This window comes from Salminus brasiliensis, chromosome 22, assembly GCF_030463535.1.
Source record: "Salminus brasiliensis chromosome 22, fSalBra1.hap2, whole genome shotgun sequence".
Classification (NCBI taxonomy): Eukaryota; Metazoa; Chordata; class Actinopteri; order Characiformes; family Bryconidae; genus Salminus; species Salminus brasiliensis.
Window position 1 is genome coordinate 22533298 of NC_132899.1, and position 68430 is coordinate 22601727.

At 41.1% G+C, this 68430-nt stretch overlaps 4 protein-coding genes across 4 annotated transcripts; 2 read left to right on the top strand and 2 right to left on the bottom strand.

Annotated features, from left to right (window-relative positions):
• Positions 1–691: 691 nt before the first annotated feature.
• On the top strand, positions 692–6294 carry ankrd1b (ankyrin repeat domain 1b (cardiac muscle)). Its single transcript, XM_072667700.1, has 9 exons — positions 692–718; positions 1142–1258; positions 1384–1509; positions 1660–1767; positions 1876–1974; positions 4711–4809; positions 4912–5010; positions 5095–5193; positions 6208–6294. Exons 1-9 carry the CDS (start codon positions 692–694, stop codon positions 6292–6294), a joined length of 861 nt encoding a protein of 286 aa, XP_072523801.1.
• Positions 6295–6726: 432 nt separating this feature from the next.
• On the bottom strand, positions 6727–12617 carry rpp30 (ribonuclease P/MRP 30 subunit). Its single transcript, XM_072668061.1, has 11 exons — positions 12341–12617; positions 10695–10750; positions 10536–10592; positions 10361–10426; positions 10181–10249; positions 9980–10069; positions 8464–8580; positions 8334–8363; positions 8173–8210; positions 8007–8086; positions 6727–7071 (listed from the first exon to the last, which is right to left on the bottom strand). The coding sequence occupies exons 1-11, from the start codon at positions 12420–12422 to the stop codon at positions 6956–6958; spliced, it is 801 nt and encodes a 266-aa protein (XP_072524162.1). The 5' UTR covers positions 12423–12617; the 3' UTR covers positions 6727–6955.
• Positions 12618–13137: 520 nt separating this feature from the next.
• kif20bb (kinesin family member 20Bb) lies at positions 13138–35349 on the top strand. The gene is made up of 30 exons (XM_072668062.1): positions 13138–13218; positions 13316–13424; positions 14704–14793; positions 15024–15143; positions 15240–15378; positions 17656–17840; positions 18034–18094; positions 18218–18415; positions 18565–18676; positions 18772–18843; positions 19090–19239; positions 19389–19551; positions 20653–20928; positions 22098–22234; positions 22317–22446; positions 22597–22801; positions 22888–22949; positions 23041–23160; positions 24490–25640; positions 26518–26656; positions 26755–26877; positions 26979–27039; positions 27209–27334; positions 27442–27551; positions 27692–27826; positions 30118–30312; positions 31495–31569; positions 31723–31861; positions 31958–32097; positions 35020–35349. The coding sequence occupies exons 2-30, from the start codon at positions 13320–13322 to the stop codon at positions 35101–35103; spliced, it is 4803 nt and encodes a 1600-aa protein (XP_072524163.1). The 5' UTR covers positions 13138–13218; positions 13316–13319; the 3' UTR covers positions 35104–35349.
• Positions 35350–59675: 24326 nt separating this feature from the next.
• Positions 59676–64542, bottom strand: LOC140544054 (5-hydroxytryptamine receptor 7). Its single transcript, XM_072667414.1, has 2 exons — positions 64076–64542; positions 59676–60600 (listed from the first exon to the last, which is right to left on the bottom strand). Exons 1-2 carry the CDS (start codon positions 64534–64536, stop codon positions 59850–59852), a joined length of 1212 nt encoding a protein of 403 aa, XP_072523515.1. The 5' UTR covers positions 64537–64542; the 3' UTR covers positions 59676–59849.
• Positions 64543–68430: the final 3888 nt, after the last annotated feature.

Consider the following 68430-nt stretch of genomic DNA (forward strand, 5'->3'; position numbering starts at 1 on the left):
ACACATGCATTTCACAAGCTCAGAGATACAGAATCGGCTTCTGAAGTGAAAGATTTATGTGGACTGGCACTGCATAGTAATATTACAGGATTTTAATATTGTGGTGTGCTGAGCCAGGAGTAGCAATGATAGCAATGCTATTCCCTCTATTACAGTCAGTGCAGCATCAACACAATTTTGAAGCTGTTATGATAAGGTAATCATTTTACATAATGCTGCTTTAATGTCACTATATTATTGTAAGTGATTTGGGGGCTTTTGTATTAGTCCATTAACTCTTCACAGCTGACAAGGTCAAATTTGGTTTAAAAGCCTAATAAAATGGAGCAAGTACAAGAATGACCATGTCCCCATGTCAGCTGATGCCTTTAGGCGTGAGCTGAAAGATGGTGGTCATTGAGAGTCAGCCCCACTCGTGTTTCCCCTGCATTCCTGACACTGAGGGGTGATGGCAGCTTGAGGCACCTTCTGAGGTTTTTTTTACCCTTCAAAACATGATTGGCATCTTATTGAGCATCAACATCTGATGACAGCATGCTTTGCTAGAGAAGGGGAGGGGCAAACCGGATTTGGTGCCATCCCAAAAGGCATATATAAGAGATGTTGGGCTTGAGTGCAATTCAGTTTGGAACACATGAGCGATCATCAGGCAGTGAATTCATTGGACTTCCAATCACTCTACACTGCAGACATGGGAGTGCTACGGGTTCAAGGGCTGGTAGGTACACCTGCATTGTTGTTTTACCATGGTTGGTGTTTTTCTGCAATGTCTAGACCTAGTAAAGCTTCTTTAATGTTTTCTGTCAGCCGGTATCTTCATGTCTTTGGCTTTCGTTTTCCAGGTAATATGAAAAAAACTTGCCTGGGATTTCTTGAGCGTTCACTAATGCTTTTACTGTATGTTACATGGGTTTGTTTTTCTTGAATACAAAACTGTCTAGAATCGATTGGGAAGCTTTGGAAACTGTCTCAAGTCTTCAAAATCTTCCCTTGGATTAACCAAAGTCTATGTTTTCAGTCAGGGCTGTAAATCCATGATGTTTCCTGAGCCTCCAAGAATTTAACATGCCATCCGGGGAGATTCTAAAATAAGAACGAGACACATTCATGTTTCACCTAAGAGCTCTTCTTTCGTTTTAAGGTTACAGACAAGAAAAGTGAAGTTACCGAAGAAGCAGACACTTTACAATTTAAGACGTCCATCAGCCAAGAGAGGCAGGATAAGCTGGGAAGTTACAGTAACCTTGACATCAGGGGGGTGAGTGTTAACACCGATATTCCATTAGGATTACATGCGTAGGTGAGTAAATAAATGGAACGGCAATCACTCCTCAAATATAACCCAGAGCTATGTTATTAAACTGCATTTGGCTGACTTTGCAGACTGACAACGCTGACCAGTTAAACCAAGACCTTATTGGGGACCTCGAGAAGATTCCAGAGCTTCGGCAGCAGAAAAAAGCCAGGAGGACATCTGAGCGCAAAACACCTCCAGCATCTCAAACAGTGGTGAGAGAGATAGGTCAAGATTATTAGGCCTCATAAGAACCCTTGATAATGTTTCATATTTGCTTATACAAATGAAGTGCATTGTCAATATGTTCTCCATATCCTGAGATATAACCTGATGAGATGTTCTCGTACGGGTTGTTCCCACAGTGTGATTTTGTTGATGAAGATGATTTCCTGAAGGCTGCTGTGGACAACAAATTGCCAATGATTGAGAGTTATCTCGCCAGGGGTGCAGACCCAAATGCGTGTGATAATGTAAGTCCTACCCCAAATCATCTCTTATGATCCAAACAGTTTAGCTCGCTTTTGAAATCCCCACAGTGCTGATAACCATTCTCTTTTTCTCATGATCCATCTCTATAGTTCAACCGTACAGCTCTACACAGAGCTTGTTCAGAAGGCAATGTGGAGATTGTGGAGAGCTTGCTCCAAGCTGGAGCTCTCATTGAAAACAAGGATAAGGTATAGTCCAAAATGTCCCATGTTTTCTGTTCTATCCATTCCGAGTTCCCCAAAGATGAAGGTATTTCCTATGCTTCCTCTGACTATGCTATGGAATTGGAGCTGCTAAGTCAAGTCTCCCCAATTGGAGAAAAGACAAGGGGCATTTCTACTACACAAGCCTCCCATTTGGCCAGATAAGTTATCCAGATAAAACAAGAAGCCCTGCTTTATGAAATACTGTCCTGGGTTTTGCTCAGCATTTACTAACACATTTCCTACATTAGCTTGTTCTTCATAAATAACAGATCCATCCAACAGAATCCACATGGAAAAGAAATGATTAGAGGTCACAGAATGGTTGAAGGTCAGCTTTAGAAATCTGCCTCCTGTTTTGCAATGCCACATATTAAGGCTCCCAAGCCTCCAGCTTACCGTGGCTGTGGTCCCTAAAATGCAGAAATATTGGTATGAGACACACAGTGCAATTTCAGATGCTTTGCTCATTGCTATTCAAGGCCTGCCATTTTCACTCTGTAACTTGGTGTGATAGCAGCTCAGGTGTTGATGGGTAAATCAGTTCTCCAGACGAGAAATGAAAATGCTGCTCTCCTCAAAGCACCCTTTCTACCATGTTAATATATAAAGCAGGTCTATCTTGTTGCTGTATTTCTATCCAGCATTGCTATGTTGTACACTGGGTTGCCAGTTTTTTTTGTCTTGTACTGCCTACACTAAAACACGTCTCACTAAGCACTTTATTGGATATATGTTATTCTAATATATTAGCAGCGCCTTCCTTTGCTCTGAGAATAGCCTCAATTATTCAAAGAATGGATACCACAACACTTTCATGCTACAAACCTCCCATTCTAGCATTCAGATAGACTGGAAAGATCAGTGAACTCATGTCTATCTTTTTGCATTATCAAACTGGATGCAGTTGTTAGCAGCTGAGTAACTTGTGGCAATAAATGCATGCAAATGCTCAGCAACAGTACTCCAATAGTCTGTGGCATTCAGGCAATGATTGATTGGGATTAACAGGCCTAAAGTGCACCAAGAAAACATTCCCCACACCATTACACCACTTCTGTAATCCTCAGCAGAAATCGCTATTCATCAGACCAGACTAGGTTTTTAACGTCTCCAACTGTCCAGTTTAGAGAGCCTGTGCCCACTGCAGCCTCAGCTTTCTGTTCTTGGCTGACAGAAGTGGAACCCGACTTGGTCTTCTGCTGTTGTAGCCCTCCTACCTTGTGATGTGCCGTAAGATCAGCAGTTCTAGAGATACGCAAATTAGCCACGTCTGGCACCAACAATCAAGGCACATTCAGAATCGCTGAGATTGCATTTTTCTCCATTCTGATGGTTGATGTGAACAGTATCTGAAGCTGCTGGCCTGTATCTGCATGCTTTAATGCATTGCACGTCTGCCACACGATTGGCTGATTAGATGATTGGGTGACCAAAAAGATTGGGAAAGACCAAAGATGTTGCATCATCTGAACAGTCAGTAGATTATTAACAGAAGTCTCCTTTTAAATTCAGCTGTTTTTCCACAGCTGTTTTTCACAGCTGTTACAGACATACTGCTGACGCCAGCCTGTAATTTAACCTGGGGAGGATTAGATTTTGGGTTGAGGTTAAGGTTAGGATTTGGTTTTGGGTTAAGGTCAAGGTTAGGATTAGGGCCAGGGTTAGGGTTAAGATTAGATACTGGATTGTGGTTAAGGTTAGGATTTGGTTTTGGTTTTTAAGTTTAGGGTTAGGATTTGTGTTAGGATTCGGTTTTGGATTAAGGTTAAGGTTAGGATGAGGGCCAGGGCGAGGGTTAGGTTTAGATTTTGGGTTGAGGTCAAGGTTAGGATTAGGGTCAGGATAAGGGTTAGGATTAGATTTTGGTTTGAGGTTAAGGTGAGGATTGGGGCCAGGACGAGGGTTAGGATTAGATTCTGGGTTGATGTCAAGGTTAGGATTAGGGTCAAGAAGAGGGTTAGGATTAGGTTGTGGGTTGATCTTAAGGTTGTGATATTATGCTTTGGGTTGAGGATAGAGCTAGGATAGGTTCTGGACAAGGATTAGGGTTTGGATTAAGGTTAACGTTAGGATTAGGGTCAGGATGAGGGTTAGGATTCAATTTTGGGTTGATGTTGAGGTTAGAATTCGGTTTTGGGTTAAGGTCAAGGTTAGGATTAGGGTCAGGATGAGGGTTAGGTTTAGATTTTGGGTTAAGATCAAGGTTAGGATTAGGGTCAGGATGAGGGTTAGGTTTAGATTTTAGGTTGAGGTCAATTTTAGGATTAGGGTCAGGATGAGGGTTAGGATTAGGTTGTGGGTTGATCTTAAGGTTGTGATAAGGGCCAGGATGAAGATTGTGCTTTGCATTATGCAAAGAGTTTCATGAAAGTAACATATTAAATCTACTTAATGTCAGTAATGCGTCAACAGAACAGAACAGAACAGTAAGATCTTTACTTCAGTGTATTCAAATGCTTCACTGCTGCTATTGCACTGATATGTTGTTGTTGCATTAGTGATCCTCTGTTAAGTTTATTAAACATTTACAAAGGACCAATAATGAATACGTAGGTCTACAGATGTTCCTATTAAAGTGATTGGCGAGTATATAGATGCTGAGAATTGGAATGAGGCAAAAACCATTGGAATGGAGACTAACCAGCACAAACTGTAAACAATAAAGTGTCTGAGTGTGCTTTCCTCCAGTATTGCTAAAGCATTCCTGCTTCTGTCCAGCTTAATGCCACAGCTGTTCACTGTGCGTGCCGTGGAGGAAGCTTGCCTGTGCTCGAGCTGCTCCTGAACCACAACGGTAACCTCCATGCCAGAGACAAGGTGAACATCTGCTCATGTCAGACTGTCTCATAATTAACTGGTATCTTTCCTCTCAGATGTAATACTGACAAATGAGTATTTCCTAAACGCACTGCCCTCTAGCTCCAGAGCACTCCTCTACACGTGGCAGTGAGGACAGGCAACTATGAATGTGCTGAACACCTTATACACTGCGGGGCGGATGTCAACGCAAAGGACAGAGTGAGCCATGTTTTGTGTCCTTATCACTGTCTCTGCAAAGCTGCAAACACAGGTCATTACATCAAGTCTGATTTTCCCTTTCAGGAGGGCGACACACCAATGCACGATGCCGTCCGACTGAACAGATTCAAATTCATCCAGTTGCTCATGATGCACGGAGCCAACCTGAAACTGAAGAACTGCGTAAGTGTATCCAAAGCTTTTCCCACACAGCTGGAAATAATGCTTAGTCCTGAAATAGACATTCACACTGGACATTTTCATCTGTTGTAAATCTGTTTAGCCTGGAATAGGCTCCTTCTGTGCGCTCAAGGCCAGTATCATTAGCTTCAGTGTGTTTGTTAAATTGGATCAGTTGAGATACAAGAGCAGAAAATGACCTACAGCTCCTGAAAACCCAGAATAGTCTCAGACTCGTGTGCTGTTCAGTCTTTAGAACGTGCACGGTGCCATCTAGTGACACTTTTGTGAACACACACCTAAAGAGGCCAAAGCAAGGCATGATGGGAATTTGACATATATATATATATATATATATATATATATATATATATATATATATATATATATATATATATGAATGTGAAAATCATTTCCACCAATTAAAAAGAAAAAAATTATTAGATAAATTACTATGTGATTTTTTTTTGCGACGCGAGGTCATTATTATGAGATACTGAGTCATTTTGATAGTAATTAGTATACTTTCTCAATATTTAACTAATGATTTCTTAGTTATTTTAAGATGATATCCCACTATTTTAAGACGCTTTATGCTTTTGAAATGTAAAAAAACTTTTATATATATATATATAAAATATTATATTATATTCCATATGTTTCAGTATAATGACCTCCTTACAGCATTTTGCATCATATGGTAGTGACTTAGGGTCTTTAAAAAGCCAGTCTTGCCAGAATGATGAACAAAACGGTCCATACTTGTGAGATATGCTGCATGTCTATGTGACTACAGTGTTACCAAAGTCTCTAGAGTGCTGTTTTTCCAGTATCCAGAGAGGAAAGCAACCTTCTAAGGAAAGTGGGAGGGATTTTTCCTAGCCTGGTCATACTACTAGGAATCATTTATTACTATGAGGGGATTCTCAATGCTGCCTTACGCTTAAGGTGCAGAGATGCTGGGATAAACAGTATTCCTGCTTTTTAAACTGACATATGACATATGGTTATCTACAGGAGGGGAAATCCCCCATGGACAGTGTTTTGGAGTGGCAAAGCGGAGCTAAAACCATCCTGGACAACTTTAAGGACCACACTTTCTAACATCCTCTACCCAAGGCCATGTGTTTGATTTCAAGAAGTAAAACTTTTGGATGAGCTGTCAAAATCTGTGCGTTGCGATGCTGAACAAACTCTGGAGCTTACAGAGTTCCTTGTTTTTAAGATGCAAGTATATACATATGAAGTCATTTTGAAGGTTCTGGTAAGCAAGGCAAAGTGATGTGACTCATTAAGTGAGTCACGGTTAGTGGCAGATTGTGAAGGTTATAAAGGAATAGAGCTAAAAGCTGAAATGTTGGAGGTTGGGTTATTTTTGGGCAGCATGTCTGAATATATTTTTAATGACATTTAGAAGTTGTTTCTTTATCTAGAACTTGGTCCCTTTTATTTGTGTACTGTATATGATGATTTTTCATTTTTTGTGGTGATATTTACATGCTGAAAGCACTTAAGGAGACTTTGATTGTTTCTTCCATTGTTTATTGTTTCAGTTTCTCTAATTGCTGCTTGAAATTCTGTCCATTTTTCCAAATAAACATTATTTTCACTTCTGTTTTCTTTTAATAAAGTACTGAAAAGAATGCATGCCCTATGGAATTCATGAGCCTCAAAGTCTCCATATAGAAATAAAAGTCAAATAAAAGTAAATCAAGCAGTAGACAAAGAGAAGAACACACAGCTCTGCTCCTACGTGGTTTCCCAACTAAAGCACTTCAGTTTTGGCTTTTTTGGCAGCTGGAGTTTCTTCTTCTGGCTGCTCACTGGGTGGCTGCGGTCGCTTTATGGTGTGGATGATGCCCAACGCTGTTGCTCGGGTTTCTATAATAGACAAACAATAAAAAAACGGACTGAGCATGATGCTTGTAAATGGCACGTATTACCTTGAGAAGTCAACTGGGAGAAAACAGGATTCAGAAATCTGTCAGAAACACTTTTCTTTTCTACAGTAAAACTGTAGAAAAAGGTGACAAAGAACGAATATATCCAGGATTTTAATTTCTTCTTTGATGTATAAGTATTAAGTAAATATTGTGCTCATGTGTCATCTAACACTAAAGCCTATTTACAACTCTCTGGACTCACTATAATCATTCCGGACAGTCGGATAGTGCTTTCCTCTCATGGTGTCCTCTCAGTGCTATGTGCTGTTGGCAATCTGAAGAGATTGTAGCTGGTTAGCTTTTAGCCTTGCCCCTACTCAATTCCCATGGTCTAGTTTTCTTGAGTCTTACGTGTGTAAGAGTTCATTATTTGTGTTTAGCCCAGTTTGGCAGTTGAGGTAGTCCAGTTTTCTCTATTGAGGGAGCAGACGACACTGTAAAAGCAAGCGTCAGCTATTGTTAGCTTTTAGCCCAGCACGGATCCCTTCTGTTTGCTTGTGCTGAGTTTAAGCTTCCCTGTTCCCTTGCACAGAAAAGTTGTGGTCACAAGGTCTGGTTAGTGTAGCCACATGTATTTCCAAGTGATAACAGGCTATGTGATTATGTGCTGCTTTCCAGTATCAACAACACCATATTCAGATGGCTTTATGCCAACTTTGGGGTGTAAATAAAACATCACTGTTATGTAACTGGGGTTTGTAACTGGCCTGTTTTCTTGCTCTGTTTTGGTTCTGTTGTTGTTTTTTTTAATGAGAATGCAACAGTATTTTGAGGGTCATGGTATATCAGTTCCATAAATTAATAATACATAAATACAGACATTTTTATATTACACATTAATAATGGAAATTATAGAGTTCGTAAGTCATTTACCTCCATGCAGTACAACAGATCGGCAGTTAGTCGAGACCGCAGCTTTAGAGTCCCCCTCAGAGAGGCTGAATATTAGACCTCTAGATTCTGCATTAAGGACCAATCGGACACATACAGTACAAGCCTTCAAACACAACTCTATACAGCCCCAAACAGTGAAGGATACAGATTGGCAATGTCGTACGGACCGCGCAGCTCAAGAGGCTAAATAAAAAAACAGAAAGACAGAAGACAGCTTAAGAAAAAAAACATTGGCTTCTGACAATAAAAGAGGGGAATGAATGCCTGCATGTTAGATTTATTCTTCCCAGAAATCAGTGCTCTTACCATCTCTGCCCCACTGGCCACTATAACATTCTGAGAAGGTGAAAAAGTTTAACAGTCAACTTTAACAGATCAGGCTTTATGATCATGCTATTTGTATGTTGGTGACAGCAAAGAGTATAGTATACATTACCTTTCCTTTACACACAGATATTAGATTGATGGCATTTGTGATGGTGTACGACTTCATGGTGGGGTCTCTGATTGCTGCTGCGTAGCTTATCTCAAAGAACACTCCCCTTTCTATAGCCTAGAAACAAGAGGGACGACACTATCACAATCCTTAGAGAAATAGGAGCTCCCTGATTTTTATTCTTGATAAAAAGCTATATAAAATGTATAAAACCTTAGTGAAAGATCTTTGACTCAAGAATACATCTTTCTTACACCTGCAAATTCAGCTACAACTACTACTAGATTGGGAGGAGGTGGTACAGTGCAAAGTCTTGTTCAATGTGTGGAAAATGGGTCGCAAAGCAGATGTTAATGCTTGTTAAAAAGGAGTGATTGCATTTGGGTGGGGAAGTAGCTGAATTTGCAGGTGTATGAAAGCATTCAATCATACTGGTTTAGCAAAAATCCCAGTCTACAGGAAATGAACTGTAAGGCAGCCACGAAATCTGACCGAACTGTACAATTCTTGCAAGACTGGCTGGCTGAACACAAAGGTCACCTACATCCAGAAATATTGCTGTAACAGTTTTATATACAACTGTTTTTTTGCTTGTAAAAATATTGCACGCTATTAAATCACACTATTCACACTATACGTATATATCAAAATACATATATATATAGTCATATGTACATATGTCAGTTCTGTATTTGTCATTTTGCCTCTATACATCTCTATACACCACCTCTATTTAAGCGGATGTGTGCTTGGAATGTGTGCATGCATGAAATATATTATACATGAAATATTTTAAATTACAGCCATGTTTACATACTACCTCCATTTCACAGGTTTAAAAGTATATGGACTGTTAACTGATAAGCCATTTCATGGTCTGAAACATCGCATCATCTGTCAAACATGGTGGAGGCACTGTTATTGCATTGGCACGTATGGCTGCCAATGGAACTAGGTCACTGCCATTTACTGATGATGTGACTGCTGACAGAAGTCACTCACTGAATAAATGGATAGGAATGTCGCTTCACTGTTAAGCTCTAAAATGACCCAAAACACACAAGGAAAGCAACCCCAGAATGTCAGAAAAGCAAAGAAATAAAGGTGCACGTATTTGTCACTGTACAGTGTAAACCGTACAGCGAAATGTATCCTCCGCATTTAACCCATCTGTGGTAGTGAACACACACTCACACTAGTGCACTAGGGGCAGTGAGTACACACACACCCAGAGCGGTGGGCAGCCAACTCCAGCGCCCGGGGAGCAGAGAGGGTAAAGGGCCTTGCTTAAGGGCCCAACAGTGGCAGCACGCCAAGCCAAGCACGGGAATCGAACCCACAACCCTGTTATCGATAGCCGCTGAGCCACCACTACCCCAGTATGGACTGTACTTAAATGGCAAGAGTCAATCACTTGAACTCACACATTGTGTTTACACTCTAAATGTGTATTAAGCATATAGTGTAACCAAAACTTAACAGTAACTGATATAATATTATATATATTTGAACTAACCCCATTTACTGGTGACCTTTTGCAGTGGAAAGGCTGCTTTTCATTGGCTGCTATGCAAATGATGTCCACATCGTAGTTCATGCAGGCTGCCTGTTGCCACAAGACACAACAACTTTACATAAGCAAAACAACAAAAACAACAATTTATCATTTTTTTCCAAATCAAAATGTATGCATATTCACTAAAGCCATTTAACTTACATGGAAGAGTTTCTCTGTTTTGGGATACACAGCCAAAAGGTCAAAGTTTTTGTATTCGTTGGTTGGCCTCTGCAGTGGACATCACATCAGAATATAATAATACAGAATCAGATTAGGCATAAGATTTTTGTGATTTCAGCTCATAACAGCATCAGCACTAAGCATTTGAATTACACTTACAAAGTGAGAGGCATCTGTGGCCACAACTGTCAAACGGTTCAGCACTTTAATTGGTCTGGATTTACCCTACATGACAAAGCAAGTAAGAGCAGGAATTGAAAACAATTACGAGACTCTCATTTTTATGGACAAAATGCTTCACAGATGTTTTATGACTAGAATTTAATCAAGTCACCTGTACTGTTGGAAATTTCTCAAAGAGCTCTGCTAAGGGCTGTGGTTTAGGGATTTGCTGTCATCAACATTAACACATAAGAACAACATTAGTTCACAAATGATTTACCATGTGCACATCTCTGGCATACACAGACATACATTAAGAACAGTGAATTACCTGTTTCTTCTGTTGCCCCTCCACTACATAATTTATTGCAACTGTGGAATAGCCGACTGGAAAATAAAGAAACAAATTAGATATAGTCTTTAAGATGTACTTATAGTACATCTTAAATACTAGATATAGTCTCAAATGTACTTAATACATTAATCGGGTAGAGTTAAGCCACATTTAGGACAGACATTCCTGCACCATTTACTTATGCACAAATCAAGGGTGCCTTATAGAACTACCTCATCTGTGGATAGATGTTACTATAAATGACCTTGTCTGTGGAAACCAGTACAATAAACAACCCCATCTGTGGAAACCAGTACTATAGACAACCTCATCTGTGGAAACCAGTACTATAGTCAACCTCATCTGTGGAAACCAGTACTATACACATCCCCATCTGTGGAAACCAGTACTATACACATCCCCATCTATGGGTACCAGTTACTATAAACTACCTCATCTGTGGAAACCAGTACAATAAACTACCTCATCTGTGGAAACCGGTACAATATACCACCTCATCTGGGAAAACCGGTACAATAAACAACCCCATCTGTGGAAACCAGTACTATAGACAACCTCATCTGTGGAAACCAGTACTATACACATCCCCATCTATGGGTACCAGTTACTATAAACTACCTCATCTGTGGAAACCAGTACAATATACCACCTCATCTGTGGAAACCAGTACAATATACCACCTCATCTGTGGAAACCAGTACAATATACCACCTCATCTGGGAAAACCAGTACAATATACCACCTCATCTGGGAAAACCAGTACAATAAACAACCCCATCTGTGGAAACCAGTACTATAGACAACCTCATCTGTGGAAACCAGTACTATAGACAACCTCATCTGTGGAAACCAGTACAATAAACAACCCCATCTGTGGAATCCAGTACTATAGACAACCTCATCTGTGGAAACCAGTACTATAGACAACCTCATCTGTGGAAACCAGTACTATAGACAACCTCATCTGTGGAAACCAGTACTATACACAAACCCATCTATAGATACCAGTTACTTTAAACTACCTCATCTGTGGAAACCAGTACTATAGACAACCTCATCTGTGGAAACCAGTACTGTAGACAACCTAATCTGTGGAAACCAGTACTGTAGACAACCTCATCTGTGGAAACCAGTACTGTAGACAACCTCATCTGTGGAAACCAGTACTATACACAAACCCATCTATAGATACCAGTTACTTTAAACTACCTCATCTGTGGAAACCAGTACTATAGACAACCTCATCTGTGGAAACCAGTACTGTAGACAACCTAATCTGTGGAAACAAGTACTATAGACAACCTCGTCTGCAGAAACCAGTACAATATACCACCTCATCTGTGGAAACCAGTACTATAATGTAATCTTAGGAAAGGTTTAAGGCTCTCCAGTCGTGGAGGTTCTGATCCCTACACACTCTGGGGATTTCTCCTACTAAAACACATCTGATTTAACTCAGCAGTTAATTACAAGGTTCAGTTGTTGTGTCCATGCAGGGGAAAACATCAGCAAACGGTGCCCAACCTCTGCTGCTACAGAAGCTCCCTGCCCTCTGCCCCGGCAGACCTGTACTAGAGCGTTTAGCAGCGTTTAGTATCTAACTGTCTGAAAGTGAAACTTACGGTGAGCAGCTGTCTCTATTGTGCTCTGGAGCTTTGTCTTGTCAGTGACAGCGGTGATGTTTAAATCCATAAACACAGACATCTTCCTTTCTGGTCTCTGTAGTAAACATCCAACTAAACGTACAACACATCCAAAAAAACAAACTTGTTTATGAATACTGAACGTATTCTCTCGTTTAAAGTTAGTTATGAGCCTTTTATGATACTGCAAAACTCTAAATATTGTAGCAAAGTAGCTTCTTATAGCTGTGCTAACCCACAGCTAGCTAGCAGTTCAGCTTTCTGAAGCATGGGCACGGTGTAAACATGTGGTTTTACATTTTGAAACGGTGTTCTTGGGATTGTAGTTCATTTGTGAACGGCCATGCTTTAAGATGTACCTCAAGCTGAGCTTGGAAAAACTACATCATCACGACTTCCGCTCCCAACCGTTACTGCGGCTGTATGGAAGCACTCTGATTGGTGCGATTTGAACAGAAGACCGCGGCAGACGAACACAGCAGTGAATACAGCAGCTCGAATAGGCGGTCATTACACATAAATACTGTAGCAGTCGGACTTAAAGCGAAATACGTTTACTAATGTGCTTTTCTCAGGAGTAATTGTTAGATTACTTGTACGTAGTTGACCGATATCGCACACTTGTAGCTAACGTGTAACGTAGTGCTAGCTAGCTAACATTAGCGACGTCAACCGCGGCTGGCTGAACCCCCTCCTTCACCTCCTTCGAGGATCATGGACAGTTAACGCAGCACTGCGCTTCGTTTACTATGGCTACAGTCTCTCTGCGATAGCTACGAGCAGTCAGGAAAGCCCGTGTTTTAAAGGTCTTCAGTGAGGTAGCTGGCTAGCTAAGGCACAGGTGAACTCACATGTAGGTAAGCAGTAGTTACATGGTTATAGCTGGTGCTTTAGCTAGCGCTGCCACTGTCGCTGGTTTAGCGTGTTGATGGTTCCCGTTGTGTTTCCTCTCAGAGTCATGGAGTCCTGCTTGAACTACAAACCGGAGAGAGTGGGATCTGTGATCGTGGAGGATTTAAGGAAAGATCTCTTTGCCGAATTCTCCAAAATACCCGAGTCCCAGGTAACCCTGCGTGTTTCAGGTTTATCAGTAGTAATGCTACAGGACCTCATACAGGATTGTACATAGCTAGCTATGTAGACCAGGTACAGACAGGTTTCCTACAGGCCATCACTGATGCTCATCAGTACTGATACACCATCAGACATTAGTGTGTGTGTGTATGTGTGTGTATATATATATATATATATATATATATATATATATATATATATATATATATATATATCACGTGAAAGGGTTAAGACACCCTGTGAAACCTCTGTATTTTAACATTAAAGACATAGAGATATGGTAAGTTAATAAAACTGTTATTTGCAAAATGTAATTAATAGAAATTCTGTTTCTGTGAGCGAAAATATTTATTGCTACTAAATCCTACCTATTCCTACTGTTTATTACTACTACTGAATGCCCAAAAAATGATCAGCTGTAGATTAATTAGAGAAGATCTTGCAGGATCCTGTCTTGTTTGCCCTGTTGAAGTGAATGGTATCACCATGACAAGACCCAAAGTGCTTTCAGAGGCTTTAGAGAGAAGGTGGCAGATGCATACGAGTCTGAGGAAGGATTTAAAAAGATTTCAGAACAATAAGAAATCAGCTGTTCCACTGCCAACATGAGCAGGTCCTCTTAGCAAAGTTCAGCCCGAGAGCAGAAGTCTCCAACAATCCTAAAATGTCATCCCAGGATCTACAGGGGGCTCTCGCTACAGTTGATGTCAAAGTACAGCGTCTACCCTTAGACAGAGACTGCACAAGCTTGATTTTCATAAGAGGGCTACAAGGAGGAAACCCCTGCTGTCAAAAAATAATAATAAATAAATAAATCAACAAAGAACATCAAAGTAAAACAGATGTTTGCCAGAGAACATCCCGACTAAGACATGGGCAAATGAATTCTAATCTGAGGTGTTTTCAGTGATCATAAATTTGGGTTGTTCTAACTTTTTTTCCTTAAAAGAAAACAGCATTTTGTTAATTTCATTTTACAAAAGATTTTTACAAAGTATTACTTCAGTTTTATGTGTTAAGTTATATTACCTCCATCTCCCAATATTGTTCAAATGAAGAGCAATATCCATATAATTAAATAAGTTAAAAAAGGCAAAGGTTTTTAAGGGGCGCACTATATTTTTCTTTTAGTTATAATCTTGTATTTATTTTATTATTAGCGTTTTACTAAGCTAGTAAGTGTTTTACTAGAAGTTGATGTGAAGTTCTAGTGCTGTGCTAGTCACACTGAACATGCCTGTAAGAATGAGCCATGATTTGCTTTGCAGGACTCTATGTTACTGGAGAAGGAGCATTTGCAGGTCTATCTCAGGATACGCCCATTTACCTCCACGGAGAGTGGCTTTGGTGAATCACAGGTCTGGAAAAAGTTCATGTTAAGCTGATGTGTATTTTCAGATGGAGCTGGTTGGTAACTTTTGTGTTGGCCTCTACTGCACTGCTTGATGCTGTTCGGGACAGAAAACATGAGCTCAGCTCATGAAGAGCTTTCATAGAAAGGAGTTGTTGATTGTTACTTGTTGCTTTGCTTGTTGATGCAGAGATGTAGGCCTAATAAACTTGTTTTAACTGTGCTCTCCCTAAACAGGATTGCATTTCAATCGAGTCCCCAGACACTGTGGTTTTGAAGGCCCCACGAACGTCTCTAACAGCCAGGCAAAGTGAGAAACTAGGCCCCCAGGTTGCACAGAGATTCCAGTTTTCAAAGGTACACAGACTAACCCTTTTGCATCTAAGCTATGAACGGCTACATGTTGAACACACTTCAGAGCCTATGTTGTTCATGTTCTGTTTCATTTTGCAGGTGTATAGTCCAGAAACATCACAAAGGCAGATATTTGAAGGAACAACTAAATCACTTGTGAAAGATGTCCTGGCAGGAGAAAATTCCCTGATTTTCACGTATGGAGTTACCAACGCTGGCAAAACGTTCACATTTTTAGGTGAGCCTAACTCCTCTGTGGTGTGTGTGTGTATATATGTATATACAGTGAGTCCAAGAAGTATTTGATCCCTTGCTGATTTTCTTTGTTTGCCCACTAATAAAGACACTATCCTTCTGCACTTTTAATGGTAGATATATTCTAACATGGAGAGACAGAATATCAAGACAAAAATCCAGAATATAATTTTAAAGAATATATTTTAATTAATTTGTATTTCAATGAGGAAAATAAGTATTTGATCCCTCTTGCCAAACACACTCAATACTTAGTGGCAAAGCCTTTGTTTGCAAGCACAGCGGTGAGACGTTTGTTGTAGTTAACCACAAGTTTAGCACACACACCAGGGGGAATTTTGGCCCACTCTTCTTTGCAGATCCTCTCTAAATCATGAAGGTTGGTGGGCTGTCGCTTGGCAACTCTGACCTTCAGCTCCCTCCATAGATTTTCGATCGGATTGAGGTCTGGCGACTGGCTGGGCCACTCCATGACCTTAATGTGATTTTTCTTGAGCCAATCCTTTGTTGCCTTTGCTGTATGTTTAGGGTCGTTATCATGTTGGAAGACCCAACCACGGCCCATTTTCAGATCCCTGGCAGAGGGGAGGAGGTTGTCCCTCAGGATTGTGCGGTACATGGCTCCATCCATCTTCCCAGTGATGCGGTGAAGTAGCCCTGTACCCTTGGCAGAGAAACACCCCCAAAACATTATGCTTCCACCTCCATGCTTGACGGTGGGCACAGTGTTCTTGGGGTCATAGGCAGCATTTTTCTTCCTCCACACATGGCGGGTGGAGTTGAGGCCAAAAAGTTCAATTTTGGTCTCGTCTGACCACAAAACCTTCTCCCAATAACTTGGTTCATCTTTCAAATGATCATTGGCATACTTGAGGCGCGCCTCCACATGTGCTCTCTTCAGCAGGGGTACCTTTCGGGCACTGCAGGATGTGAATCCATTGTTGCGCAAAGTGTTGCCAATTGTTTCCTTGCAAACTGTGGTCCCAGCTGCCTTCAGGTCATTTGCTAACTCCTGCCGAGTGGTTGCAGGACGATTTCTGACTGTTCTCAGCATCATTGCCACCCCACGAGGCGAAATCTTCTTTGGAGCACCGGGCCGAGGTCTGTTGATTGTCATGTTATACTCTTTAAACTTTCTGATAATTGCACCAATAGTTGTTACTTTCACATCCAACACCTTACTAATCTTTTTGTAGCCCATTCCAGCTTTGTGAAGGTCAACAATTCTGACTCTGAGGTCCTGTGACAGCTCTTTGGTTTTACCCATGTTGGAGACTTGAAATCTGTGTGATCTGTCTGATTCTGTGGACAGGTGTTTTTCACACAAGTGATTAGTGAGAACAGGTGGCTTCAGGTCAGGTAACAAGTTGATTGGGAGTGTCTAACTGGTCTGTAAAAGCCAGAACTGCTAATGAATACTAAGGGATCAAATACTTATTTCACTCCATGAAATACAAATCAATTAATATATATTCCTTAGATTTATTTTCTGGATTTTCTTTTTAATATTCTGTCTCTCCATGTAAGAATACATCTACCATTAAAAGTATAGAATGATCATGTCTTTATTAGTGGGCCAACGAAGAAAATCAGCAAGGGATCAAATACTTCTTGGACTCACTGTATATTTAATTATATATATATATATATATGTGGGTACATTTCTAATATGAAAAGCCTTAACTCCCTGTGCCAACCACAAACTAGATTCTACAAAACATTTTAATGGATTTTTAGGTTTCATTATAGTTGATTACTTTTGGGAGCGATTCACCACATATCACAATAAAAGTGATATGTTGACCAATGTCCTGAACATTTTATATTTAAATAATGATGCAAAAACATGTTTCTGGTGTAAGTCACGTGTGGTGTTTTTTTTGTTTGTTTGTTTGTTTTTTTTTTTTTTTTTTTGTTAATGCTGTTTGCAGTTTTTGTTTCAGTTTTAAGTCAGAGGTATTACAATTTTATATTCTTTAATTACTGAAATGAAATTCTACAGAAAATAGATATTCCATGCAATTCACGGTATAACTTTAATAGAGTAAAAAAAAACTAGAAAATAGACAAAAATATAATTTTATTTGTTATTATCATTCAGAAATAATAATAATGGGAAAATAACAATAAGAAAGGGTTTATTAGGGAGAATGCAAAATGTACCCCCAATTCTAGAATGACCATTCTATATAGATATGTGTGTATGTATGTACATATGTGTGTGTATATGTCATTATTTTTCCTTATCTATATTTTTAAGGCCCTGAAACCGATGTGGGAATTCTGCCTAGGTCACTGAATGTGATCTTTAACAGTATTGAGGGAAGAATCTATACTCAGAATAACATCAAGCCCCACCGCTGTATAGACTTCACTAGACTGACTAAGGATCAGCAGGATGCCGAGGCAACAATTAAGAAAAATCTTCTGAGAAGATACAAAGAGGTACAGGATAATATTGTTTTCTTGGTTGGATGTGTTGTAATGTAGAATTATGGGTCTGAATTTATGACTTAATTTTGATTGGCTGACAGTTCTTAAGGAAACGATTCAGTGCATCGTAATTACGAATCATTCATTACGAATCATTCTAAAGCATTTTTCATGTTCGCCTCTCTTTTATCCTCTGTGCTTTTAGAGTGACCTGCAGAAAAGCACCTCCAGTATGTCAAATTCTGCTTGTAGCACATTACTCGAGGGCAAGTATCTTCTAAACCTTTCACCTGTTTTTAAGTATTTATGGGGTGGATTTCTTGCTTCTTTCTTAATAAGAGATCAAAATAAAGCTGTGGACGGTGATTCTAGCTGTGTCTTCGCTTTAGCCTCCAGCTGCAGTGATCTAGATGGAGACAGTCTCTGTTTGGAGGAGGACTCTCATGTCAAGTTCTCAGTGTGGGTCTCCTTCTGCGAGATCTACAACGAAAACATCCATGATCTGCTTGACTTTGCCTCGAGTGGTTCCCAGAGGAGGAGTGTTCTGCGGCTTTGCCAGGATGTCAAAGGCAACACGTTTGTCAAAGGTAACTGGATAGGCCGCTGCTGCATCTTTTTCTACATTAGAAAAGATTGCTGCATGATATGTAGACACAAAGGGGACTGCATACTCACACATTTTTCCTTTTATTGTAACTGTTTCTTTATTAAAATCATATTATGAATATTCCCACAGATCTGATATGGGTCCAAGTAAACAGTGCAGATGAAGCCTACAAAGTTTTAAAGATTGGGAGGAAAAATCAGAGCTTCTCTTCTACAAAGCTCAACAGTGTTTCCAGCAGAAGGTACTACTGAGTATAGAAATGACAGTGTGTAAACATGCAGTCATGGTTTTGTAAAGTGATTTACAATCCAACTCAAACTTGTGTTCTTTTTTCAGTCATAGTATTTTCTCCATCCGAATCCTGAGGATTGAAGATATGAGTGTCCCTCGAGTCCAAACAATAAGCGAGTAAGACTGCATTTATTTTTCTACTGTATTGGTTTAAATGCTTACCCTGTGTATAGAATCATCGGCACTGTTGGGTGAGAATAACCCTACAACGGTCCAACAACGCTGACACATAGTCCCCGTCCAGTACCCCATTAATTCCTGATTTTAAATATAATGGAAAGACCTGGAAGTTCATGGAAGCTGTTATTGTGAGGCTCACAATGCTAAACAATGTTGCTTTAATGAAATCTTTAATTCCTTCAGGTTATCTCTCTGTGATCTGGCGGGCTCAGAACGCTGCGCCAAAACCCAGAACCGAGGAGAGCGCTTAAAAGAAGCTGGGAATATCAACACGTCTCTTTTAACTCTGGGGAAATGCATAAATGCATTGAGACTCAATCAGACACATTCCAAGTGAGTCTTACTCATCTGCTATTTACCAAATACCCAAATAAATGCTCACAGATATGTCCATGTTTTTTGTGTTTTTCAGAAGTCCTTGAAAACATTCTGCTGACACAAAGTGGATTGCACCTTTACTCCCTTTTTCTTCTTTTTACTAGGTTCCAACAGCATATCCCTTTCAGAGAGAGCAAGCTGACTCATTACTTGCAAGGCTTTTTCTGTGGCCGTGGAAAAACGTGCATGATTGTCAACATTAACCAGTGTGCTTCAATGTTCGATGAAACGCTGAATGTCCTCAAATTCTCAGCAGTGGCTCAGAAGGTCAGTCATGTACTTATTTGTTTATCCCTGCCTCTTTGTCGACATATTCAAGAGTTCTGGTTCGTGACCGTGTTTGCAATGCCAGTTAGTGCTAGGTGATATGACCTCAAATCGGTATCACGATTAATGGAACGTTTTATCTTAACTACAATTAATGAACAAATATATAATTTGCTCAGTTGGCTTTGGGTTTAAGTCCCTCTCTCATGTTGCTTCTGTGTCGCATCCCAGATTGGGTCAAGTCATGCGAGTACACATGCAATATTATGATTTTAAGGGGACAGTATATGAACACACAAAGTAGGAAAACGTACAGAATTTAAATATTTGCATTAACAGCTCTTATATGGGCAAGATTACATTGGTTGGTGGTCCTGAATGATAAATTACCCAGCCTTAATGCCAGTTTTACAAGTTTTAGATGATTTCAGCTATTACATTTAACTGCTAAGTGCACAATTTTTCATTTGCCTGGTTTAGGCTTGTTACATAATTTAATTCAATGTTTCAGAAAATATATTTTTGATTATATTCAAGGTTTACTTGATATCCCAACCAAATGTACAGTTCATTTCAGCCTAAAAAACAAACAAACACTGGGCTCCTGAGTGGCATTCCTGTCTAAGCTCTTACCCAATTCAGTAGGCGATCACTAATCCAATCCACAGTAAGAAATCTGTGGTCAGAAACCCAAGAGTCATTTTGGTCCTCACTCTCTGGGTGGGTTAGATGGCCCTCCACCTCCCCATATCACTCAGTGTTGTTGGCCAGCATGAGCGCTCTCCTCCATGCGGGTTCAGCTGTCCACAGTTCGAGACCTACATAATTGACTTTTGCAGAGACCTTTACTTGTGTGTACTTTTACTAAATATAAAAATATGGCTAGCATGTCTGCCACATTGCACCAAGATTAACAGTCACATTAGGTTAATCCTAATTTATGTTGAATGAATATATATATATATATCTTTCACTGTCCTGATATGTGCAGCGGTGTTAAATTTTGTTGCGGCTGAAACCATTAGCCAATGTTTTCAACAGTACTTCAGTGATCAGCCACGACGTGACTGGAACTGATTATGTTCACCCACCACATTGCAGGTTGTGGTCGTGAACCCCAAACCAGTATTTAGTGTCATGCCCAGGAAATCTGCAAGGGATGTCTCAATAATAATCAACAATGTGGACAAGAAAGAGTGGACCAGGAGAAGCACTCTGATTGGGTGGGAGTCAAGTTTGGAGGATGTGCAGGAGGATGAGGATGATGAAGACATGGAAGAAGAGGAGGAGGAGGAAGATGAGATGGAAGAAAGTGAGGATGAGAGTGTGATGGAAAACACTGTTTTAGAAGCAGGAGACGATCAAGAGTTGCATGAGGTACGACTGTTCTGATACTGTGTGAATGCATCCTAATCAACATGCTTTATTTAATCAGGGATGTGCATCTGTAATTTCCTGACTGATTAGTGGTAATCGGGGCTTATTATCTAATGGAAGCTAATTAGGTAATTATAACAATTGCCCAATAATGTCTGATTCGCAGATAACTGCTATCTAAGTGTTGGCCATATCATCAGACGTTCAGCAATCTGTAGCCAGGTGTCTTAAGAGGGTACAACTGACCTCACTCTTTCTTATTTGGCAGGATGGCCTTTACTCTCCCCATCACGCAGTGTAATCCTAGCCAGTGTAGGCACCTCTTAGATGATGTAACACAACTGGCAGTTAGTTTTCTCGTGTTCCAGCACAAAAAATTAATATTAAAAATATTACTTGTGCAGTGTCCCACTCACTAAGATGGCCATTGCATAGCGATCTCGACTGCAGATATTCCGTGTATCAGAGAGCCCAGCTCCAAAAAAGTATTTTTTTTCAGGAGCAAGAAATACAAGTGCTTACATAATGCTTCTTTAAGTGATGCTTGGCTATTGAGATGAAATATCTTCATTATGTTCATTTTGCTGTCTTTGTACATTACAAATATCAGATTATTGGCATCTTCCCAGAATTTCCTTATCAGTGCACCCCTACTGGTCATCTTCAAAACCAATCCTAACTCATTTTACTGTAGGATTTATACTGGCATTACATTAATGGCATATGACTGACTCTCATCCAGAGCCACTTCCATTTGAATCATGCTACACAGGTAGTGGGAAATATTAAGCATATTGCCCAAGGACTGTTATTGGAGTGGTGTGGTGTGCTTGCCTGGTGGGGGAATCGAACCCTAGTCTGCCACAGGGTCGGCGGTGTTTTTTCCCAAGTTGTGAAACAAGTTCATACTGTTCATACTCTACCTGCCTTCTTTAGGCCAGTAGTTCTCAAACCGGTCCTCAGGTCCCACAGATGGTCTGCCGTTTTTGCTTTATCCTAGTTCCTAGCTAATCAGAACCAGGCTATATAGATAGCTGATTGGAATGATCACATCAGTCCCACATGGTCGTGCAATGCAAATTTTAGGCATCAGGAAAAAAATCATATCCACCGGACATTGCGCTCACTTGTATTTAACCTGTATTTCGATTTGTCCTTATGTATCCCAGCTTCAACAGAAGATTAATGAGCTGAAAGGAAAGCTCTCCAAGGTCGATTCTGAAAAACTGGCCATGGAATCTCGCATCAGGGAGGAAGTTACCGCTGAGTTCATGGAGCTGTTTTCTAATATGGAAAAGGATTACAAGTACGGCAGAGCATCCATTACGTTTTCCAAAATGTTTTTGCTCTAATCCACCACACAAATCTAATGAGTTTTGTATTCCCAGTGAACGTCTTCAACGAGAGAAGGAAATTGCTGAAGAAAGAGCAGAGAGGAGGCTGGAAATACTTAAGAGTTTAGTCAACAAAAATGCCGGCGAGTTTGCAGACGCAAGCTCGGCTGGAGACGCAACGGAGGTAAATATGAGCATTTTATTTTGAGCCTTGAACACCTGCTTCCTCCCCCCCCAATGCTATGTGCCTCGTCATTTGACCTTTTAGAACGATTCCTTGCATTAAGGTTGCCTTTTTATAAAGAGGTATGAAGTAGTGCGCTCTCTCCTTCAGGGGACTAAGATGGAGGTTTTGGATGGGATGATTGAAGCGATGCAAAGTGACCTGGCTAAGATAAAGAGAGACGCGGAGGCAGCACAGACGTGTCTGGAGAAGGGGGCCCACTCCCCTGGAGCGGTCAGCAGGCTGAGGACGCAGCTGGACGAAATGGCAAAAGAGCTGCTCAAAAGTCAGCAGCTCCTCGATGTGAAAACCAAGGGTGTGTATGCTCAGTTTGATCGTACCATATCAAACACAGCATGACAGTATTTTGTGGGTCTAACTGCATTGTCAATTACATTCCAGAAACGGAAGCGCTGCACGTGCAGTCCGAAATATCCAGTGAGCAGCTCCTGGAGGCTAACAAGGTTTGTTTAACACACAGATATTGATCTGATTGTCCTTGGTCTACTTCTTGATCTGCTGCTTTTTCTTCATCTTTCTTTTTTCTTCTTGTAGAATTATGAAAGCCAGAAAACAAGGTGTATGGAGCTCATGGCTATCTGCCAAGAGAAGGATGAAATGATCTCCAAGCTGCAGACAACTTTGGATCAAAATATTGAGGCAGCTACTGAAGATGTGAGTTTTACCGACTTGATCAAACATCATTGTGAAGTGTACTTATACAATGATTTGACAGTGGATCGGGTTGGAGCTGATCCAATCCAGGCTTTCTTTAATAGATTTAAAAGTCCCCATCCACTTCCGATTTTACTTTTGGTTGTAGCAGAGACCCTCTGGCATCCTCTAGGTGGCAAACCAACAGACATGATTCTCAGCTGCTGCAGTGATAAACTTCTCAGAAGGTGCTGAAACAGCAGAATGAAACATTAAAATTTCACGTACTGGTTCTAGTGCTTTAACGGTTCATAGCATTTTTACAGACAGCATTGTGCTACCCTGCTGTTTGCCGTGCCCACTTTTTTCGGACCTTATTTCAATGTTAAGCACCGCAGCGTTACCAGTTAGCAGCCAAAACGAGGCTGAAGTTGACTTCTAATTCCAACTCGCTGTTCCACCTTAAATAGTGCCGCAGTTGCATTGCGTACATTTCAACAGCAGAACATAGTTAATGCATCGTTTAAGGTGGAGAGGGAAGTTTGAGTAAGAGGACAACTCTGGTTTAGCTTTTAAGTCCGAGCCTTATTGTTAACATGATGCAGCAACAGCAAGCGGCATACGGAACAGTAGTGAAGAGCGTGTTGGTTAATATGTCAGAAAAGAAGGATTTAAACTCTTCACTCTTCCATGAAACCTTTTGTTGACTTTCTGCTGTTTCTGTCCACGCTGCCAAAAGCACCCAGTTTGGTTATATCTGTGCAACGACAAAGATATTCTATTACATTATATTTTCATTTGGGGAGATATACTCCCCACCTGTCTTTATGCTTGAATGAAGCCTGGTTGGAAACGAAACTAGCTATTGTGCAAGTGCTCCGTTCTACCAGCAGGAGAGCTGCGCTCTATTCAGAACTAATGCGCATACACTGTAGAAAAGCAAATCTTAGCTCATGCAGTCTTGGCCAACAAACAGGAATATCTATCAATTTGGAGTGTATACCACTATATGCATGAAGGTGATTTGACTGAACCGGGAGCTAAATGGTCAGTCAGACTGGATTATAAAATCTTAAACACATACAGTATAGAAAGTTTAAATGTAATTTTAAATTAAATCTCATATCGCTTAAATTGACTAGTGTTTATTAACAGTACATCTTACATAAGTTGTGGGGCTGCATTATTTATAGAAACACTAGGGTCGGATCAGACTGGTATGGGCAGACAGTCAGCGTTAAGGTACTGGGATTGGATTGGGGGACAAAAAACTTGACTGGGACATCCCTGTAAATATCATAAAATCATTACACCTGCACTGACCAATATAAACTTTTTTTTTCCCCTCAGAGGGCATTTATTGAGACCATCAAAGAGGAGATCTTGCACTACAGAAGCAACTGCAAGTGTATACTCAGTGGTGGCAATCCAGAGACGCAAGACCAAGAAATGCAGCAGCTTGTGCAAGCTTTAACGGAAAAAGACCAGTGCTTAGATGAGCTCAAACACGAGCAGCTATCACTTAAGCAAAAGCTGAAGGATCTCACCGAGGACCTGACAAAGCAGGCTTGTGCGCATGAAGCTGCCGTCGCCTCGCTTGAGAGCGAGAAAGCAGCGACCATGAAACTCACGAATGAGAATGGGGCTCTTGCCAGCGAGCTCAATGTGCTCCAGCAGGCAGCCAGCGACATGTGCTCTGAGCTCAAATCCATGGAAACAAAATTAAGCACTCAGGCCACTGCGGCAGCCAAGCTTTCCGAGGAGCTAGAAACAGCTAAAGCTCTCATCAGAGAACGTGAAGGAGAGCGCACTGAGCTATCCAGTACAATCGAATGCTTGAAGCTGGAGGCCAAGAACTTGCGCCAGGAACTCGGTGCCCAGGGGCAGAAGAGCGGCTGTGAGTTCCAGGAAACCATTCAGGCCCTCCGCAAGGAGTGTGAGGTGGTGATGTCCAACACGCAAGAGAAGAGCAGGAGGATCAAGGCCTTGGAGCAGGAGCTCGCTCAGACCAGAGAGGAAATGAGTCACATGCAGGACCAGTGCAGGCAGCTTGACCAAGAGCTAGATGCCCAGAGACAGGAGAACCAGAACATCCTGGGTCGTTACGAAGCTGAGAAGCTGGCAGTGGAGCAGATGAAGATAAAGCAATCTGAGCTCCGGGCAGAGCTAGATGATGTTAAGCAACAGTTGGCACAGCAGGAACAGCACGAGCAAGCTTTCACTCGCAGCTCTTTGAGAGTTATGGAGCTGGAGAAGGAGCTTTCTGAGCGAGAGGCCCACTGTGCAGCTCTACAGGAGAGGCTACTTCACACTCAGGATGAACTGGGCAAAGCCAAGGACGTTTTGAAGAAAGAACGTTGTAGAACATCGGAAGAGGAGAAGAGAAAAACTTCAGAGAGCTCTAAAGCGTGGGATGAGGCAGAGAGGAGGAGAAGAGAAATGGAGGAGAAGCTTGTTCATAAGGATGCAGATCTGGAGGTTAAAACTCAGGAGCTCTTAAAGTAAGTCTCTTTTTAAGCTGGATTAGTTTGAATTAGTGATATCCGATGAGATCTGTGATGTCTACCGTGGCTCCCTCAGAAATAAAAAAAATATCTGTATGTGTATTCATAACAATTAGTAAGGTTGTAGCTGATACTAATTACCCATAATTTTTCTTTTTCAGTTTACGTCCGATTGGCTTTTTTTAACCAATTAAAGACCAGATGTTAGCCAACCAAATTTTCTATTGGTCTGGCCCAGACATTGCTTAGATTTTCACAAAGGACGTAAAATTTCTGGTCATAGGGCCTCAGGGTGGTTCAGCCAATTAAGGCGCTGATCATCAGCAGCCGGAGCCACAGCGAGCACAATTGGCCTTGCTCTCGGTCCCCACATCAGTTTAGTGGCATGTGCTAGTCAATGCATCAGAGCTGGGTACCTCTTCTTCCGAGCACATTGCCCAGTGACGTTGCATCAGCTGCAGTTCGAAATGAGGCGATGGCTAGTTGCTTGTGTCGGAGAAGACATCTCACTCCTCACCCTCCCCTGGGTTCAGACCTAATCTCATTGCTAAGAAAACTCAATAGGCAATATTAAGGTCAGCAAACATGATTGGGGTCATGTCCATATATTGTATGAGAAGTCAATAAGGTAATTATCATAATAGGCCTAATTTGGATACTTCATCGATCAGTCACATTCCTTACAAATTACATGACAGAACCTTAGGTTCCTTAGTTAAAGAAATCCAGCTCCAATAGTGCTAAAGCGATCTTACAGGCATCTTTATATTAAATATAATTCAGTGTGTCTTTATTAAATTGGCCATTATAAATGTTGAGTAACACTTTAGACTGTCCTTTATCAACCCTGCGGTATTGCTTCTGATCCTGACAGGTCCAAAGAACAAGTGAATGATGGACTAGATCAAATTAGGAGCTTAAGTCTTGACCTGCAACAAAAGGAGAGGCATATCTCTGATCTGCACAGCAAGCTCTCTGAGGGCAGAGCAGAAGCTGAACGCCTACAGAACGAGGTAAGTAATCGTAGCTTGTGGGGGAAAACAGTCAGAATGGCTGGATCAGAGTAGCTGCTCGTGGAACTGACATGTAAAACCACTGTGTTCTGTCTAAGATTACATTGTTGACCGAACAGATCGGAAAGCTGCAGCAACAGCTGGGTGACTTAAAGGAGGAGAAGGATCAGGCTTTGAGAAGCCTGGCCAATAAAGAGCAAGCTTTGGAGAAGTTTAGGACCGTGAGCACTATTCATTGGTCTTATCTTGATCTTTTTTTAATCTGGGTTTCTTTTGAGGTTGTTTTCTTAATCAGTTTATCGTAATTTTCCCCCGTTGACAGGAACAAGCCGTCAACGTCAGCGCCCAGGAAAATCTGCAGCAACACCAGGAAACATGTCAAGGTAATCCTTTCATGCGAGCTGCTCACAGGCTAACATTTGTAGTCTTCAGTTTTTTCACACAATTCCAGGTTTATCTCAGTATCTTAATGTAATCCTCTTAATCTGATGCCGTTAGACTGTGTGCAATAAAGAAGGAAATCCTCAGCTGCCATTTGCTTTATGTTTGTAGCACTTCTGGCCAAGGAGAAGCTGATTGCGGAAATGCGCCTCACGTTATCTGACAAAGAGAGGATACAAACAGAACAAGAGCGAGATCTGGAGGCTAGGCTGAATGAGATTGAATCTCTAAGTGAAGGTGACAAGGACATTGTCTGTGGAGAAAGAAAATATGCAATTTCATGTACACATTTGTCTGGGTTACTGACATTAATAATAACAACACCACCTACTGATCCCTCTCAGAACTCCTGAAGCTCAAGGAGAAGTGCCAGAAGGAGGGAGTGACTGACTCTGGCTCTGATAATACTCGCCAGGAGCAAGAGAAAGGAGAAGGAACTGCAGGACACTTGACAGTAAGTGCAAACCAAGAGTCTTTGATCTCCCTACATTTCCAAATCCTACACGGGCCCTCTGCTATAGCCGCCATTCTGATAGAAAATGGATGGACGTTTTTTTCAGTAGTGGGAGAAAATGATTCCTTTTGATGTTCCAGACAGATGAGAAGCTGGAGAGGGGCTTAGGTGGGGAGCTTATGCCCCCCGATGCACCCCAAAGGCCAGAAGAAAAAGCAAACCAGGTGACAGACCAATCCCAGGATGAGATCCGCCCCAAAGTGCAACTTGAAGCGGTAAATTTTCTCTCTCTCCAGCACTCTCTTTCTCGGAGCAGGATGTGGCCGGCAGTAGTTATTTATTCACGCAGCGGATTTCTGAGCTTCATAGGTCAACTGCCTGTCTACCACCAGGAGGTATGGTGGAGCTGTGGAGAGAAAATCACCTCAAATCCCACACCTGAGCAGAATGCGAGCTATAAGAATGCTGTGGGTTTTGTTTAATGGCATGCTTTTTATTAGGCCTTATATTTCTGCCTCATAAATGAGCTTCCACCCAGCTGTAGTTACTTTGGTAAAATGTAAATATACACAATCAGCCATAACATTTGCATTAGGTGACTTGACAGGTGAAGTGGAAAAACAATGGTTATCTTCATATACAGTGGCATCTGTAGTGGTTTGGGATATATTAGGCAGCAAGTGAACAGTCAGTTCTTGAAGGTGATGTGTTAAAAGCAGAACACATTCGCAACAATAAGAATCTAAGCTACTTTGAGAAGGGCCTATGTGATAGTTGGATGATTAGACAGGTCCGAACATCTCTAAAATATCAGGTAGGTCTTAGGGATTTTTCTGGTATACAGTGGTCAGTACTTACCAAATTGGTCAGAGAAAGGACAACCAGTGAACCTGAACGACAGGGTCTTGGGCACCTGAGGCTCACTGATGTGATCTAAGGAGGCCCCACCTCACAACTTACAAGACTTAAAGGATCTGGAGCTTGGTCTTGGTGTCAGAAACCACAGGACGCCTTCAGAGATCTTGTGGAGTCCATGCTCTCAAATGGTCAGATCTGTTACTAACTACTAACTACGAAGTTAGTTGTCCAAATAAGTTCTTCCTCTCCAGCCCAGGAGGTCAGCAAAGAACAAATAAGACAAAGCAACACAAGGCTACAGTTTAAATAGTCTGATTACTAACCTTGATGCTCATCCGGGTTCAGTAGCTAACAGCATTGTCATTTCTTTGGTCCTTTTTTAATAGAGACATTGGTGTGCATCTGAATTCAGGTCTTATTTGTTAACAAATTTACTGTAGATTAATCTGTAAAATTTGATATGCTACTACTGGGCTTGCTTATAAAATTCTAATTCTTTTTAACACTGCAACGTAACGTTCTTCACAGAGTATTTTTGGGGTGAGAGCGAGCACACTATAGACAATACTGATATTGATGAGCCTCACACAACATAACCACATCGCTCACACTGTTCATTGCTTCCAATGAAGCTCCCCTCCGAGAACATTGCTTCAGAGTGTTACAATTTGTCACAGGGTTCATACGGGTCCTGGAAAACCTGGAAAGTCATGGAAAATAAACATGCTAAAATCCAGTACTGAATAGTTTTTGAAAAATAACAAAATTAAAAAAGAACTTAAAAGTCATGAAAAAAATTGTAATAAACTCCTGTTGTATTTTATAAGAATATAAAACACTAACTTTTATAGTAGCATATGTTTTCACATGACCAATCGCTGCCTGTATTTCATATGATCATGGTGTCATGAACGTGCATTATGTTGCTAGCCTGGACGTTCCTAAAAACTAGCATGGACTAAACATTCCCGTAAACAAATTATTGGAAAATTTTTGATCCTGGAATTTTTAGTTTTTTGGTACTTAGTCATGGAAAGTCCTTGAATTTTAAATTGGTTGCTGTTGTGTACATTCATAATTCCTCTCCATTATGTTCTTAGAATTTTAGGGTCTACTACAGGTTCTTTGAGCATTTGACCATGTTAGAACCATAAAGAACCATTTTTGTTAAAAAAAAAAAAGTGGCTATGAGAAACTTTTAAATTAGCAGAATAGTGTAAGAAAATATTATGTTTTGTAATACTGTGTAGATTCTATAACTCATTCATTTTTAATTGATGGTTTCCATGAAAAGATTGGTGACAGACTGGTTTATTTAGTGCCATGTTTATACTCAGACCGTCTTCAGATCCCACTGTTATGATTGGCATAATAAGTAAACTTTTCCTATACTCAGATTTTATGCACATAATGGTGCATTTAAATAAATTAAAAAATCTGAATATATCACCTTGTTTACAGTATCACAACAATCTATCATATCACCAGGTACTTGCCAATACACAGCCCTATTAAAGAATCTTTACACTGACTTCTACAAAACCTAATGTCCTTCACACATACATCTCTCTTTACAATAATGATTTTTTATGGAACAAAGAAGGGTTCTTCTGTGGAAACCCTTCACTGTTCTTGTAATGCTCTGTAACACATGCAAACCTGAATAATGCTTGTCCTCATCAATCTTCTTTCTGATTGCTCTGAGCAGACTGCAGCGCAGGACTCCTCAGTGCTCTCCACTGATGGTGAGAGAGAGGACAAACGCTTCCCCAAACCACAGCTGGAGATCAGCTTCACCCCACTCAAGCCTGACCGCGTCAACGTCCGCAGGCCAGGAGCCGAGGAGTCAGTCACAGTCAAAATCAGACGTACAGCAAGGAAAAGGAAGAGTGCTGAGATGGAGGTCTGTTGGATGTCTTGCGACAGTCATCGTTGCGTTTAAAAAAAGAGCTGTTTTCATTTATTATTCATTTGTTGTCATTAGTAGATGATATGGTAACCTTGGAAACTGGAAGTCAGTGTTGTCAGGGTTGCAGAATACATCATGCGTTTGAAATATTAGGATCAGTTATGATCTTGTGTCAGCCTGGGTATCCCATTTCCGCCCATCTCTGAGGCTAGGGGTACAGCTGATGGCACATCTACATTAACATCCCTTGGCACTTGGACATGGCACTTGCACATGTCCGTCCCTCCAGAACAAGAAGTCTGAACACCAAAGCCAATCTTTGATGTCTGCAAAGGGGCCCATAAAGGGCACACAAGCTAATCCTTGGGTCTCCAGAGGGGAATGGAAAGGACTGATGCACTGCCTGCTCCCTTAATAGACTGCTGGAGATGTGCCCCTCTATGCCCCGATATTTGATTGTATCATGATACATTTTTTATTGTGATACTCAATATACTCAGGAATATCTTCAAAGCTTAAAGAACACTGACCAACAGCACACCTCATTAGTAAGAGTGTAATTGGAGCTTATTTATTAGTGGTTATTTAGATGAAGTGCATCATATCCTGAATAGAAATCACTGTACTGAGTATGGGAGAGTATTAGAACAGCAGTTCTTTAGGGTTTCTAAACTAGCCACCATTACAATATTCATTAGTGTTATTCATTATTTATTACCGTATTCATTAGTGTAGCTGCCTCAGTAAAGCCTTGAAGTTAACAGATTTAACATTAACGTTGTTCCGTGATTTAATAATCATGCAGGACCCGCGGACACACCCACCTTGTGCAGACTTGCGTCTTCCAGTCATATATGCGTCATATGTCACCATTTTCCCTAAGGGTTCGGTTGCAAAAAAATTAAATGCCATTATAAACCCAAAACAATCCAGGACTAAAATCCATCCGATGTATCATTTTCTTGCTTGGTTTGGACCAAGGGAACTGAACTACAAGTATAAACACACACAAAGACTTTGTTTGCCATTGTGTACTATGAAACTTTCCTGAAATATTGTAATATAATATGTGTACCATATCGCTCATTCAGTGCTTTTGGTGACACAGTAAAGAATCCATTTTTACTGAAATTGTTGTGAGATCAGAGATTTATACCTCTACTCTTTGTGATCTAGAAATCTGTGGATTCCGAGAACAGGAAGAACCTGCGGCTCCGAGGAAACTCCAGGGCCAACGTGCAGTCTGCAGAGGTACATGTCTCTCTGTTAAACTGTGTTTTCCCAGCGAGCTGCTGAAACTGATGTTGTCTACACTGTTTTATGCAGCATTCAATAAGCCTTTATCTCTAACTTTGCGAGTGCAATCATTGTTCATTTATGTGTCAATATTTCTTTTCTCACAAGTCCCCCGCAGCGCTCAGTAAAAAGGCCAATCAATTAAAACAACTGGATTCTCCTGTGAGCCTGAAAGGAAGAAAGGATGGAACTTTGCAGAAGATCGGTGATTTCATCCAGAGCTCACCAACCCTGCTTGGTAGCAAAGGTCAGCACTGGCTCTTTTTTAGGCTCTATCAATGCTATTGAGTTGAACTCCGATCCCCTTAGCTGTGAATAAACCAAGCTTCTGCTCTCTCTGCAGCCAAGAAAATCATGGCAATGGTTGCTGTGAAATCCCCGGAGTCGCAGATCGCAGTGGAGACGAACAACAAACCCAAGAGGTCCAAACGGAAACTCTTCAAGACCCACATTTCCTCCCCTTTTGACATACCTTCTCATCCGGTCAGTAATGCTTTGTGATTTAGGTTATTCTAGGTAAAGTGTGGTATATAACATCTCTGTTGTATCAAACCCTTGTGACCTTTTTTGTGTTTTAACTCTATTTGAAGATAGCAGCCACACTTTACACTGCACAGAATGTTGTCTTACCAAGTACCAAGTGCAGATTGTAAAAAAATGCACTTTCAGTGCATAGCATTGCTCTGCCCATTCTTTCATCTCCACTTACCATTTAGGAGCACTGTGTAGATCTAGAATTACAGACTGTAGCCCATCTGTTTCTCTGCACACAAGGTTAGTTATCCACCTTTTCACCCTGTTCTTCAGTGATCATGACTCCATATGACCACCACAGAGCAGGTTGTGTTTGGGTGGTGGGTCATTCTCACCAGTAGTTTAGACACAGCAGTGCTGCAGGAGTTTTTAAACACAGTGTCCACTCACTGTTAGACACTCCTACCTAGTTGGTCCACCTTGTAGATGTAAAGTCAGAGACAGAAGCTCTGTATCTGTTGCTGCACAGTTCGTGTTGGTCATCCTCTAGTACTTCATCAGTGGTTACAGAACGCTGCCCACAGGATTCTGTTGCTTGGATATTTGTGGTTTGTGGACTATACCAAGTACAACAGTGATGCTGACTCTTGATTGTACTGCTCAAACCAGCACAACACACACTAACATGCCACCGCCATGTCAGCGTTACTGCGGTGTCACTGCTGCTCTGTGGTGGTTCTGTGGGGTCCCGACCATTGAAGAACAGGGTGAGAGGAAGCTAATTAACAAAGATGGACTACAGTCTGTAATTGTAGAACTGGGATATAATGGAAGAATGGAAGTTCGTTTGAAACCAGGGGTGGTAATAATATCCTGACTGTGTATAACTGAACTCATTTGAAAATAGGTTAGAAGTGAGTTGAATAATCCTATAATAATCTTTCAACAATGTAAAAAGGAGAGATATCAGAGTAGATTTAAGAGGATTTGACTTGCTCAGAAATGTTATTTACACTTTATTATTAAACATTACACTTTACATGCATTCTCAGGATGTCTTGTGATACATTGGTTCAAAATAATGGAATCATGTTGGTAAAGTAGTTACCATACAATTTTAGATACACAAGGTTTTGTTACAGCAGTGAGGAACACACCCTGAATGAGCAAATTAGGAGTATATTTAAGCTGGCCATGATAAAGAAAGCCCATATAATATTTGTGAGTAAATGGGGGATTATTATCAGCCTGATTTTCCGATTACAGATGATAATTGCAACTTAGAAATGATCAGCCTGTTTTTAGCTGCTGTTCTGAAAACAAAACACCTTAAATTCCCCCTATTTTTGTTCAACCACACAGTGATGCAAGCACAGTCAGTATGCATCATGCTGTCTCGAGATCTTACAGCTTACTGTTGTGAATGGCTGTAGAGAAGAGAAGTCAAATAATGCTAAAAAATTCTGTTATTAAAATTAATTTTTAAATGCTTCATGCGTTTAGCTCTATTTGAGCTGGATTAGTTTAATCTGGGGGAGAGTTGCGATGTGAGTGATTACTGGTGAGATTCTAAGAACAAATTGGCAATGTCAGACAGGCCTTTTTATGAGCTTGCTAAGCAATATTTCCAGAGTGAAGGACCTTCTATAATTCACACAAGCTAGAGCTCCATTGGTAGTAGTAGCTCTTTCCTGGTGACAGAGGAAGAGGTTCACAGAAGGCTATCTACTAAAATGGAGCTGGAATTGGCTATTGGTTTCCTAATCCTCAAATTCAAGACAGGACTGGTGTAATCTGCCACACTTGATGATGGTGTAAATAGAATGAAAATGAAAATTTGTTTTCCAACACAAAATTTGCATGAGCTCAATTTTTTGTTGTGGTGAACGACTAGACTAGTAATTGGTGGAGTAATTGGTTCATTCACTCTGCATTTTTATTTTTTAAATACTGTAATTCCAGCATGCAGTTTAGTATGTTTGACTTAAAGTAATTTGAACCTCTCTAACTCGATATTACAGTGATTAGAGGTGAGGTCTCAATCAACACTGAACATACTACAATAGTGTTGTAAAACTGCACTTTAAACACCCATAAGAAACTCAAAAACTGAGGAATTGGCCCGTCAGATCATTTACATATTTCGAGAGCTCCTCTTATATAGCTAATCCAGCTCAACTAGAGCTTATCACTTAATTAATGAATGATAGTGTGATTTTCATTCATATGCAAATAATAAAAAAGAACTGGTATCAGCCACAATGAGGTGTTATCAATCATGGTATCAGCCTAGAATTTTTATATGGCACCATGCGTAATGCCAGGTGTGGGCTAGAGGGGTATAAAGCCAGCCAGCAGTAAGCTGTGGAACTGTGTTCCCTGGAATGATAGATGGTCATTCCAGAATCTAGTAGAAAGCATTTGTCCCTGGACAGTTGAGACAGTTACTCCCAGCAAAAGCAGGATAATGTGGTATTGATGCCGCTATCATGGTGTTAGCATCGCTACTGCACCGGCCACCAGCCTCACCCAGCATCGCTACCTCTGCATTATTCACAAGCCATGTTCATGAGGTCTTCACATCTAAACGCTAGTAATGTAAACATGTAATCTACATTTTAAGGCTCTGAGTCTACTCTTATGAAACATAAGAGGGCATTTTATGCAACAGCTCCTTTTTTAAAACTAAAGCACATATGTTTTGGTCCGAAACTCCCTATTTATTGAAAAGCTAACAGTTTGTTTATTAATACCCTTGATTTCAAAAGAATCAGTGAATGAGCAGGTGTCCCGATACTTTTGTCCATGTAGTGTGTTTATTTTGGTGCTGTGTCTGCTGTCAACAGTAAGCTATAGTAAGTTGTAGGTTATTGGAAGTTAGAGAACAGTATGGAATTGTTGTTTATGTTGTCTCCTGATTTCCTTCCGCAGATCATTGGAATAGATCAAGAAGACAAAGAAAGTGATCATCTCATCATCAAGAGAAAACTGAGAACGAGAACTGCAAAGAAATGATGCCCAAAATGGACTTTTCCTGTGGACATGCTGCTCATTTACATTCCAGAGCTGCTCTGTTTGAGCTATGAACACTGGCATATGGTGTAAATAGTGCGGTCTGTTCTTGTGGGATGCGTTGTCTGTTGTAAGATGTACATAAGTGCTTCATGGATGGTAGGGCTGGACTTGTACATGTAGCTGTTTTTCTCAGCATGCTCTGCTTTTTTTTTTATGGGGACAAAATATGATGGGGAATATGGAATATGGAGAGAAAAGCTGTGTCCTTCAGGTAAATAAACCTCCCAAAATGACCCGGAGTGCTGTTTTACAGGTTGATTTGTCAGAGATCGCATTTCCCTTTGCATTTGGTGGCTGGTTTTAGTTTGATCGAATCTGTCCTGTCGTCATGACCATTGTAGATGGTGTAGATCATTCCTGTGAGCGGGATTGTTCTGGCTGAATGTTAAGGGTCAGTGTGCTGTATGAAAGTCGTTTGTTACTGCTGTCAGTGGATGGAGGTGGTTGTCATCTGAGAAGAGTAAGTAATACATTTTCACTGGCACCTCTTGATCTGTGCCCACAGCACTACGACAAGCCACTGCTGCACTCAGCCATCTGTGGCCAAACTCGTGTGACATTGAACACAAAGATGCTTTTTGCTCCTCTGTTACAGTTACCGTAATTTCAGACAATCCTTAATGGGTCGTTTTGGCTTGCTTGTCACCTGCAGTATAGAGCTGAAGTTTAAGGCTTGGGACTGCCAGCGGATTAATCCAATCATATGCAGAAGCAGAGTTCCCACGGATCTTTTAAAGGGCCAACGCATAACATGGCAAATGAAGCGTTCTGCACTTGGTCAGTTTCAAAATGTCGTTCTCTTCTCACTCCAAGCTGATCGTTCAAGGAGACATAGCTGACCATTTTAAGCAAGACTAGTATCTTTAGTTTTGTTTCGATCAGTTTTACAACAGAAAAAACAATTCTCTCTGTTTTGGTAAAAGAGATGGACCGCAAGGTATCAAGGTGCCAGCTAGCCAACTCTAGATTTCTCCAGCTTCTCTGCTTGGTACCTGGCTACGGCAACTAATGAGATGGCTACCATTTAGATTAGACCATTAAGTCACCACCCACCACTGTAAAGGTGGAGTTATAGACACAGCAGGACTAAATTGTCTGGGGGTGCTCTCACTAAGTTTGGAACATTTGGATTGAATGAATGGATTCAGTTAAACACCAGTAAATTCTGAGGGGGCAGGAGTGGTCCAGCGGAAGAAGGCTAGCCAATTGCCCTTGCTCTATTCTGGGCGTTGGTTGCCCAGTGACATTGCATCAGCGGCAGTTTGGAAGAAGAGTCCCAGTGTCGGGAGCATTGCGTGTGATTTGTGGTAGTTGGGTAATTACTGATGCAAATTGGGGAGAAAATGGGTGTGAAACTAAAAATAAATATATCAAACATTGACAGCAAATTCTGAACGCAAACACATCCTTTGTTTAAGTTTATATATATATATATATATATATATATATATATGTATGTATGTATGTATATGTATGTGTGTGTGTGTGTATGTATGTATGTATGTATGTATGTATATGTATATATATATATATATATATACATACATACATACATGCACACACACACATATATATATATATATATATATATATCATTACAGCGGGATCGTGGTCCTAAGCACACCTTACAATCCAGACCTCAAATGAGCAGTGCAGCAACAGACATCCGAGAATCTCACAGAACTACAAGCCTTCTGCGAGGAAGACCAAGCAAAAAATGCATGCATGGTGCCTTGAATTTCATTGGTTGAAAAATCCCATTGCATGTGAGGCATGCTGCTTCCTGATTGGCTGTCTGCACAGTGAGTTAACTCCGTGGCTTGACATTGCTCCCTGCACTTGCCACAGAGTGATGGATTGATTGACATCTTCTTTGTGTCATGGCTGTTCATCAGCTGCCTCTGTGGCCAGTGAGGGGGCCATCAGAGCAGCTGCTGGGGCTCCGCAGCGGTTTGTCAGTGTTGTCGAGCAGGGCATGAGCCTCACTCTGCGGTGTCGTTCGCTAAATGTGTTCATTTGTGAGAAGCCATGAAGTGGTCAAACAGCCATGAACAGCTGGTTAGTCTTGAGATGGTTACATGTCTCCATAATGGATAAGATGTCACGTGACCACAATCCACAACTTCAAGGGGAAGAAAACTGATCTGTAATTTAAACTGCTATGGTTACAAAAGGTAATGCTAATTGAAGATGGCCACAACATTCCAAGTTTGGGAAGTTTTTGGCATTAAAAAAAAATGATTATAATAATGATACATTTCTGTATTCCTAGGACATTTAAGACCACTCATAGATAAAAATAGCAAATACTGTCGATTACCCCGTAACAACGGCGCACAACAAAGTCTGGCATGTATGTTGAGCCGAAACTTAATACTTCTAATAGCCGACATTCAAGAGAAACCATCAGGCGTGAACACCTGAGCGACTTTGACAAGGGTCAAACTGTTCTGACCAGACGACCGGGCCTGACTACCTCCAAACCGGCAAAGTTTATAGGATTCTCCTGGTCAGCTGTGGTGGTTAACTACCAAGGTCTCAGGTGGGACATATCAGAAACCAGAGACAGGGTGTTAGGTGCCCAAGGTTCCTACCTAACAACACAGCTCATCACACACTGCAGGCCCATTTAAGTGCCCATGCTAACTCCTGTCCATCGTCAGAAGTGCCTACAAAGGGCAGGCAAGCTTCTGGATTGGACCTTGGAGCAACGGAAAAAGGTCGCCTGGTCTAATGAGCCCTGTTTTCTTTCACATTACCTGGATGACCGGACTTAAGGGGTCTGCAAAATTGTCTTGGGGCCAGATACAGTATCTCGGGGCACTTTTACAGATCTTGTAGACTGAGCCATTTTGGACTGAGGCACGCAGATGATTGTCAGTATATTAGGCAGGTGAACTCATGGAGCACCTCATGGACCTGTATGGCTTTTAACTCGCGTAATCAGTCATTTACTGATATTTAACAACATTGTCCACAAGGGGTCGCTGTTGCTGGTTGATTAGCTTGTGGTTTTTTACAATTAATGCCACTGGGTGATAAATCTGGCTGTGTTTTATAGCAGTATGTTGGCGTGCATTGCAGACTGCAGTTCCATTTGCATACAGTGTCTGTTTGGGAAATTATATGAAAGCATGACCAAACCCCCCCCCCCACCACCACCACCCCTTTGCTCTCATTTTATGACATACCACTCAGCCCTGCATGGCTCTAGAGGCTCTGTAAGACTTATGGAAAGTGGTATTAAATATTGAAATCAGTGCAGCCATGTCAGCTTTGGTTTTCTCCTTCATTTAGTCGAGTGGAAATCCCACCCTCCCTTCCTCGGTCACAGTCTAGCCTATCATCTTTCCTGGAGTGCCACATCCAGCCTCATTACTCCTCTACAGGAGGGGTCACTTCACAGACCCCCTTCTAACAGTGCTCATCAACTTCAGAGCCATCAACCTGTTAAAAAGCAAACAAAATAAAAAAATTATTCAACTGAGAAATTGCTTTCTAAATGTAACTGTGCGAGGGCCACCGAAGTCCCCGCCGCTGGTTCGTTCTTGCCGCAGGCGCTGATGCTTACAGAAATGAGCGAAGCCTAGCCTGCGATAAAGAGGAATGATACACTCGAGTCCTGCTTTATTAAAAAGCATCTCCATCACTCTTTTCTTCAAAGGGTGGTCGGAAGGACCCCTTCCCCCACAAAGCAATCATTCAGACATGATGGAGGCGTTTTTATAAAAGCAGAGAGTAGCACAAGGACAGGGCTTGAGGGGGTTGCGCAAGCCAGGCCGCATTAAAGACCTGGCGCAAATATTGTCTAATCATGGCCGCAGATCGGTTTAGGATGGTGACCTTAGTGATGAGATTTACGAGTGTTGAACAGGCAGGGGAGGGGGAACATGACTTATCAGTGTCCTCACACTGCTCTGCTCCTGACCTACTAGCTGGGGCCTACTCTGCCTACTACAGCTACTTCTATGCCATGATTAATGGGCCAGGAGCTTTGCGCCGTCCATAGGGAAGGCCGTGGGACGGTTTTATAAGAGCACAGCTGCTGAATTCCGAATTGTATGTATAGAAACTTCTACTGTAAAAGCTGAGGGTGTGACGATATTCAGCCCTGTTAACAATGTGAGGTAAAGTGGGATGCGGGCTGAAACTGAACGAAAAACACAGGTTAGGTGCTCTCTGCAACCAGTGTAAATGTTTCAGATGAATACACTATGTGGACAAAAGTATTGGGACACCTGATTATTCATTGCTTCATCCAACATATGAATCCAAGGATATGAAAAAAAAATGCCTTTGTTGGCCTAACAGGGTTTCAGCCAGATTGTGAAGCACTGCTGTAAGGATTTGATAGCATTCAGCAACAAGAGCATTAGTGAGGTTAGGATGTTGGATGATCTTCACCCCATCTCATCCCCAACTTCTTAACTCATCCTAAAAGTATTGGATAGAGCACCGACCATCATTCCAGAAAACACACTGCTCTAAGGCTCAATGCTGGGGGCCTTTAAACACACCTCTCGCCCAAGCCTGGCGTTAGGCACTGTGCCTGAGTTTTCTCTAGTCTATTGGCAATGCTAAGAAACATGGACTTGATAAGCTGTTTGCATGTGCATTTGCACATCTGTGTCAGCAATGAATGCAAATTTCATTAGCAGAGGTGTCCATAAACATTTGTACATATAGCAAAGCTTACAATTTTAGTACATTAGAGATTTCAGTAGGCCACCACGAATACTCAAGAATCTTTCAAAGCGGTATTATGAAAGTAATGGCATTTTTTCCTGCTCCAGGGCTCCCCCTGCAGTCAGGAAGTGTGCTTCACGCTTTGAGCCACTACCATAGGACATGCTTTACACATGCATTTCTGGACAAACTGAGACATACAGAACCATCACTGAATGTGAAACAAGCAGCTAACAGCTAATGCCTTCTCAACAGGTTATGATATGCTATGAAAAATTGCCATGAGGTTTCTTCGGCCAGTTTGAGAGCTAGAGTCCCAATAATGTGCATCAGCAGCTGTGCTTGACAGCAACCCATCTCGATCTATCTGTTGTGAGTACGTAGCTGCAGACAACATAATGTATACTTTCAGGCTTTCTGATGGTTGGCAGCCACCAGAATCTTAGACGCAAGAAAGCAACTGGGATTTCTTCCACCTTCACTTTCTTCCTCTACAGTAAAGATAAGGAACGGTTGGGTTTTTTTTTGCTGCTAGCTGTAAAGTGAAGAAGGCCTCCTTTCTGCCAGGAGTCAGATTGCATACCAAATTGGACGTTGAAGGTGCACCAGCAAGCGGACGCAGCGGGATGAGGGGAGCGTGTGTAATTTGTAGTGTGGGAATTGAATTTCCTCAGTGGCGGCATGCCTCATGTTTAATGTGCATGAAAAGTTATTACAGTTTGTGACGCTGAATCTCTCTCAATATTGCATCCCACTCACGTCAGCCCAAAGCCACACCCTACGGACCACAGCCTAGACAGATTGCTCCAGAGAGCCATTAGACCATCCCAGCAAGACAAAGTTCCCTGAAAGGAAGCTGTTTTGACTCGATGCGTCGTATCTTCGATACTGAAGCCGCACTATGATCCCAGTCAGCGCTCGTTTCAAATGGAGTCTCAGCTCTCTCATCACAGTAACTGACTTCATTCGAGTCTTGTTTTTATTCTGCATTATTCAGCCGGCTCTGCGTGATGCGCTGTCATTAATACATTCATCTCCATTAATTACACATGATTGATTCAATTAAACATAATTACGCATGATTTATTCAACGTAACAATGTGCAAATACCAAGTTTCTCTGTCAGAGCGCATATAAATAAGCCAATCAGTGTGGAAGACTCAATGTGCAGCTGATTTCTTAAAGCGCTGTAGGTCCTGCATTAGCTCAGTCTGCCCCTTGCAGAGCGAGACTTGCGTAACTGTCTGGATATATATGTGTTTGTGCATCATAGTGTGCAACTTTCGACAGTTTCTACAGTGCTGCTTTAAAAGGAAACATGTCATGGAGTGGGATTGCTGATTGAAAGCCTTAATTGCTAGACTATGATGGTTTGACTGACTTGAGGTCTGCCTTGCTTTGGACTTTTTATTAAGTTTTCAATGGCATTTGCTAGAAGAAAAATATACAGCTGTGGTTGGAATTTTACATTCACTAATGGAATTGAATGTCATGGTAATATTGGGCAATATTTATATGTAATTTTCCAAATTTGGTTCTGCCAATAAACCCACCCATTCGTAACTCCCCCTAGCACTAACAGTTTCCCAACACTTGGAGATGTAGAACGTTTTCTCCAATACATGCAAAGTCCTCCACCGCCTTTTTTTGAACTGCTGCTGATGCAGCTGACACGCTCTGAGGAAAGCACTGGGTCTCTAGAGTGATGAGGGGAGAGTGGGCCATCTATCCAATTATGCTCTCTCTGACTCCGGCTGCTGATGACAACATACAGCTTTAAAAGAAAAAAAAGAAGAAGAATTTGGTGCACATTTGCAGAACCTCTTATGTGTGGTTAAAGTCTTTAACCTTGAACACTTTGTGCAGTAGACCAGTTCCACTGGTGGCAACAGTCCCAGAGCATGATGCTACCACCATCATGTTTAACAGTTGGCACAGTGTTATTGGAGTTGAATGCCTCCTTTACTCTTCCAAACATACCTCTGGACAAGTCCATCTTCATCTCATCATTTTGTGGTCTATGTGGTCAGCAGCAAACCTTAGCTACAAGCTAAAACAAGCTGAAGGTGCAGGGGCTTCTTTTTTTGGGTGGCAGCTACACAGTCTGTGGTGATACAGGAAGTGGGAATGTAGGAAGTGGCACTTGTGTTCCAGCAGCTTCCAGTTCATGGCAGGCTTCAGTGGTTCCTGGGTTGTTCCTGACCAACCGAACTGGTTTCCTCTCAGCTCAGCTGAGTTGTTTAGAAACTTTGGTCAAAGTCGAACATTTCTGACTTCACCCTGCTCAGATCTGCACTGAGCTCCTTGGACTTTCCCATTGGACGGTGTGTTGGTCAATCCAATGAGTGCTGTCAAACAAACCCTTTTTATGGGGCCACAGAGAAGCTACCAGCTGTAGCCAATCATGATCACTAACAGGAAGTTGGCTGTGCTTGGATCTTCTCTCTGACTCTCTTCTTGATCACCTGCTTAGTTTTGTCTGGACCTAATTAGGAAGGCCAGGTGCCTTGGTTTTGGGTTGGATCGGTGTGAATTGTAGAGGGAGCAAAAACAGCTACTGTTGATTTCAGAAACTCCCCAAAATTAATATAATATGTAATAACTCTGCCCTAAATTGTAGAATAGAAATCAGAACAGAAAACCACTAAAAAGCACAGTATTGCCATGAAATTCATGTCCAAGATGAGTATATGTAAACTTCTGACCATAGCTGTATTCTATAAGTGGATTTGACCTTACAGTGACATTCTGGCACTTGTGCTGTTCTTGGCAACAATGTGACTGATCCCTGTGTGACTGACTGGCACCTCACAACTCTCTCTCTCTCTCTCTCTCTCTCTCTCTTTCTTTCCACCTACACACACTCCCTCACTCATATACAGTATATCGGGTCTTTCTTATGCTTCTTCACCTCAGTAAATAATAAAATACATTTTGGGCATAACCCTGTTATTCTCATTCTCTGCCAATTCTCTGCCAGTTGCAAATGAGCCCCCTAACCAATCACTTTTTTTTTGACCACCGGGACCACCCTGACGAAGTACAGATATGGTTGAGGGACGTTATGGATGAGTAAAGGCATTCACGTCATGTACTAAATGTACGTTATTTTAAAATAACACAGGCTGATCTTTACATAACACGTCAAGTGTTAGGCCTGTCAGGAGAGCTGAGATTCCCTTAAAGATGTTGGAGCTGCCTGAAAACTACTGTAGTACTGTAGGTCACAGATACTGATTCTTGTTTTTTAATCACAATATACAGCATTATACAATGTCTTAGGCTTAGGCATCTGAGAAAGAAAGAGTCTGTATACACCTGGCATTCACGTGTGTTTTGTATCCAGATAGTATCTGGATCTACTTCAAAAATAATCCCAGAAGTGACTGGTCTACCAAAATTCCTTCAAGAGCATATCCATGAATCCTCCAGGTTAGCCCAGACAAACATCTAAGAAACCCCAGGCCTCTCTTGCCTCAGATAAGGTCAGTGTTCACAATTCCACAATTAGAAATGACCTGGGCAAAAGGTCACGAAAGCTAAAAACCACCCAGACCTAACTACGGGGGTCACAAAGACCCTTGCCTTACACTTGCCTATAAACACCTTGATGACCCTCCAAGCCTTATGGAATAATATTCTGTTGACTGATGAGTCAAAATTCGAACTATTTCAAAGACGGGGTCCAGATACATCTGGCATAACACATTGTTCAACAATAAGAACATCCTACCAGCAGTTAAACATGGTGGTGGTAGTGTGATAGGGTGAGGATGCTTTGCTGCTTCAGGTTCTGAGCAAACTGCAGTAATAGACAGAACCGTGAATTCTGCTCTCTACCATAAAATCCTGCAGAAGAACATCTGGCCATGTGTCTGCGATCTGAAGCTTGAGCGCATTTGAATTATGCAGCTAGACAACAACCAGAAGCAGAAGAGCAAGTCCACCTCTAAGTGGCTACAACGAAACAAAATTAAGGTTTTGGAGTGGCAGGTCAGTCTAGCAGTTCATGCAGGAAAGCAAATCTGGAAAGTATGAAAATCTGAAATCCTTTAGTAACCGGGACCAAATCAGGAGGGTGCAAATACTTTTACATGGCATTCGACTCTATATGTCCGAATGTTTGTGGACACTCCTTCTACTGAATGCACTCAGCTACTTTAAGTTACACCCATTGCTGGCACAGATGTGCAAATGCACACACACAGAATGTTCAGTCCCTGTACAGAAGTCCTGCCAATAGAATAGGACTATCTGAAGCAGATGAACATGAACCTATAGGCACCATGCCTAGTGTGGGCTTGATCAGGTGTAATGCCTCTCAGCACTGAGCTCTGGAATTGGGGATGAGATGAGGTGAAGAGCATCCAACATCCAATGCTATTTTTGTTGCATGCAATCAAATTCACACTGCAGTGCTGCAGAATCTGCTAGAAAGCATTTTTCCCCTGGACAGTAGAGGCATTCACTCCAACAAAAGCAGGAGAAACCGGAGAAAACAGTGAACAAGCAGGTGTCCCAATACTTTTGTCCATATTGTGTATATTGCTTATAAAGGTCATGTGAATATAATTGCTATATGGATTCTTGCCCATACTGCGCAGCCCTAGTTTCCACTCGACACTGCATCGCTGCTATAGGCCACCGAGCATTTTGAAGGTGACTCCTGACATTATTTAGGGCAGCTTTGTTTTGAAGGACATCTGACATGCTTGTCTCTGCAGGTAAATAGAAGTAATTTACACAGTGGACCCTGACAGCTGGAGCAGGGCACAGAAGTGCTGTCACCTTGTCAGGGGTGAAGAGTCCTCAGGGAGTGATCATTTCTGTAAACAGAGTGAAAAGTGTTTTGTTTCCTGAGGTGTCAGCCCTGCCGATATGTAAAACAGAGCAAAGCGGATTTGCTCAGCGACACCTCGAAGCTGGAAATGGGCTCCAATTAACTTCAGCTCGCTTTGTTTTTTTTATGGGCGTTTGCTGCCGCAGATTCGAATTGTAATGATACTACATGTGATAAAATGGATTGACATTTCTGACTCTACTAATTATTCAACTTTGCCAGGAGGAATTTCCTTCTGCAAAAAAAAAAGCATCCAGTAATTACCCACTCCACATCGGCCATTACTCTCTATCTGCTCTCAATGAGCTCCGGCACCCACACATGTAATGAGGTCATTACATATGAAATGGAGTTGAGCGTTATTAGATGAGCTTTACCACCTGGTCATATCTGTGACCTTCAGCTGATTTCCAAATTGATTCTTCACACTGTGCGAAGAGAGAGAGAGAGAGACGTTAGCAGGTGTGGTCAGCTCATACACAAAAGTTATATGTGCGTATGAAGAACAACTAAAGGTCAACTAAACGTACAAGGCCCAATGAGGATAGTCAGCTACATTCATTATTAATGGAAGCTTCTGTGACCTGAAAGGTTCTGTCCATTGATGGATTGACTGGTTTTGTGTTACTGAGCACTTTGAGAAATTGTCCTTTTCATTGAACTAATTGCTTCAGCTGGGAAGCTGACAGACACCACAAAGCTAGCTGTAATATACTTTAAGCATCCCTTAAAGTGACCTAATGAAGCAAATTGTGCCTTAAAAAGCATCAGTAATAGGACAAAGAATAGTGTCTCCGTCATGGCCACTCCAAGCCTGAAACGCTGTTACTGCACTATGTAACTTTGGCAGAACTGCATGGGACCTCACGCAAGATTTGCCTGAGTAATCCGAGTTATAATTGTATAAAATACTGTAATATTACTCAACCACCTCAGTCCACGGGGAGCTCAAAGAATTATTTGTTTTTGCAGCAGTGGAGTAAAAGTGAATTACACTCCGCAACTGTAGGGGGAGCCCAAGAGCAAAATAAAATAAATTCCAATTCCAACATAATGCTGCTTTGACATTTTACTAAATACCACCCTATCCCTAAACCTGACCCTAAACTTGAACCTACTGTAGTTCCACTGTAAGCTAACCTTGACCCTAACGCTGTAGACAATCAACCGAGTTTCGCGTATCTCCAGATAATCCATACAGAATTTTATACCAAATATCATAATCCCCATTCACTGCACTGATTACCAGTTAGACCAGTTCAGTACCCAGTACACTCAAAAATGGTTCTTTCCATGAGTTCAATTGATGGCAGTGCAGCAAGTAGTGTGTATGTTGCACAGCTTTAGGGCCCTGGAGTTGTGGGCTCGATTCTTGCTCCGGTCACTGACTGTGAGGATTTTGGAGTGTCCTCCTCATGTCATTATGTGGGTTTCCTCCAAGTACTCCGGTTTCCCACCTTCTAAAATCATACGGTGGGTGAAATGGCCATGCTAAATTGCACCCCAAGTGTGTGTGTGTGTAGAAGCCTGTGATGAATTGGTGCCAAGTCCAGGGGGGTCCAATGATTACAAAGTAGGCTCCACTACAACCACTACAACCTTGACCAGTAGGATAAGAAGATGGATGGGTGGATGAACTCTATTGAATCATGCATAGTGGTTCCACACAAGTGAAAAGTGACCATGCGGAGTCTATTTTACAGTCGAAAGATCCACAACAGAAGGTAAGCTGGGTAAGAAGGTAAGAAGGTAATACTGATTGTATATACAATACAATCAGTATATTGCATACTATTGCGAACTATCTTGTGAAGCAGTGGGATGTCTACAGTGTCCTAGCTTTAGGATTACGTCTCACGCAGGTCTACACCATTATCTACCAATATCTACATAATTCCAAATCCAGACTATTGGGTCTGATTGGGAGCTTGGCACTGGCTACAGCTTTATTAGACATGTGGTTTCTGCATAGCCACAGATTTCGGTGGAATTTCTTTCCCATTAAAATGATCACTTTGCAAATCTTTGTACTTCCTTCTAATGTCACAATGATACATATAGTAGCCTAGTAACACCCACAACAACCACATGAGATAACACAGCAACCATCTAGGATACCAGGGCAATTTCTAAACTACACAATATCAACCACCTCAGCAATCACCTTGCAACACTATAGCACCCACCACAGCAACCACCTGGAATACAATAGCAACCAGCTAGCAACGGCCTAGAATTTGCCTGGTGACGGGAAGCATTCTGTGCTTCTTTAGCATTAGCCCATTTATAGTTTTTATAGAAAAAAATATTGTATGTTAATAATATTGTATATCAGCTTATTCTGTTTCTATGGCTCTCTCTACAGCCCAGTCTGTCGTGCTGTAGCAGCACCAGAGAGGGATAAAGAGCTTTGTTCAGATGCCAGTGCCACAGAGTCGACAAGCTCTTGCTGACCGCTCCACCAAAACCCTGCCCACACACACACACACACACAACATGCAGCCTAGCTGTTGACCTGGGTCCAGTTTTCTTTAAAAACACACACACACACACACACACACACACACACACACACATTAGCACACATATGAATACGTATGGCTCAGGCATAATTTTATAAAGTGTGTAAATCACCTATGTGTCACGGTTGTGAGCTTGGAGGTGGAGGTGGACATAAAAGCATTATTTTTGACATTTGGCTCTAACATTAACATAATAGACTCACATGCACAAGAACAGACAAGGGGCACTGCAACAAAGGGGCTATATATACACAGAGAATGTCAAGGTACACCTGACAAGAGTTACCAAAGGGGCAGGGCTACAAAGAAGGCACAGGTGAGAACACTAATGACAAGGCAGGGCTAGGGCAGAGAGAACAGGGCAAAAGCCTAATACTATGTTACAGTAACAGTAATTTTACAGTAACAGTAAAATGCACTGTTTACCATCTTCTGTAATAAACATCAGTGTTTTAAGTAGTAATATAAGTTAGTTTAGCGCAGGATACTGGGTAGTGTGCAACAGTCTGATCTCTCAGATGAGAGAGAATCTATTTTTGGAGAGAGAATCACATGGCAATTAGCACTTTTGTTTAATCAAGATTACTCGTGCTGTTGTCTCTCTGAAACTCTAAATTCTCATAAAAATGTTCAAATTCATAACCTCTGGGAACAGATCCATATTTCACTGGGGCTGCTGCATTAATGCGGTGTAATGTGGAACAGTTTGGATGATATGAGCTCTGTGTGTGCCCACACACAATCACCTACATAAGATTGCAGAAATAAGCCAAAAGGGAGCAGCTAGACCCCCAGGAGTCACTTTTCCTAACCCGGCCCTTGAGCTGTTTATTTGCTTATAGCTATTGGTTCTTCACATGTCATTAGGAGCCTGCTGAGAGGCCCGTTCTCACATCCTACTCTAAGACTGTGGTAAACGTTTACTGAGGATATGACCTCACCTCAAGCAGTCAGCCAACATGTTTGTGTTACAGGAGTAGAGGAGGCTCAGCTGTCTGGAGGTTGAACCTTCTGGCAAGTCCTATATTAACAAGACTTTGGACAAAGAACATATAAGAAAATATACTGAATCATTACAATGTCATACAAAGATTTGGGCATCCTGGTCAAGATTTCTGTTATTGTGAATAGCCAGCTTAGAGCTTTCAGTTCAGGTTTGGGGGATTGGCGCTCATTCTTCTTTGAAAAGGCTTCTAGTTCTGTGAGATTTAGGTTGGGGGACTCTCAGAGTCATGGCAAAACCTTGGATGTCCACTGTGGATTTTAAAGTTTGTTTAGGATCATCATGATTCTGCTGTAGAATCCATCCTGTTTTCATTCTCAGTTTTTTTTTTTTTTTTACAGATGCTGTGATGTTTGCTTCCAGAAAGTTCCCCATGTCACTGGTTGCAACACAAGCTCAAAGGATGAGCGACCCATCCATCCCCATGCCCAATTTTTTTTCTCAACACTGGGACACTGCGAAAGTGAGGACCGACACATTGCACAACCAGCCCCAGCCTCTTTCCAAACTGCCACAACATCACCAGGCAACCCCCATGCTCAAAGCAATGCGCTGGGTACCCAGCATTGAAGAATCAGCCAGCAAACGCCCATGCCGGCCAGTGATATGGGGAAGTAGAAAGCTGTCTACCCCCCGGGCGAGAGCAAGGCCAATTGTGTTCTTTCAGGCTCCGGCTGCTGATGGCAGGCAGTATGACTCAATGCAATATTTTTGTTAAGCCCCTTTCAATTAAAGCTGAAAGTCTACACTTCAGTCCCAACTGAGGTCATGTACAGAAGCAAAATAACAATGTCACTGTCCGAACACTTACGGACCCCACTGTACATCCACCCATTCAGCTGCAGCAGTTTAGCCTCGGACATTTATCCTTATGAGTGTTTCAAAAAACCTTCTCCTCTGTTCTCACTCAGTGCTTTTGGAGGTGTCCCTCAGAGCTGTATGATTTATTAGTTGAGAGAATATCTGGTTGCAGAGGTACAGAGGCTTTGGACTTGTTCAGCTGGTGCTTCAGTTTCGTGCAGGACCTGCCTCAGGTCACCCACGCGTATAAGAAGCAGCTTCTCGGAGGTCCAAGCTTCAGTCCTTTTCTGACATTTCTCTTTTGTTAGTGTGGAGCTAAAGCAGTCTTGAGGTTCCTGCAGCCTATTCAGCACATTGTACTTCTGTCCCTGTGGAGATTTCTCCAAAGAGCACCCGCAGAGGGACAGCGGCAAGAAAAGTAACTCCCCGAAGCCATAAATGCAGTTGATACTCAGTACAGGCCTATAAGAACAGTAGATCAGTATCAGAAGACAGATAGCCCAGTAGTCGCAGCCTGGCCAACATCATTCTCTCAGCTGTTCCTTTGCGCAGCCTCAAGGTCCGAGGTGAAGGGCACGCCGCTCCGATTTAGCTGATGTGAGAGGCAATCTTAAAACTTTAATTCAGTTCATTCACACTTCACCGCTCAAGGGGAGTCATTTAACAGCTTTCCCGAAGAAATAAAGGGAAAAATCACTGCAGGGCTCTACAGTTGCTGAATCAAGAGAGACGCAAACATGCAATCAGGCTCACAGATGCGTAAAAATCATACCTACATACAATAACTTAGCACAATTGCTCTAGTATTTCCCACCCTTGGATGATGCAGGTGCTGTGTGCTGTGGTGGGGGCAGCCGTGACCTAAAGGTCTGCGAATCAGAATGTTGTTGTTTTGAAGGAACTGTGCCCTTGACCAAGGCACCTAACCCCCATTTTCTATCAGGACACTGATATATTGCTCATATTTATTGTACTTTTCATTTGTCAAGATTTGCAGTGTGCAGTCGAGTAGAAGGGGTCATTAAAGCAACTCTATGGAAGATTGGCATTTCTTGCTTCCTGGGCTCTCACTACAGTCGAGAATGTAATTCACGCTTTGAGCCACTAAACCACTAAAGGATACGTTTTCCTGGACGAGCTGAGAGATACAGAATAAATAAGTGTAAAAATGGGTCGTTTTGAGTCAGGTGTTGGTTCGTTTATATGAATGAGTGTAGAAAACATAGATGCTTGGTTCCATTTCCTTCCATTCTATAGAACTGAAGCCAGAATTGTCTGCCATGTTGTCAAATTTGCAACCAGAGTCCGTAGAGAGTGCAGTAGAGACCAGAGGCAGAGCTAGACTTGACTACTCATTTCAAACACCCGCCCCTTCTCACCGACCAAGCATCTTGGACCATCTTCATTAACTTTACAGCACAGCCTAAAGGATCAGGGTAAAGCAGATTTTTCCACTGGATATCAAGTTTGTCCAGTAAGTGTATGTTTCAACAGTAACAGTAAAAGTGCAGCTCATGGATCCAGCTGCAAAGATCCAGTTCAAGCACCGAGCTTCTGTGAAAGAGTCAGCACACACTGGTGGCGATTAAAAGAAGAAAAGTTCAGTTCATAGTCAGAGTCCAATTTGACGAGAGTGCTGGCCGAGACTGAGTACAAATATTACCAAGGTCAGCACGTCAGAACTACACTAACACTGACACTAACATTAGCTGGCCTGGCTAACAACTCATCACATCACATTGACCACTTTACACGTTAACTTACAGACTTGCAGAAAATACTGCAAAGAACTTCGTACAGAGCGTCTGTTAAAGCACAACACTACTTGGAGACATGGGTTCACATCCCACTTCTGACAGCTGACAGCTTGAGGATTAATAAAGTCACTGTATGCTGTTTAATGCTGGAGTTCTTTGCTCTACATCTGCTACATTATTTAACTTATTAATTCATGAAATGTAATTAATACAATATTAATAGTTTTTTTCCCACACTTATTACACCAATAAACATTTCAAATTCAAATCTGCTCTCAAATAATCTGCTTTCATCACTGTTGTATGTGGGTGTAAGAAAATATTGACATATCGAAGTACTGCAGTATTTTGTATGTTTTGTAAATTTAGCCATGTCATTCCACTGCTGCTGTGTTCTCTCTTCACTGGCATCCTGTAGCTGCTTCCCACATCAGATTCAGATGACTCTGGCCTACAAAGCCAAGAACGGTCCAGCCCCTCCGTACGTAATGGCAATAGTCAAAAGCCGATCCATACCAAGAGCCAGCTTCAAGTACAGCTCGGCTCGGCCCGCAATCCCTCAAAATCCTTGGAAGACAAGCGTCCAGGCTTTTTTCTGTCCTGGCACCGAAGTGGTGGAACGAGCTTCCCCTAGAGAGTCCCTCGCTGTCTTCAAACGCAGACTGAAGACCCACCTCTTCAGAGAATACTTGGGTGAATAGCAGAGTGGTCACCTTGTGTTTAGTAATGTCTAAACTTAGAGATATCTTTGAATTATTATTCTATTCAAACTAGCTGAGGTTTTTCTTGAGTAAATAGCAAAGCACTTTTGTAAGTCGCTCTGGATAAGAGCATCTGCTAAATGCCTTAAATTTTTTCTCGTCAATAGTGATGGTCTTCACTGCTTCTTTACCTGCCATTAGATTCCTCAGCTTCTTCATTGCTTTTCTCTGACCGAGGCAATGACGTATTTTCTCACCGGTTGTTCAGGACCATTTGGGAATTGGAAAACACGGCAGGAATGGAAGCAAATGAGAACAGAGGTACATCTCCATCCTCTGGGGAGAGTCTCAAGGTTAGAGTTTATGTGCTTTGATTCCATTACCCTGGCTGCCTTTCTGATGCCACTGTCGATGAGCTTCAGGTACATTTAATTTACTCACAGGGTATTCTCCCTTAATTTGGCATCTGCCATAAATCCAAACCACTGAAGATGCAGCTGTGTGTTCCGGGCCATTCCTTGTCATGCCTACAGCATCTTGATGTTTTATTTCCACTACCTCTCCACTCCCATCTTCATTTCCCTCGTACATTTTTCATCCTTCAGCTACCATTCAGACCCTGATCTCTTCTTCATTCTCTTTTTTTTTCTTTTTACTCCAGTTGACACTGTGCAAGTGTGAAGAAGCTTTTAAAGGACCTAATGTAAGGTCTTTTTTCCCAGCACTCTACACCTAAGCCAAGAGTGCAGGTTAAGAACACTAAACGAATTCATTAGCAGTGATTTTATCAATATAACGCATCATTATGAGACCATTAGTCAAGCGTTTTGATCTATTCTTTCAGTGCTTGTTTAGCGCTTCTATGCAGCTTCTGTAGCTTTGATTCTCTTGCCTTTGTAAGAACAACAGCAACTACACCAGCAAGAGTCCTAATGCGTCCTTCACCTGCCTCAGGAATCACTCTGGAAAAATGCCTGTACCACCAAGCAGGGGAAGCGGTTGCCCTGAGCGTCAACAGCAGATAATTTGGATTTTTTTATTGGCTAATATGCTCAATAATAATATATATATATATATATATATATATATATATATATATATATATATATATATATATATATTTGTCTGCATCCACTCTCCATTCTCAAGGATAGGACGCAGGTCAATATTTGCTGTTAATGTCACTAGCAATGTCGGATTTAGCTCATCTTGTGTGTTGGCATGCAAATAAACAGGGAAGTGCAGAATAAACTTCAAATAGGTGGAAATATATATTTCATTGTCTCATCTGGATGTTCAATCTTCTCACATGATAAGTTCAGAGGGTCTGAACATTAAAAATGTTATAGTATTATAGTGCTATTTCTAGCCTGTTTGATAATCCCGAGTTTGTACAACCCTTTGGTTGGCTGGGGTGGAGTTCAGTTCTCAGGTCATATTCCATGTTTGTTGGGTGAGGTTAAACACTGATTCTTTTTCTTATAATCCTTGCTTTTAATGGGCTGTTATTTTAGGAATCATCCTCCTTTGCTTCTGCAAACTTGCTCATTGTGCCATTACTCTCATTTTGCAAATCGGTCAATATTTGTTTATATCATTTATGGTATAGCAGTTGTTACGCCGAACTGTTCTCATTGTGATGCTACCAAATGAGGGAGTTGTTGTTGTTTGCTTTGCTGACCTTTACTGCATATTTTTCTGTGTTATATATTTAATATAGGAGACATAATAGCTTAGTGTACTGCAGCCTATTATTGGGCTAGCTGCTGTTGTAGTCATATGCACATATTTTGGAGACCTACAGGTAGCCAACATACTGGGAATGCCCTTATAGAGGGTACTATAAAAGTTATTCCTGGTGGTGCCACTGGCCCAGAAGATATGACCAAAAGTAAATAAACAGTAATAATTAAATACAGGAACAATTCTTAACAGTATTCAGGTAAGCAGTAATATAACTACAGTGATCTAAATGATAATAGATACTTACTCACTCACTTTTATTTTAATTACCCATACATTTCAGCTTCAAATTCCATCGACCAAAAACAGAAAGGGGGAATGAGAGAAAGGGGGAATGAGGGATGAGAAAACAGCCACAACTTAAGTGGAAAACAAAGGAAGTGAAGGGAAAGCTCAATACATTGAACCTTAAGGTGGATGGACTACGACAGCGGAAGACCACGTAGGGTTTCACCTCCGCCAGTCAAGAACAGAAAGCTTAGGCTGAAGTGGGCACAGACTGGAAAACCGTTACCTGGTCTGATGAATCTAAAGAATCTAAAGACCCTAAAGATTCCTGCTGTAGAACACAGATGTTAGGGTCAGAATTTGGCACCAACAGCATGAATCCATGGACCCAACCTGTCTTGTGACAACAGTCCAGGCACATAGAGGTGGTGTAATGATGTGAGGGATGTTTTGATGGCACACTTTGGGCCCAATAATACCAGTCAACCATCCATTGAATGCAGCAGACTATTTGAGTATTGCTGCTGACCACGTGCACCCTTCCATGACCGTAATTCACCCATCTTCTAATGGCTGAATCTGGCATGATGATGCACCAGGCTGCAAACGTCCTCTCAAACTGGTTTCATGAACATGACAACGAGTTCAGTGATCTTCAGTGGCCCTCCCAGGCACCAGATCTGAATTCAACAGGTGGTAGAACGAAAGAGACGACGTGAAAGTACTCCTGAAAAATCTACAAAATCCCATCAACATGGACCAGAACCTCAAAAGAATGTTTCTCAGAGCAAAATACAAAAAGACCTGTCTGCACTAAGTGGACCTGTCTGGAAACGCGACACTGACTTATAGTTTGCCACTTAGCTTGTTGACAAAAAAAGAAGGAAAGGCACCTTCATATTTCCCATCCTTCTCTTTCTCACAGCAACAAGACAATTAAAGCCTTGCTTCTAAAAATAATACTAATCTCTACTGGTCAGACAAGTTTAGCTTGCAGCCACATTAGAAGCGACAGTCACTGACAGGCAAATTAACTGGCCATTTAGAGGGCACAGAAAACCAGACCACTTAGTGAGGGACATTAATGTGTGTGCCACCCTAAACCCACATGGCCAAATGGCAGGCTTGTGATTGCATCTTTAATGATGAAACATTATACTGAAATATTATACACGTTGCTATAAAGCGTGAAACCGGTCAGAACTACAGACTCACAGAACACGTTCTGATTGGCCTAATGTGATAATCGGATAATATGTAGCAATAGCTGTTTGAATTTGGATTAAACTTAATTCTTGTGCTTTATACAAAGTGAAATTGGGATTTTACATTGCTTATATAATTATAGAATTGTAAGCAAAATGATAAATGCTATAAAAACTCTTTGGCATAGAGCATATGGCTTGATCACTTGCAAATCAATTATTACTGCTATTGGAACATAACCTTTCAAGTGCTGCAATAATTTTACATTCATGTAAAACACACTATAACACACTATATGTGATATAGTACATAATAACTTAGTGTACTGCAGCCCATTATTTAGCTGGCTGCTGCTGTTTTTCAGGCCTGTTGGCTGGTCTTTGAAATGCATGCAAATGCAATGTGAGTCAACGTCCATGCACAACACATTGAACCTTAAGGCGAATGGACTACGACAGCAGAAGACAATGTACGGTTTCACCTCTGCCAGTCAAAAACAGAAAGCTTAGGCTGCAGTGGGCACAGACTGGAAAAACTTTACCTAAACCTAATGATTTCATCTAAGGGACACAGATGGTAGGGTCAGAATTTGGCACATACAGCTTTAATCCATGGACGCAACCTGCCTTGTGTCAACAGTCCAGACTGGCAGAGGAGGTGTAATGATGTGGGGAGTATTTTCTTGGCACATCATTACAAAAATACAACCATATAATGGTGTTGTATTGGTTACATATGAAAAGGCTTTAAAAATTCATGCTTGCTTATTACTCGCTCACTGAGTAGTTGTATGCACATGCATTGGAGCATTGCATACTGGGAGGGTTGTAGTGTGTACTATAAAATGTATTACTGCTTGGCGCCACTGGCCGAGAAGATATGACCAAAAGTAAAAGTAAAAACGAAAGTAAACTAAAGTAAAAGTAAACTTCATTGTGAACAAAAGCATACATGTGATTAAAAACTCTGAACAGAAACCGTAGGCATAGGGCTTACTTATCATTTATTACGGCTATTGGGACCCAATCTGTCAAGATTTTACCTATAAATATTATATATAGTTTTACAGGCACACCACATTTATTCATATGTTACCAGCAGAAAAGAGACATATTTGCGCCTTTTTATCAAGAAATGAAGCAGAAAAATTAAATAATGCGTCTGAAGTCTAGAACAAACCCTTTAAAGGTGTTACATCCTGTGAAAGCTGTAAAAGAGGCCAAATTCCCAAACCCCCAAAACTGTTACCTAACAATCTTGACTCAATTCATTTGTGCCTAAAAATCTACATACATCTAGCCCACTAGCAAAAACCCTGCTAGCCCTAGTCAAAGATACATCACGGAAAAACGTAACAGACACTTCGGAGGGGAACACTGTATTTTTGATACCTGCAGACCGTTTTCGAAAACAAAATACATCCTCATAATGCTCATCACCGCCAGACTCTGCTAGCTGTAGTGGCCGCGGCTTTGCCTGTGCCAATGTCCATAGACCAGTAGACCAATTCCATCAGAAGACCTAGCACTTGCAGGTGCTGGGCTAAAAGCTAACCTGAGAAGGAGCACAGATGACAGCCACAGAAAGAGGCCCTTCAGGGTAGGTGAAGCGGGTATCAGCTAAAAACTAAACCCTAGCTGATCCGGTCATCTCCTTCATCTTCACCTCCCATTGCACTGAAAGGACAGCAGCACTATCTGGTAACACTCATGAAAAATGAAAAAGCATAATTTGAATTCTTGTCACAGCACTAAATTATTTTACAGCGCTCAGTGCTAGGCTAGGCTAAGACTGCGTGTTGTAACTGTGCCGTAAACCAGCCAGTAACACAAGCCCACTATTGAACGAAACTCACCATGTTTCATTTCAACAGGGTGGTAAATAGGCTTGAAAAAACATACTTGGGCATTTTTCACCCCAACCACAGTAACATACTTTACCTTTAAATAATTTAAAACACAAAAATTGCTAAAGAACATGGTTTAATTACTTTCCCAGGCTAAAGGTACTAAAGCACCACCCCAGCGACAGTGTAGGAACCCCACAAAGTAACAGTTTAGCACCTTTTTTCTTGAAAGTGTATTTACTGTATTGGTAAGACGTCCAGACCTGCGCATGTACAGTGTTGATACTGTATTTATACAGTAGCTACAATGTGGTGGGACACAAGTCACATACAAAGAGAGAGGAGAAGCTTCTGGGTGTATTATTGACAATAATACATTATAAAGAAGTGTATAACCATAATCATAATTATACTATTACACACGTCAAACATGGATTCAGTAATATACAGTGTTCTGACATTAGGTGACAGCCCTGTGTTACTGTTACAACATGAGGTTCATGTTGGTGTTGCAACAAGTTTTATTCATCATATTTAATGGATTAAGTGGAACAGGACATGCTTATAACGTGTCAACAATATGGCCACACCAATGAAGTGTGAGACCTTTAGTCTGAGATTCTCCTTCTTTATGAAGTTTGTGCAGGATATGAGTGCATGTGGCCTGGAGTAAAGAAGACTTCAGGCGGATCTGTACAATAAATGTGTTTCAGTGGAGTTACATAAGCTGTAGCGTCTACAGAGAACCACTCTGGCAATAAACAGTTCATCAAAAAAAAAGAAAAAAAATGAAAGCTACTCAGTGTAAAAGCTTCACAAAGTCTCCTTCAATGTCACATTTGTCCTGTCCTACACTCTCCGAAGTATAAAATAAAGGTGCCGGAGAGGGTCCTTTGGAAAAGTGCCATATAAGAACCACATTTGGCTCCATAAAGAACCTTTGGGTTGAGTTTCCCAAAGAACCAACCACTGATTGTGGATCTTGTCTTCTTTAAATCTGTCAATGCGTCCACCATCTGTCTATGTGTTTTTTCCTTGACCCTTATCCAGACTGTTTATGACCCCTCTAATGCATTTATATTGGGGCTGCCAAGCTATTTAAATAATTAATGTGTTCAGTTAAACGAGATTCATCACATTTGTCTGATTTGCTGATTCGTTTGACCCTCATAAAAAGACATTGAACACAACCTCTGAGACAAACTATTTGTTATACAGTAACATGTTGAAAATATTGATGTAGTAAAATGATATGAACCTTATAGAAAACATAGAAAACATAAATCTATGAAATAGTGGCATGTGTGAATGTTTGGACACTATTGCAGATGTAGTCTCAGAACTCAGTTTTTTGACTGACCGACAAATTACTTTCTCTACCTGAATAATAATTACCAGGCCACTATTTGTTTATTACTGAATGACAGAAACTAACTTCAGCACTGCTTATAGCATCTGTCAGGGTTACTCTTCATGTCCTAATAAACATTTTCATGACATGTCACTGTTTGTTTTGACCCTGCGAAATTTGTTAGGTTCTAGTTCGCGAGGCAGCAGTAAGAAATACTATATATGATATAATATAGTATAATATAGAATTATTAGCTCATTTATTGCGGTTAAATTTTCTCTGAACCCAAACGCCTGCTAACTAAAAAGGTAGGGAGTATGCCAGTCTGTCGCTAGCCACCCCTGCTGTGGCCTACGTGTTGATTTTTTCCTGTGAATAGAGTCTGGCACTGCACAATTTCACACAGGCAAGTGCCCCAATAAAGTGTGTCTTGTGGTGTGTCTGACTTCAGTAACTCATTAGGCTTTCATTTACTCGTTAAAACTGAAATTGTAAACTACCCCCATCGCCAAAACTGTTACATAACAGTGTTCACTCGTTATATTTACACCAACTTTAGCCAACTGTACGCCATGCTGAGAGGACACCGTGAGGACAGCAATACTGTCCGGCAAGACAAAAAATAATGACAATGTTCTTGTTACAGTGTGAAAAGCAATGCTAGGCTATGCTGCTTCTGTGAGCCGTTGCAGTGACGTAAACCAGATAATAGAATCTGGGCTCATTTTTTGTCTTTTCATGGGCCCAACATAACAAGAAAATCAGCATGTTTTATTCTCTACCAACGTTTGGGCATCTACAATTGGGCAAAAAAAAAAAAAAAAAAAAAAAAAAAACATATATATATATATATATATATATATATATATATATATATATATATATATATATATATATAATTGTTTTTAAATATGTTTGCTGCAGAGGTTGTTTAACTTTGATCATCTGGCTAGAGGGTAACCAAACTTTTGCATTCAGAGTGGACAAAATAATCCGGCATTTTTTCCATTTTCATCACAACGTCCAGTGACAGGACATGGTCTCTGCTCCTCAGCGATGCTGATCACTTTCACTCATCCATGCAACTTTCCACTTTTGTTACTTTGCTGCTGGTTCTTTTTCATTTATTATTTTTTTATTCACAGGTCTCCCGCAAGCACAGGTCCAGCGCAGTCTGTTAAGGTTTGGCTTTCAAGGCCATCATAACATCATAACAAGGTACGACCACAGCTGTGGATTCCTTTAGAGCAACATGCAGAAATGCAAACAGTTTGGAATCAGAATACTGACGGTTTGGAGCGTATGGCTGGTGGTTTGCTGAGTTTGTGTGGATGGGGCACCAGAACCTTTACGCCTCTGGGCACTAGGTTGTCTTAATGGCCTTGTCCAAGTGTGAAACTAGGACAACATTAGTGGTGTTAACAGTTTTGACAGTTGACAGCAGTAATAAATACAAAAATGAAGCGTTGATACACACCTCCACCAACACAGTGTGTCGTGAACTGAGCACTGTATCGAAGTAGTGCACCATTTACCAGTACTTACATATCCCATAATAATGACAATTCATATGCAAGAAGCTGGTGGTTTACTGATGCCTTAGACTGGCCATTCTCGGTTCCTAAAAGAACTCATCAGTTGGATGGTTTCAACAGTCTTTCCATGAACCATCTGCTCCAAGCACCAGAGTTCTTCTATGGCACTGTTCCTACACTCTACGCAAAACGGGTTCTATATAGTAATAGAAAGGAGTTCTTTGACCCGTAACAGTGGAATCATTTTTGGTGCTATATACAACCATTTTTTAAAAGGTCCTTAAAGAAACATCTACAAGAGATTTTTCTTACATGTGATGAACCAAACAGACAAAAAAATCCCTTTAGCATTCAAGTGGTTCTTTGAGCTGCGGTGGTTCCTTACAGAACCATTGCCTTTACTAGTAAACCCGTTTTTTAAGAGTACAGAAAGCTTATTTGGCACCGTGTTTCCCCGCAAGAGCAACCTACATCATCATGCCTGGCCTTTCTGCTAATTTGAGGGCCTCGTGCATGCTGGCTGCAGAAAGTTTGCGGTTGATGTTGCGGTAGCGGCAGCAGATGATGTTCTGGTAGGTGGTCCTGAGGTCCCTGTTGAAGAAGGCATATATGAAGGGGTTGATGAGGGAGTTGGCATATCCCAGCCACAGCAGGGTCCTCTCCACCCACAAGGGCACGCAGCTGCACGTCACTCCGCAGATGAAGGGCCGTGCAGTGGACAGCAGAAAGAAAGGCAGCCAGCACACACTGAAGGCCCCGACCACTATGCCCAACGTGGCTGCCGCCTTCTGCTCGCGCTTAAAGATGGAGATGTTCCTGCGGTCATTCCTCAGAAGGCGTGAGAAGCTGCCGCAGTCCGGGGCGTCCCTCTGGAGCTTCAGCGCGGCTGAAACACAGTCCACACGGTCATCCTCGGCCTTGGGCATGACGGCGATGGCATGCTTGGCCACGCTCACTTTGGCAGCCCTGTATATCCTGTAGTACATGAAGAGCATGACAGACATTGGAATGTAGAAAGCCACAGCTGTGGAGTAGACGGTGTAGCCCAAGTCCTGGCTGATCAAACACACGTTGTCGTCGTTGACGTTCTGCGCCCAGCCGAATAAGGGTGGCAGCGTAATGGAAGCCGACAGGAGCCATACGGACAGAACTATTTTGGCCATACACTTTCCGCTCTGTCGCACGGGATACGTCAGCGGCTTGGTTATGCCGAGATATCTGGACAGGGATGGAAATGAGAGTACAGTTCCAGGACATTAACACTGTGAGAAGAGTGTGCATACAGTACTCATCATTAACTTCGCACTAATCAAGAAGAGCTGGCCACCAATAAATGCTTATTTATTGGATGCCCTTATCTAGGGATGTTCCAATCAGGTTATTTTGCCCCCGATCCAATTCGAATCTCCTAATATCTTATAATCCAGTCTGACTCACCTCCCTGACCATTCACCCCCTAGTTCCTTTAAAACACTGAAGTCCAATCACTTCCTGTGTATGTGTGTGACTCTAGATTACTGATAACTGTTGATATTGTTCTACTGATTGTAAGTAATTGGTTTATAGTGGGGGAATGTGCTGCGATTTGGGTTTCTATGGCATGTGTATTAGCATTTGCGTTAGCATCCACGCACTTCTGAATGCGCTGTTCAGTGCAGGTTTAATAAAAAATAAAAAAAAAGAAAGGTGTGCGGTTCTCCCGCTGGTAAAACAGTCATTTTAGACGGTTTCAGATATTATGTTATGTGTTTGTGTTTAACTGTAAAATAGTTCCACAATGCAGACTATAAATGTTCCTCCTGCTGCAGCCTGGACAATTATGTCCCTTAGTGGTGCCTCGAGGACACTAGATGGTGCTCTGAACACCTAGATAAAGGGGGATTTTTAAAAAACAAACAAACTTGTAATTACAAACTCTACTCAAATAACTCAAATAAAGGCATTCTAGACTTTTTTTTTTTTGTCAAATTACCACTATTTTACAACTATTACCATTATATACAAACACTCTAAGGACATGTGTAGGTTCTCTGGATATACTGAATAGTAAGTAAAATGGCCATAGTTGTGTTTCAGACATTAAAACACCAGGTTTTATGATCACTGTAAATAAATGTGAACTTCTATATAATGTACCTTTTCACACCAAATGCACTCCGAATGACTTTGTTTGTCAATTAATGAAATATACAAATATTGAAATATACAAATTTCTAATAAATATTGGCTGAACTCCCCTTTAAATTAATACTGTTAACTGAGAATGTAGACTTAAATATACACTAAAAGCTAATTTGGCGACATTTGTCTGAATATTTCAAGTATTTTGAGAATTGTTTATTAGTTTCATTAACATTAAGGTAAAAATAATGTAGTCTATCACTAAATAAGTGATATACTCTCTATATAAGCAATATATATGATTATATACTCATAATCACTCATCATTATGAATTAATAATTTAATCATTCATAATGTTAGAGATTTATCAGTTATCTTAGATTCATCCTCAGCTTTGTTCATCAATATGGATATATCTAAAAAGACTTTGTTCCTTACTAGTAATTTAAACCTGTAAAGATGCACAGGATTAACATAGTCAAAAAAATCAATCAAATGTGTACATAATTCCTACATTAATAACATCTAGTATAATGTAAAATATGATGTAAAATATGTTGTATCCATGATGTACAGATCTGAAACAGGTGCATTCAGTGCATCACATTTAACAGTGTAAAGTTTGCAGATTTTAGTTCCACACTGGAGATTAAATGTTTATAAATGATATTTAAAATTGTTCATAAATGTTGTGAAATCCTGTAAATTTGTAAACATTGTCTTTTTAACTTAAGGACAGGATGGATTATTTAGCATTTATTAATCTAAAGTGTAGAATAAACTTGTGCCTAACTGAAATGACAATGTTGATGTAAATGTATTCATCCATTGTGTACACATTTGAATCAGTGCGCTACATTTTACAGTGTAAGTGCTAGTTAGTCCAATGAAAGGTAAAGGTGCACGTATTTGTCACTGTCAGTGTACAGCGAAATGTGTCCTCCGCATTTAACCCATCTGGTAGTGAACACACACTCACACACACACATGTGTTAGGGGCAGTGAGTACACACACACACCCAGAGCGGTGGGCAGCCAACTCCAGCGCCCGGGGAGCAGAGAGGGTAAAGGGCCTTGCTCAAGGGCCCAACAGTGGCAGCTTGCCGAGCCCGGGAATCGAACCCAAATATTTATGATTATTTTTACAAGTACAACTTGTAATTCTATATATAAGCACTGCAATCCTGTCAAATTTAAGTCAAATTTAAGATCATGATCTGCTAGTACAACCAGACATTTTGCCAGACATTAACACTGTAATTCTGACTATTAAAAAGATCTACAATTATTTCTAGAGTATACTTTATTATTTTGGAAGTTCTCACTAGCATATGAACATTCACAACACTTATTCTGACAAGAAAAAAGTCTAATTTAAGATATCTACAATTATTTTTATAATTCCAGTCATTTACACTGAAAATGTATAAATTAAAAATATATGTAAAAGTACAAGTTAAAATTGTAATTCTAGACAATTACACTGGAATTCTGACTCTTAAAAAGTTACAAAATATGTTATTATAATGATTATTCTAGTATTTATTATATTTTGTTTAGTAGTTCTGACTAGTAAGACATACAGATATAAGCACTGTAAATCTGACAAGAATAAAGTCCAATTAAATTCTAAATATTTTTAACATAAAATTGTAATCCCAGACATTAGCACTCTAAATCTGACTATTACAAAGTAAAACCAAATATCTACAATTATTTCTAGTATTTACTATATTATTTTTATTAGCTCTGACTAGTAAGAAATACAGATATAAAACACTGCAGATCTGACATGAAAAAAGTATTTTACTAGTAAAACTTTTAATTCCAAACATTGACACTGTAAATCCGACTAGTAAAAAGTAAAAAGGGATCTAAAAATTATGTATTATTTCAAAGTGTAATTCTTGACAAGTGTACTGTCATTTTGACCATTAAAAACTTTAACATATCTACATTTATTTCTAGTATTTTTTGTAGTTTTATTGTTTTTAGCAGTTCTGACTAGTATAAAATTCAGATACACAAATGCACTGTAATCTTGACAAGATAAAAGTCTCATTTAGGATATCAACAATGATTTTTACTAATAAAAAATTGTAAATCCAGACATTTACACTGTAAATCTGACTATTTAAAAAGTACAGAATATCTACAATTATTTCTACTATTTATTATATTATGAGAAATAAGAAATGCAGATATAAACACTGCAAATCTGAAGGAAAAAGTCTCATTTCAAATATTTTAAATGTTTTCAAACTATTTTACTAGTAGAAAAATGTAATTCTAGACATTTACACTTTAAATCGGACTAGTAAAATGTGCAGGATACTAATGTTAGTACTAGTTCTAATACTATAGTCGAGTTTAGAGTCAGCATGCTTTATGAAATATGTGCAGTTTCCAATCTCTAAAATACAGTTCTATATATATCTACAGTTATTTTTGTCTAGCTAGAATATCATTATCAGTCAAATCTCCATGTGTCTCCATTAGAAGTTTTAGATCATTCCAGTTTTTGAGATAGGAGCTGTTTCCTGACCAGTCTGAGGGGAAGTTGGGGTTCACCTGTCTATACTGATCACGCAGAGACTCATTATGGACGCTGTACAGCACATCACGTCCATGGCGATGAAGACGTTGCAGAAAACCCGTCCAAAGATCCACTGCCCTCCTATGAGGTCAGTGATGCTCACAAAAGGCATGACGGCCACGGCCACGGACAGGTCCGCCACGGCCAGGGACACGATCAGATAATTGGAGGGCTGCTTCAGCTTCTTCACGAAGCACACAGAAATGACCACCAGCAGGTTCCCACAGATGGTTAAGAAAGTGAGCATGGTCAGAACTCCTCCTATGAGCACCTTCTCAGCCCTGCCGTAGCTCAGGATCTGCTCTCCACAGCCGGTCTCGTTGTCCAGAAAACTTGAGGCTGGAACCGTCGCTCTGTCCTGCACTTTGCCCACGCGCAGGTCCAAGATCTGGGAGGTCAGGCTGGACATGACAAGCTCCTGCATGCCGTCTCTCATGCTGCTGTCAACTGGTACCTGCCCTTGGAGCTCGTCCAATCCATCGGTTATATCGGTGATCACGATGCAACTGCCTGAACAGTCGTCAACTTCTCAAACTGTAGCCCCCTAGACTGTATATGTGTGTGTGAGAGAGTGAGAGATAGAGTGTGACTGTGTGTGTGTGTGTGAGTGCTGCCTTCACGGAGAGGCTTTATACACTGAGTGACGTCACAGCTCCCCTCAGAGCATCTGCTGTTCAGATGATGCTGGAGAGTCTTTTAACTATAGCCTAAACTAACACACACCAAACACGACCAGAATACTCTTAGAGCCACACCAAGCAGTCCAGCAGTCCAGCAGATCAATGTGTTATTAGATATAATGAACCTGGCAGCAGGGAGGAGATTAAAAGGATCATGTATGATTCTGTATGATTCTGTATGATTCTACTGCCATCTTCTGGCCATATCACATGTTGGTCCAAAGAATCAGGGTGAAAAATACTTGCCCAAGGATGGAAAGGTGTGTTTACCTTAGCACACCTAAGAGGAATAAGGAGAGTCCCGTATAAGTGACATCCTGTGAACCTCAAACACGATACAGGGCTGTAAAACAGGCCACTTCCAACATACACCCAGCCCTCTAGCCGAAGCCTTTCAAGGCTAAACACAACGACTACTTCAGGAGAATATGGCAGCGAGGCTATAAAAGGCTAAAAGCAAGTGCTAGGCTGACCTAAGAACAGACAAGACCTAAGGGCAGACCGGAGGAAGCCTGGGGACCATGTTGCAGGAAAGCCAGAGGGAAGGGAGCAGGTGCTAGGCTAAGAGCTAACCCAGTGAACAGGCCACAATCATGTCAGCTAGAGGATGCCAGGAGGTTCCAGTGCTAAGCTACAGTATTAAGCTAGGCTATGCTATGCTCTGTGCTACGTGGCCACTGTAACCTGTTGAGGTGCTGTGAACCAGCCAATCAGTGTGTTTCATTAGGAGGCAAAATAACAGGGTTGTGAATAGGCTTCATACTTACTATTTATACTTCAAATAACTAAATGCTCAATGAATTGATTCTGCGGCACTTTTAAAGTGTATTTAACATTAAGGCATTTTTTTATTATTAAAAACTAAAATCTATTGTTTGGTAATACGAGATTACACAAGGGTTGTTTGAAATTATCCCATCTTTTACAAAAATGGACTGTGGCAGTTCATGCAATTGGGATCAGGGCAGTCCAGTAGTTTCTCCATCAGACTGGCAAAAGTGATTCATCAGCAACTGAACCTGGACATTGACCGGTGAGTTGACTCAGGTGTGTTTGAGGGGAGGGGAGTTCCTCATCCTGCGAGTCGCAAAAGTTATTAGCAGTTACTTATGGCTTTCCAAAGGTGTGCAGTGGAGTAAAGTCAGTAACAAACACGCTTGGGGTAAAGCGCCTGGTACTCAGTTCTGCTGCACCAGATAACTGTCCTCTGTTCTGGCCAGCATCGCTTTAAGAGTGATGAGGGGAGAGCACGGCCAATTGTGCTCTCTCAGACTCTGACCACTGATTGCAAAGTGGCTTGGCTGGGGATACACACTTGCGACCCCCAGGCCTTTGTAAAAATGTGCTACAGTTGATGTGTGCGGTGGTGGAGTGTGTGTGTGTGTGTGTGTGTGTGTGTGCAGATGGAGTATTTAAAAGTGGTGTTAAATATCCCCCAGTCAGGGTATAACCCCAAAAATGTTCATTTTATAGTTAAACCCAGGCCATGACGTTTGAATTAGTGTGCTATAGTGTGCTACAAAATCAGGCAGTCTCATCTCAGCCTCACAGCTCACATCACAGAATCTCCTCTGTTTGGTCATTTGCCTTTTTACTGGGTGAGGCTCGTAGCTCTCATTCCTGTTGTATCCCCCTTAAAGCAATTGACTTTTGAATCCAGGTGTTTGTCACTAAGGGTTTGGTAAATAACTGTTGTGGATCATTACTAGTGCCGCAGTGTTGTACCTGCATTTTCTAACGGTGACCTTTCTGTGTCTTCGTGACCTTTCTCTCTTCTGCCCTTTATCCACTTTGTCCATTCCCTTTTCCATCACTTGTGAGAACTGCTAAAGCACTGCACACATCAGCACTGCTCAGGCATTTAGCATATCACAACCACAAGAGGCCAGCCTCTGATGGAAGACATGGTTGTGTTGTGTGAACAAATTGGAGTTAATGGTGTACAGTAGTGCCAGTATTTACAGTAGAGAGGCCCATACGGACCCCAGTGCGATTGCCTCTGTGCTACTTGCGTGTAATACACTGAAGAAGATGAAATAACTGGAGTGTAAGAGGAAGTGCTGAGTGTTTACACAATATTCTCACCACTTCTTTGTAACCCTACATACCATAAAAGGAAGCCAGCCACACCATTGCAGCGACATGCTAATATTACAAACCACTTACTGACCATCTGATACGTTCTTTCCTCTTTAACTGACCATGTTGCGCAACATAAATCATGAGAAGCTGCTGGTCCATATTAAGTGGAACAGAATCCTTAGAAAGGATCCTAAAAATAAATAAATAAATAAACAAACAAACAAATAAATAAATGAGTTACTCAATACTTCATAAAAAAATAATCTGCTTAGCTATGCTATATGCACATGAGTATTGGGACACACCTTCTATTCACTGAATTCAGGTCTTTCATACAGGCCCATTGCCACAGGTATACAAAATTGAGCACCTAGCCATGCAGGCTGCCTTCACAAACATTAGTGATAGAATGGCTGTTAGTGTAATAGGATGCCACCAACTTCAGCGTGTCTGACCTTACAGATGCTCTTCTATATGAATGGGCAAAAAAAACCATCAGAATCTTGAAGAAAACCTTCACAGAAGAGTGCTCCAAATCCACAGGCATTTGCAGCTAATAGAGTATCATGAAAACTCTTGTAGGTGCAATATGTAAGTGTCCCAATACTTTTGTCTTTATACTGTTATGTGCAGTTACAAGAGGGTACACATTGTTTGACTACAGTGAAGGTACAGTCATCTGTACTGCGGTATTTCTGTTGTATTTTAAAGGATGATGAAATATAATGATGTGTGCGATGGATAAAAGTTCTGTTGTAGGTTTTTAGATTAAGATCAGCCTTTATGGTCATTTCATAACTGTGCAACAGAATTTCAGCTCCACATTTAACTCCTTCATGGTATTGGTGGGCTGCCATTTCTGCATATTGGCAGCAATTAGGGGTTAGGTGCCTTGCTTAAGAGGGATAGAACCAGTGACTGTCCAGTCCCATACCCACTTCTCTAATCTTTAGGCCACGTCTACCTACACAGCCAAATAAACACAGGGCTCCTTACTCTCAGGTACTGGCAGCGGGACTAATAGGCCCCAAATAGGTCTAATCTCATGCTCTCATGTCCCACTTAGTCTTTTTTCACACAACTCTTGTTCTGCTTGAAATAACGGTTGAATTTGAACACTTAAACTTACCTGATCCTGAAATTAAAATGAATGTAAAACTGTTAACGTATTTTTGGACCATTGATGACATTTCAGCACATAACAAGGTGTCTTAAACAATATATATTATTTTTGTATTTTTAAAAGGCTTTTATTTTTAGTTACACAGTGTGTTTCTTCCAAGCCTTTTAGAATGAGCAGCACAGAACAGCCAATCAGAGGTCGTTTAAAGACTTAAAGGCACAGTAACACAATCAGCATGTTTAATTCTAAGGGACAAATGGTTGTAAATGGTCGTTCACAAAACTGAAGTATGACTGTATTTCGTCTAGAAAACCACACAAACTCTATGTAAAAGTGGCCCTAAAATACAGGAAACCCATGCAAGTTGTAGGCCATTAAAACATTACATAAACAGCATGCCCCAAAGTCCATGTTAGACCAAGCTGCTCTACTTTCCATAGCGTAA

Excerpts from the sequence above, each read along its gene's own strand:
- ankrd1b (XM_072667700.1), top strand. The coding sequence starts at position 692 with ATGGGAGTGCTACGGGTTCAAGGGCTG. Across the intron at positions 719-1,141 it reads TGCTACGGGTTCAAGGGCTG|GTTACAGACAAGAAAAGTGA; the intron begins GTAGGTACACCT and ends TTTCGTTTTAAG. Across the intron at positions 4,810-4,911 it reads ACCTCCATGCCAGAGACAAG|CTCCAGAGCACTCCTCTACA; the intron begins GTGAACATCTGC and ends ACTGCCCTCTAG.
- rpp30 (XM_072668061.1), bottom strand. The coding sequence starts at position 12,422 with ATGTCTGTGTTTATGGATTTAAACATCACCGCTGTCACTGACAAGACA. Across the intron at positions 10,250-10,360 it reads CCACAGATGCCTCTCACTTT|AGGCCAACCAACGAATACAA; the intron begins GTAAGTGTAATT and ends TGTCCACTGCAG. Across the intron at positions 10,070-10,180 it reads AAACAGAGAAACTCTTCCAT|GCAGCCTGCATGAACTACGA; the intron begins GTAAGTTAAATG and ends TTGTGGCAACAG.
- kif20bb (XM_072668062.1), top strand. The coding sequence starts at position 13,320 with ATGGAGTCCTGCTTGAACTACAAACCGGAGAGAGTGGGATCTGTGATC. Across the intron at positions 22,802-22,887 it reads CCTCGATGTGAAAACCAAGG|AAACGGAAGCGCTGCACGTG; the intron begins GTGTGTATGCTC and ends ATTACATTCCAG. Across the intron at positions 26,657-26,754 it reads CTGAACGCCTACAGAACGAG|ATTACATTGTTGACCGAACA; the intron begins GTAAGTAATCGT and ends GTTCTGTCTAAG.
- LOC140544054 (XM_072667414.1), bottom strand. The coding sequence starts at position 64,536 with ATGAGAGACGGCATGCAGGAGCTTGTCATGTCCAGCCTGACCTCCCAG. Across the intron at positions 60,601-64,075 it reads TGCGTGATCAGTATAGACAG|ATATCTCGGCATAACCAAGC; the intron begins GTGAACCCCAAC and ends ATCCCTGTCCAG.